Source organism: Cucurbita pepo, chromosome 11, assembly GCF_057944985.1.
Source record: "Cucurbita pepo subsp. pepo isolate OVF chromosome 11, ASM5794498v1, whole genome shotgun sequence".
Taxonomy (NCBI): domain Eukaryota; kingdom Viridiplantae; phylum Streptophyta; class Magnoliopsida; order Cucurbitales; family Cucurbitaceae; genus Cucurbita; species Cucurbita pepo.
The window spans coordinates 4,970,202-5,030,057 of NC_141808.1; the positions used below are offsets into that span (position 1 = coordinate 4,970,202).

At 33.2% G+C, this 59,856-nt stretch overlaps 6 protein-coding genes across 6 annotated transcripts; all 6 read right to left on the reverse strand.

The window, feature by feature from the left end:
• Positions 1-8,265: 8,265 nt before the first annotated feature.
• Positions 8,266-9,218, reverse strand: LOC147790133 (exopolygalacturonase-like). Its single transcript, XM_087128592.1, has 2 exons — positions 8,700-9,218; positions 8,266-8,608 (listed from the first exon to the last, which is right to left on the reverse strand). The coding sequence occupies exons 1-2, from the start codon at positions 8,787-8,789 to the stop codon at positions 8,345-8,347; spliced, it is 354 nt and encodes a 117-aa protein (XP_086984718.1). The 5' UTR covers positions 8,790-9,218; the 3' UTR covers positions 8,266-8,344.
• Positions 8,791-9,846, reverse strand: LOC147790134 (exopolygalacturonase-like). The gene is made up of 5 exons (XM_087128330.1): positions 9,712-9,846; positions 9,581-9,626; positions 9,324-9,496; positions 8,892-9,218; positions 8,791-8,835 (listed from the first exon to the last, which is right to left on the reverse strand). The coding sequence occupies exons 1-5, from the start codon at positions 9,844-9,846 to the stop codon at positions 8,791-8,793; spliced, it is 726 nt and encodes a 241-aa protein (XP_086984456.1).
• Positions 9,847-19,590: 9,744 nt separating this feature from the next.
• LOC147790135 (exopolygalacturonase-like) lies at positions 19,591-21,092 on the reverse strand. Its single transcript, XM_087128331.1, has 4 exons — positions 20,958-21,092; positions 20,570-20,872; positions 19,946-20,473; positions 19,591-19,854 (listed from the first exon to the last, which is right to left on the reverse strand). The coding sequence occupies exons 1-4, from the start codon at positions 21,090-21,092 to the stop codon at positions 19,591-19,593; spliced, it is 1,230 nt and encodes a 409-aa protein (XP_086984457.1).
• A 9,753-nt stretch (positions 21,093-30,845) lies between these two features.
• Positions 30,846-32,347, reverse strand: LOC147790136 (exopolygalacturonase-like). The gene is made up of 4 exons (XM_087128332.1): positions 32,213-32,347; positions 31,825-32,127; positions 31,201-31,728; positions 30,846-31,109 (listed from the first exon to the last, which is right to left on the reverse strand). Exons 1-4 carry the CDS (start codon positions 32,345-32,347, stop codon positions 30,846-30,848), a joined length of 1,230 nt encoding a protein of 409 aa, XP_086984458.1.
• A 9,748-nt stretch (positions 32,348-42,095) lies between these two features.
• LOC147790137 (exopolygalacturonase-like) lies at positions 42,096-43,597 on the reverse strand. Its single transcript, XM_087128333.1, has 4 exons — positions 43,463-43,597; positions 43,075-43,377; positions 42,451-42,978; positions 42,096-42,359 (listed from the first exon to the last, which is right to left on the reverse strand). The coding sequence occupies exons 1-4, from the start codon at positions 43,595-43,597 to the stop codon at positions 42,096-42,098; spliced, it is 1,230 nt and encodes a 409-aa protein (XP_086984459.1).
• Positions 43,598-53,303: 9,706 nt separating this feature from the next.
• On the reverse strand, positions 53,304-54,805 carry LOC147790138 (exopolygalacturonase-like). Its single transcript, XM_087128334.1, has 4 exons — positions 54,671-54,805; positions 54,283-54,585; positions 53,659-54,186; positions 53,304-53,567 (listed from the first exon to the last, which is right to left on the reverse strand). Exons 1-4 carry the CDS (start codon positions 54,803-54,805, stop codon positions 53,304-53,306), a joined length of 1,230 nt encoding a protein of 409 aa, XP_086984460.1.
• Positions 54,806-59,856: the final 5,051 nt, after the last annotated feature.

The following is a 59,856-nucleotide window of genomic DNA, read 5'->3' on the forward strand; positions in this document are numbered from 1 at the left end:
TTCATTAATATATCAACTGGTTCAATCTACAGTGTATCTCCAAGAAAACAGGAATGACGGATAAACATTATAGATCAACTAGTTCCAACGTGCATAAACTTGGTGTTTAATCTGAAGAAATGTCATGAGAATTTATGTCTTAAAATCTCGTAATTAATAATTTGATTTAAAAAAATTTATTTAGAGTTTAAACAGTATCCATCCTATGAAAAATTGAAAGTTATTAGTGTCACGTCGTGGACCTCTGGAAAGATCATGTTTAAGTAGTAATATAAATGGTTTATAAAATATGGATAAAGTTGGGTGCTTTATTCTGATAACATTGTTGTTATGAGCCACGATTGTTACAAATGATTTGATCCAAGTCTTTCAAGTGAAAATATGAGTAGAGATACCTCGTAGAATGAGTTTGTGTAGGACTAAACCAAAATAATTTATCCATTTTTCTTTCTAATAAATTTTTTACTTGAGAAGATTAATATTTTACCGTATGATCATATGCAACTCGATCTTAATTCTAAGTGAGTTACGAACTCTACTTATTAGGGTTTATCATTTGATTTGCAAGGTTTGAACAACTTTCCTAACCAATTCAATATGTCTTCCATTTTAGAGACTAACCAAACAGAGAGTTGAGGACATGTCTTATGAGATGTAATTCAGTTATTTTAATATCAAGTAAGTAAAAGAGTAGTTTTCTAAGTGATGACATGAGAACTTGAATAAAAGGTCCCTACCCTCTTATCATGGTTGGATCATAAACAATTGTTCTTTCAAGAATTTGTGGTAATTAACAACTTAAATATAGTTACAAGGGCAAAACAAACGTTTGACCTAACCATAATTACGATAAGCTCTTAAAGGATCTAGTAATAATTTCATCTATGTAACAACTTGTCGTGCAGCGTATAGGAGTGCAACTCTAAATTTATCGTGGAGTGGCGTATAATTAGTGAATGATTATTAAATGAAGAATTTAAATAAGTGACATGTAGGTTCATAAACATATTAAATATAAAAGAAAAATGGTTTATTTATTACAGAGTTCAAATTAATATTTAATACGTGGTCTATATCAACTCACAAAAAAAATTATATTATAATACATTAATAAAATAATTAATGTATTTTAAATACATTAAAATAATTATTGTTGAAGTAATGTTGTCACATGGTAAGCATTTTAATTTCATATTTGTAATATGTTATTTGCAAACTTGATGGTTTAAGTATATTGGAAGCATTAAATTTAAGATTTTATATTTATTTTAACTCAGAATGTCATATAAATTTCATCATGAAAAATCCGTCATAGAAAGTTTTATACCCCTGAATTCTCGACATTGCATTAATCGATTTAGGAAAAGTCCATAAGTATATTCAACTATCCATACAAAACTAACATTCACATTCACGGTTTTATCTTCCTAATGAGTTTACATTTTTCATGTTTCAAGCAGCTTAAAATTAAATTTAATTTGTTTTCAATGGATTTAGACTTTGAGATAATGTAATGGTTTGGAATTAAAATATATATATTTAAATCTGGTCCCATATCTCGCGATTTCGGGCGAGGCATTATTTTTGCAAAAGTAACCAACACAACCCTCCCTTAAATTCACATCTCTCATCCCTTATAAACACATCCAAATCCACACATTTACGGACCTGGGCAGGTAAGGGAGACAAATCTTGGATTTTAGGTTGTCGTATCTCTCTCGGGCCTTTGCTATAGGTGAACCACACTTCTACAACGCCCACGACCCAATACAAGCAGTCCATCCCGGAACGTATCAGCCCAGTGTGACTCAACCCAACCCATACAGCCCGCAGTTAACTTGAATAATGACCCGCCTCATTCCCGCGTTGACGCAGCTTGGCGGCGCAGTGGACTTGGCTTCTCAGCTAGACAGCTCGTTTAAAAATTATATACCATTTCCTAAGTTTTGGACCTTCGTAAAACCATTTTTACCTTATTTAAGGCATTTAAGATCTGTAAGACTTCTATCTATCCAAATTTAGTTAGGTGTAGGACTTATGTTAGAAATAATCATCATGTTTAGTTAGGCTAAGAGGTTTATATGCCGTAAGCATGTTATATGAATTGATATAGGTGAGAATTAAGCATTGGAATATAGTTTTCGAAGCGGCTGTCGAGTAATTAGTAACTTCGGTCAAGGCCAATCTTTTAGTGGTCTTACGGTTGGAGTAAGCTAATTGGTTGATGTATGATGGTGCATGCATCATATTAATTATGTGATGCTTATATGCTCTTTGTATTACCATGTATGCATGTGATATCCAATACACTATATTATGAATGAAATGAAATGTCATGTATGAAATTTTATGTCTTACCATATAAGTTACGTGATGGATTACGTGATATATACCATGTACATGATCCATATATGAAATATGTTATGGGGGGAAAGAGAAACGAAATGAAACAACTATTATGTTAGGAATGAAAATCATGGGACCTCATGCATGTATGTATGTCATGTACATCGGGATACTTCCCCGTAATGTTATGCTAGTACGGATGCGTACCTTCGATATTTATGTTTGTCATGATATCATGTGGGTCTTTCCTTTTCTGAGGCATCCAGTGACGTGTAATATTTTGTCCCAACCAAGTCAGGCCCAAGGGGTACGTGTACGAGCCCGCCTAGTGGGTCCATGAGCGTGTACGTGGGCCGTGAGTGAAAAAGTACCATGCATCAAACCCTATCCGAAACTAGAAAGAGCCTAAGGTCATGTTACGGTTTTAAAAGATAGATCTCAATCATGTATTGTGTGTGACTGCTTTACTAACTCCAATAGTGGGTTGACTTACCGAGAATTTCGTAAAATACTCAAGTCACATGTTACCTTATATTTTTTAAGTAAAGCCAAAACTCTCATGCACGAATGACGATAAACACTGGAAAGACCATGGAAGTTAGGATAGATCATGATAGGACAGCAGCATTGAATTTGAATTTAATTAGTAGTTGGTAGGTGTTTTGTGCCAATTTGTTTTATGTTAAAAACCATGTTATATTTATTTATGTTTCGAACTGAATATGTAAGTCAATGCCTTTATTTTAAAAGTATTTATATGAATTTCTGCCTATGTGATTAAAGCATGCTAGGGTAACGTCACTAATTAACCTAAAAAAATTAGGGGCATTACCGATAATGTTTTGTTTTAAACTGTTGAAAATAGTAAAATATCAAGATTATTCCTAAAGTAAATTAGTTTGAGATAGAATTAAAAACCTAGCTTAACATTACTTTCATTCATTAATATAAATATAATAATTCATAATAACGAACTTAAAATAAAAATTGACTATGAGGAAACTCTATGGATAGTTTTATATAGATTAAGGTATTTTAGTTGATTGAAAGGAAATATCTGTAAGTAAGTAGGAGTTGAGTTGACTTAGAGTTGGATTAGTTTTTTTTAATTATTTTAAAAAGGTGATAATTAACTTTCAAAAATCAATTTAACCAACCTCTAAGGTTTATGAGATTAATCTAATTTGTCTGAGTAATAGTGTAACGCCCCTAATTTTCTTACCTAGATCAGACACGTCATTACATGCATGCCTTTAATAACATATGCGAAAATCTAAATAAAAATTTTAAACGAAGCCATGAACTTACATGTTTAATTTAAAACAATAAATAAAAATAATGTCGTCGTCGGTAACATAGATTTTTTTGTACAAAAATCAAAAGCTACCTATGGAACTATTAATTGAAAACAATGCATACTACCGTCCTATCTCAGCTTCCATGACCATTCCAGCATTCATCGTTATCCGTGCATGGACGCTTTATCTTTACATGAAAAATAAGGCTAGCATGTAGCTCGAGTATTTTAGTAAATACTCAGTAAGTAATCTCATTGTTGGAGTCAAGTAATGCAAACATACACATACATGATGGAACCTATCTTTTAAAACAACGTATCATGAGCTTGAGTTTTGCCCAGTTTAGGTAGGGTTGGATGTGTGGTACTTCCCCATACACGGCCCACGCACGCACACATGGACATAGCAGGCAGACTCGTATACGTACCCCTGGTGTTGGCTTTTTGGCCTTGATCTCACTTTAATTAATTTCAATCAATTAATTGATGTTTTGATGATAACAAACCTACTTTTTAATTATTAATTATTTTCAGTATTTTGAACTGTCCACAGTATAAGGTCGGGAATAACAATTTCAACGACTTTTCAATTACTCAAATCAGAGCTAAAACGAAGAAATTACAGTCGAGACAACATACCCGACGTGATGATGTGGCAGCAAAATCAAAATGATGGACAAATCAAAATATATCAAAGTATGACATTTATGATTTTGGGAGAGTAACAAATGGTGGAGTTTTTCTTATTACTCTATTTTTAAATAAAGTTATTTTTACAAAATATAAATTTGAATCTAACCGTTACTCACATCGATTTTTATTATTACAATATTATATTATTATATTATTATATTTTAAAATTTTGGTGGTTACTCACATAGTTTTTATTATTATTATATTATTATATTTATAATAAATTTTGAATTTCATTTGACCGTTACTCACATAACTTTTTATTATTATTATATTATATTACTATTATATTAAAATTTTGAAATAAATGAATTTAGAAAAATTTCTTATTTATTTACTTTTAATCTCCACCTTCCATTATTCCTAACACAATCCAATGGTCAATATTCAATCCTACATTTTGCCACTTTTCTCCTCTATATAAACTCATATTCCCCACATTTTAAAATACACAACTTACATACATTCTCCAATCCTCATTTGTTCAAAGTCTCCATTGTTTGTTGCTCTCTCCAAGCTTACAAGTTTATTTCTTTTCATCTTATTCTTGAGAGGGATTATTTTTGTATTGTGAGGAAATAGTTGTGAGTATCCCAAATTGTAAATCTACTCTTTGAGAGAGTTGTGGTGTGTTATTATCAAACTCAAATACTTGTATCGGTTTGATCCTGCGCCGTGGAAAGGATTGAGTTTGCTCTTGAACTCGTAAAAAGAGCGGTGTAGCGGTTTGGCTCAGATCCGTGGAAAGAGTCGAGAAAGTTCTTTATTCAAATTCCCAAGAGGCGCTTGGGGAGTGGAGTAGGTCGAGTTTGACCGAACCACTATAAAACTACGGTATCATTTTCTCTGACTCTTTTCTATTTAATTTCAAAATTATTATTGTGATTTATTGCATGTTCTACTTGATTATTGTTTTGACCTAAATTACTTTGTTATAGTAATTATCATCTTTTACTTATTTGTAAAAAGTTTCATCATTAGAAAAATTAATCACGTTTAAACACTTTTATCGTTAAAACCCTATTCACCCCCCCTCTAGGGTTGCCATACCGATCCAACACCTGGGTCTGGCTTCCTCGAGCTAAACACGCTAATGCGTCGCTGGACACCACAGAGTGAAAGGCTCACATGATATGATGATGAACAAAAATATCGAAGGTATGCGTCTGTACTAACATAACATAACGAGGAAATATCCTAATGCACATGACATTGATAAATGCATAATAGCTTAAAATCATAGCATATAATAAGAATCATTTCGTTTTTCCTTTCATTCATGTCATAGTACACATATGAATCACGTATGAATAGTACTTATCACGACTTATATCACACACATTCATAACATGGCTTCACATGGCATTACATATCATGACGTAGCATGGCATCACACACATTCATAACATGGCCTCATAGGTCATCACATAACATACTTAAAATAGCATAACATTCCTAATTGTGTGCATGTAGGGGCCACAGGGCAAGCATGCTTCATCATACAATCCTTCCAACCAACAAATGTAGAGTCACTCACTTGTTTAGCCGAGATTCCCTTGTTGAACGATGAAAGTTCCACATTTGCTAATTTAGGGAATGATCGTTGGTTTATAACAAGGAATACTCTATCCAATTGGTGTGAGGCCTTTTGGGGAAACCCAAAGCAAAGTCACGAGAGCTTATGCTCAAAGTGGACAATATCATACCATTGTGGAGAGTCGTGTTCGTCTAACCTCCCTAACTATTTTATAGGTGTTCTTAGGACATAGTATTAAACTTAGTTTAGCTAAACATATTGATTACTCCTAGTTTTAGCTAAAAAAAAATATTAAATTTGAGCAAATAGGAGTCCTACAGACTTAAAATGGCCTCAATAATGTCAAAAACAACTTTTTAAGGGTCGAAAATGTTGGAAATGATTGGCGTTTAGATTTTATTCATCGGTTTGTTTTGGCTTACTAATCCGATAGAAGAAGAAGAACATGTATGCGTGCTAAGCGGTGGGCAAGCGAGGATAAGCAGAAGCTATGGAATAGAGTCTTTCCTTGCTTTGACATTCAGCATTCAGTAAGTAGGAAGGCAAAGCCAGCCGGGTTTCGATTCTTTCAGTAAATAGGGGAAGGGAGTATCGTATTCCGGTGTTTCTTACCTTTCTATTCAAATGAAAAGAGTCGGCGAGTAAGGCTTCAGAAGGACCTAGTCTCGGGAATAAAAACACAACATTCTACCCCACCTTATCTACAAATCAAACACACAATTCTACCTCACCTTATCGAAAATCAAAACACTCGGCAATGAGGAAAGGAAGGACAGCTACAGAAGCAGGTCGTATTTTTTGATCTTCTTGTAAACCTTCGGAATCTTGGGGTGCGCTTTTTTTTACTGTTTTATACACTCCTTTTCTTCGACATTCTATTCTAAATCATCAAGGTTGATCATTCCCCAAGAGAATTTCGAAAAACATAATTCGGGACTTTTGAAGCACGTGCTAAAAATACTGAGTAACGTTGATGTTTTTCGAAATTTTCTTGGTGAATGATCAACCTTGATGATTTAGAATAGAATGTCGAAAATTAGGGTTTCGATTTTAAACACTTTTTTTACTGTTTTATACACTCCTTTTTTGTTCCATCCATTCTAAATCATCAAGCTTGATCATTCCCCAAGAAAATTACGAAAAACATCAACTGTTACTCAATTTTTTTAGCACGTGCTTGAAACGTTCTGGATTAGGGTTTCTTTAAGCACTTTTTTACTATTTTATAACTCCTTTTCTTCGACATTCTATTCTAAATCATCAAGCTTGATCATTCCTCCTAAGGAAACCTTCGAAAAACATCGATCGTTACTCAGTTTTTTTAGCACGTGCTTCTAACATTTTGACTAGAGAGAGTAGGGGCCTCTCATGGTGAGGCTTCTCCCGTCGATCTTCATCCTCGTCAAAGCTTTTCTACTAATAAGCTGACATTTTAGTGACCAATGGAGGCTTTCTACTAATAAGCTGACATTTTAGTGACCAATGGAGGCTGAATCGGACCCAAAGTACTTCTCCCTTTCTCCTTAAAACTTTTTTTTGACTTCTCCCTCACCCAACAAAATTGTGATATGTTTACAAATAATCCCTCCCAGTTTTCAGTTGTTTTAGAATATTTCAACTATTTCTAGAATTGTTTTTATATCTAACATGTCGGTTTCTTTTATCTAAAACTAGTTTTTACCTTCTTTTATCTAAAACTAGTTTTTACCTTCTTTTATCTAAAACTAGTTTTTACCTTGTTTGCATTGTAAAATCCTGTATTCCTATTCAAATTAGAATTCTAAACTCTCTACGCCCTCTGGGATAAGATATTTTTCGAAACAAGCAAATCATAATGGTAAGATATTTTCCGAAACAAGCAAATCATAATGATTGCTGGTTTTATTTTCATTCGTTTTTTGCTATATTGCAATGGATTCAGCAAAACTCTTCTTATAAGAATAGCCTTTTTCTTGATAGCTTTGATTATTTTGGTACTTATTCTTATGAACTAATGAAATACCTATGATTTTATTTTCCTTTATTAAGATCTTTCTAGTTTGCTACCCCTATTTTCTAAGTTAATTCCAATGATAGTTTATTTTGAATTAAATTATAAAGGGAGACTTTGTCCTTAATATTTCTTTTTATAAACGGTATATTTTATATAACAGATTTTGAAATTTTAATGGTGTATTCCATAAATCTTATTGCTGTATTTTTAAAATTATTTATTAATACTTTCCATTTGTAATTTTTCCATTGTAAGGAACCTCCACAAACAGCGTGATACTAAATTCATGGTCTTCTGGTCTTCTCCTCCTTCAAAGCAAAAGTAATGTCAATTATGTAGGAGGACTTTATTATAGTATAAAAATAGAATTATTGAAAACATGCCCAACATCATGGCATGTTGTAAATCGAATTTTGAAAGCTAAAATAAAAATGATAGGAAGAATGGTTTGAAACATTTGTCGGCATTAAAAGATTATTCAATCAGTCGACGGAGTGGTCTCAGGTGGCGCTGGTTTAGCACAGATGGGAGGGTTTTGCTTTCCAGAAACGGTCGGTTTCACATTTGCACACTCAGACACAGCTGGCCCTTCTTTACCACTATAAGTGAGGTCAATATCAGCAATTTCCACCCCCTCACATGGATTACTTTTACTGCAAACAAGTTTGACTGCAACCGGAGTAGAAGATGTACCCCTGATATTCTTGAAACTAACTTTGCTAATCTTAATGGCGGATGGAACCTGGATGTTCAAAATAAACATTAAACATTAATTAATACTTGTTCAAAAGAAAATAAGTTTGAAACCAACGAGGTTCGAATTTAATACACACCTTTCGGTTGCATTGATTCCATGGACAATATTCTTGATCTATGATGATAGGGTTGGCAACATTTTCCATTTCAATATCTTCAAAATGCATGTCAGAGGCTGGGTATGAGACGGCAGAATCTGGCCATGATTTGATCCTGACACCATTTGTAGTACCGATTAATTTGCATTTCTTCACTGTAACTCCTACTACTTCTTTTTCAGTTTTATACTTGCCCAAGCTGCCTATGCTAATGCCATGTCCCGGTCCGCAAGTAACATCACTAATGGTTATTTTTCTGTTAGTGTATCCCACAGATATACAATCATCTCCCGTTGCAATTGCGGTATTGAGAATGTAAACGTCTTCTGAATCGCCCAAGTGAATTCCATCGGTGTTGGGACTATTGTGTGGTGCAGTAATTTTCAGGTGATCGAAGGTAAGATTCTTGCCGGCCAAAACATTGATATGAAAATTCTTGCTATCCAACGAAGTTATGTCCTTCACTATCGAATTTGTGATGAAATTGAACTTCAAATTCTGCCCATTTTAAACAAACAAAGAAAAAACACTCCCATGTTAAAGCATATAATGCTAACCCAGATTATGAGTTCTTTTTATAATTAAAGTAGTACGAGAATTTACCATGGGAAGCTTTTTGCATTCTTTCTTCAGGTGGCAATCATTCTTTTCCCAACCAGCTTTTCCTTGGCCATCGAAAACTCCAGTACCAGACAATGTCAAATGATCGACGTATTCCATAACAAGCAACCCATCTCCTTCCGTGTCGGTAGGAGAAGCTTGTAATGTTCCTTCAACTAGAAGCTCAATAGGACTTTTACATGGACCTTTAAGCCTGGATTCTCCTCATTGATAAGTTCCTTTTGGAACCAATACTTTACTTGGAGTAGCCGAAGCACATGCTTCCTTCCATGCATCTGCTAAAGCCTGTGAATTCAACCATTTCATTTGAGAAAAATATTTTGTACAAAATGAAATTTTCGTTTATCAACTTAAACAAATGTACACGTACTTTAGTAGCATCAGCATTAGGTTTGGCACCAAATGTCGTAATATCAAAAACACCGCTAGTAGCATCAACGGTAGCATTAGACACCAACAATAGCAACAGTGATATTAATGCCATAAACTTTGATATCAATCCCATCCTTTCTAGTTCACCTGTCTCTTCTACCTTACCTTATTTTCTTTTCTTTTGGTACAAATTCTCAAACTTCTTAGGAATAAGAATTGATTTGAATGCATTCACCAACTCAAACCCTCTTTATATACAAACACAAAAATAACCAATTCAAACTAGCTAAATTTGTTAAAAGATAATTACGTGGTTTAAGGCAGGCCCTATAATTAGTTTTACCTTAAAGGAGGGAGGACTGGTTTGGTTTGGTTGAACATAACTCCTTCATTAAATTTATATATTAGATAAATGTACATCCTACAATTTTCAACAAAAGAACACGATAAAAATTATCCTCAGAGAGTTTATCAAAATTTTAATATATACATTTATATATATTAGTTTTCAAACTCTATAGTATTACTCTCTACTTTTCTTACTTTTATTCCTATCTCACAAGTTCTCCTCTTTTTCTCCCGAGAAATATATCGATGAGAATAAATATTTTTGATTTTATTGTTTTTAGCGTGTATCAAAAATATATTAAAACGATGTGATGGAAAAAAAATTTCTTTAGTCATTTTTCAGCAATATTGGTCGGTCGAGGCCCGTTCATGCCCAATTGGTTAGTCGGGCTTGTCCATTTCCAATCCTAATGGACAAACCCTCGATCCAATTTTCTCTCAATTCTTCACATGTCTTGTTACGTGATTGATACATTCTATTGGGCGCACTTGCCGTATATTTTTCAGAATCAGCTCTAGAAAATTTGTAATCTATTTTTTAGAATCCGCTCTAGAATCAATATAAATGTATAGAATTTTATCTGTTGTTTTCTCAATTATTCCGGTTGAATGAAGTTGTAGGGTTGCTTGTGATACGTCATGCGGAGTACACTTGGATTGATCAAGATCCCCTTCAGCTGTGATTTTTTTGGATCTTTATGCGGTCTCTTGCAGAAAATAGGTTGTAGCGTTTGGGCACGGTTCCCTCTACCTCCTTAGGCTGTTCTTGTTCCTTTTGTCAATGAATTCCTTTAAAGTTTCTTTTCTAAAGGAAACAAGAAGAGAAACAAAATTGAGCCCAATGGTGTTATCCTCGAAGATATTATTTAACTTTCTGGGATGATAACCCACCGTGAATTATGAAGTTAGTGGATATCATGTAAGGGGTATGGAATGAAATGATGAAAAAAATTTAGAATTTCAGGCTATTTCGAGGTTGAACGACGCATCAGTGCACAGGCTTCACGCGCACGTGGAGGTGCGAGTAACCAAGGAGTGGGACATGTGGGCAACGAGTGTAGTACGCATGTGGGTGGTGGAGGCTTATTTCAAGTTTCAGCTCGTTCTGTTCAACTCCTTTTGACCTGTTTTATCAATATTAGCTTATACTAACCTTGAAAATCATTAGATATAGGTCAAATTAAGAGAATTTGTGACGAAATTACCATATTATGAACAATTATGAAAGCAAAGGAATTGACGATTCATGTAAGTAGTATCTCGAAGCTCCTAAACAAGCATGTTACCATGGGATTAAGAGCTAGAAACGTTGAATGTATGTAAATGGCACGAGTTAAATAATAATAATAATAATAATAATAATCATGAATCCATGCCTAAAATGTGAGCATATTAGAGAATCGTGATTGGTAAGTATGATGTACGACTCTAGTTTATGCTTATGAACTATTTACGATATGGAGATGTGAATGAGTATTCTTAGTCTACTAATCCCGGCAAAACCCGTAACCAATGCGATGCGTGCCAAGTTGGGAACAATAAATATTTATGACCTGAGAATTTAGTGGACAAACCGTATTTGACTGAGAGTGAGCCTTACGTACGAGTCTAAAATTTGTAGTGAACATAAATAGAGCCAACAAATAAAACTTAAGGTTTCTAGAACACCTTAATATCAACGGGGAGGTCCTAGTAGATGAGACTAGGAGCCAAGGTAATGGTTGGATGGAGGACTTTATCCACACCAAAAGCCTAAGAATAACCCATTGGGAATAAAACTTAAAATATTTCCAAAAAATAATAAAATTTGTTAATGATAAGTTAGCTAGTTGAGGAGTAAATTAATTACTGTCAAAATTATTTTTAATTTTTGTTTTTAGATAAATGTGAAGTAATGTGATCCAGATGACTTTGTAGTTGAGTTGGAGACTTAGGGATCCTACCTAGACCGGTAATTTGTGTCAATAGTAAGAACAGTGAATCAAACTTTCGAGTAAGGCCGATATTGTATTAAATTTATATGTAACATATCTTTTAATTTTTAAAAATTTAATTTTGTCAGAGATTTATTAAACACAAATGGAAAGTTCAAATATTTATAAGCTACATCTATTTAATTTTTTGGTTTCTTAGAATCTAAAAAAAAACTAGACAAACAAAATTTTGAGATTAATTTCCGTATATTCAAGGAAATGCATGAGTTTAAAGTATATTTTCTTACATTTAAAAATATTTTAAAGAGTTTCAAAGGTCAATCCAAACAAGCTTCGAGAATAATTAGTTGGTTTCTTCATATGTATAGATGCATATTACTCCATACGAAGCTGAGTTACTACCTTACAAAGAGTAGCAAATTTTATAGAATTAGTACCATTTTTGTATCCAAGTTTTCTTTTATTCAACATAGATATTAGACATGTATGGTTTAACTACTATATGGATCCCCTTTGACATTTGATCATTTTAACATCTCTACGTTCTAAATGTTCGTTGTTTTTTGTTCTTGTATTTTTAAATTTGATTCATTTTGGTCTATATACTTTTTAAACACGACTACTTGACTTTCAGTTTGCAAAATTTTAACCTACAATTTATACATAATGGAATCCATTTAATACATGTAGACTATATTTTAGGAACGATTAGAGGAAAATGAAAATGAAGAGATTAAGATGAGCCCTTGGGACAAAAATAGACCTATTGAAAAGGAATAGACGAAAGTAATTTAAATCTATTAAAAATAAAATAATCCAAGTTATCCTTCTCACTTAAAAGAACTTTTAGACGTTTGTAATAAGTTTATTATGGTAGGCGATGCATTAGAGCATTTCATATGTTACTATTCCCATGTTCCAACGTTATCCAAGGGCTATTAAATTCATGTCTAATCAGATTAATCTAACACGTTAAGAATATATTTTTCGTAGAGTTAGCAAAACTTTATAAGTAATAATATTGACGCACTATTTGATCGAAATAGATGAGAAAGGATAGTTTCATTAATATATCAACTGGTTCAATCTACAGTGTATCTCCAAGAAAACAGGAATGACGGATAAACATTATAGATCAACTAGTTCCAACGTGCATAAACTTGGTGTTTAATCTGAAGAAATGTCATGAGAATTTATGTCTTAAAATCTCGTAATTAATAATTTGATTTAAAAAAATTTATTTAGAGTTTAAACAGTATCCATCCTATGAAAAATTGAAAGTTATTAGTGTCACGTCGTGGACCTCTGGAAAGATCATGTTTAAGTAGTAATATAAATGGTTTATAAAATATGGATAAAGTTGGGTGCTTTATTCTGATAACATTGTTGTTATGAGCCACGATTGTTACAAATGATTTGATCCAAGTCTTTCAAGTGAAAATATGAGTAGAGATACCTCGTAGAATGAGTTTGTGTAGGACTAAACCAAAATAATTTATCTATTTTTCTTTCTAATAAATTTTTTACTTGAGAAGATTAATATTTTACCGTATGATCATATGCAACTCGATCTTAATTCTAAGTGAGTTACGAACTCTACTTATTAGGGTTTATCATTTGATTTGCAAGGTTTGAACAACTTTCCTAACCAATTCAATATGTCTTCCATTTTAGAGACTAACCAAACAGAGAGTTGAGGACATGTCTTATGAGATGTAATTCAGTTATTTTAATATCAAGTAAGTAAAAGAGTAGTTTTCTAAGTGATGACATGAGAACTTGAATAAAAGGTCCCTACCCTCTTATCATGGTTGGATCATAAACAATTGTTCTTTCAAGAATTTGTGGTAATTAACAACTTAAATATAGTTACAAGGGCAAAACAAACGTTTGACCTAACCATAATTACGATAAGCTCTTAAAGGATCTAGTAATAATTTCATCTATGTAACAACTTGTCGTGCAGCGTATAGGAGTGCAACTCTAAATTTATCGTGGAGTGGCGTATAATTAGTGAATGATCATTAAATGAAGAATTTAAATAAGTGACATGTAGGTTCATAAACATATTAAATATAAAAGAAAAATGGTTTATTTATTACAGAGTTCAAATTAATATTTAATACGTGGTCTATATCAACTCACAAAAAAAATTATATTATAATACATTAATAAAATAATTAATGTATTTTAAATACATTAAAATAATTATTGTTGAAGTAATGTTGTCACATGGTAAGCATTTTAATTTCATATTTGTAATATGTTATTTGCAAACTTGATGGTTTAAGTATATTGGAAGCATTAAATTTAAGATTTTATATTTATTTTAACTCAGAATGTCATATAAATTTCATCATGAAAAATCCGTCATAGAAAGTTTTATACCCCTGAATTCTCGACATTGCATTAATCGATTTAGGAAAAGTCCATAAGTATATTCAACTATCCATACAAAACTAACATTCACATTCACGGTTTTATCTTCCTAATGAGTTTACATTTTTCATGTTTCAAGCAGCTTAAAATTAAATTTAATTTGTTTTCAATGGATTTAGACTTTGAGATAATGTAATGGTTTGGAATTAAAATATATATATTTAAATTTGGTCCCATATCTCGCGATTTCGGGCGAGGCATTATTTTTGCAAAAGTAACCAACACAACCCTCCCTTAAATTCACATCTCTCATCCCTTATAAACACATCCAAATCCACACATTTACGGACCTGGGCAGGTAAGGGAGACAAATCTTGGATTTTAGGTTGTCGTATCTCTCTCGGGCCTCTGCTATAGGTGAACCACACTTCTACAACGCCCACGACCCAATACAAGCAGTCCATCCCGGAACGTATCAGCCCAGTGTGACTCAACCCAACCCATACAGCCCGCAGTTAACTTGAATAATGACCCGCCTCATTCCCGCGTTGACGCAGCTTGGCGGCGCAGTGGACTTGGCTTCTCAGCTAGACAGCTCGTTTAAAAATTATATACCATTTCCTAAGTTTTGGACCTTCCTAAAACCATTTTTACCTTATTTAAGGCATTTGAGATCCGTAAGACTCCTATCTATCCAAATTTAGTTAGGTGTACGACTTATGTTAGAAATAATCATCATGTTTAGTTAGGCTAAGAGGTTTATATGCCGTAAGCATGTTATATGAATTGATATAGGTGAGAATTAAGCATTGGAATATAGTTTTCGAAGCGGCTGTCGAGTAATTAGTAACTTCGGTCAAGGCCAATCTTTTAGTGGTCTTACGGTTGGAGTAAGCTAATTGGTTGATGTATGATGGTGCATGCATCATATTAATTATGTGATGCTTATATGCTCTTTGTATTACCATGTATGCATGTGATATCCAATACACTATATTATGAATGAAATGAAATGTCATGTATGAAATTTTATGTCTTACCATATAAGTTACGTGATGGATTACGTGATATATACCATGTACATGATCCATATATGAAATATGTTATGGGGGGAAAGAGAAACGAAATGAAACAACTATTATGTTAGGAATGAAAATCATGGGACCTCATGCATGTATGTATGTCATGTACATCGGGATACTTCCCCGTAATGTTATGCTAGTACGGATGCGTACCTTCGATATTTATGTTTGTCATGATATCATGTGGGTCTTTCCTTTTCTGAGGCATCCAGTGACGTGTAATATTTTGTCCCAACCAAGTGAGGCCCAAGGGGTAGGTGTACGAGCCCGCCTAATGGGTCCATGAGCGTGTACGTGGGCCGTGAGTGAAAAAGTACCATGCATCAAACCCTATCCGAAACTAGAAAGAGCCTAAGGTCATGTTACGGTTTTAAAAGATAGATCTCAATCATGTATTGTGTGTGACTGCTTTACTAACTCCAATAGTGGGTTGACTTACCGAGAATTTCGTAAAATACTCAAGTCACATGTTACCTTATATTTTTTAAGTAAAGCCAAAACTCTCATGCACGAATGACGATAAACACTGGAAAGACCATGGAAGTTAGGATAGATCATGATAGGACAGCAGCATTGAATTTGAATTTAATTAGTAGTTGGTAGGTGTTTTATGCCAATTTGTTTTATGTTAAAAACCATGTTATATTTATTTATGTTTCGAACTGAATATGTAAGTCAATGCCTTTATTTTAAAAGTATTTATATGAATTTCTGCCTATGTGATTAAAGCATGCTAGGGTAACGTCACTAATTAACCTAAAAAAATTAGGGGCATTACCAATAATGTTTTGTTTTAAACGGTTGAAAATAGTAAAATATCAAGATTATTCCTAAAGTAAATTAGTTTGAGATAGAATTAAAAACCTAGCTTAACATTACTTTCATTCATTAATATAAATATAATAATTCATAATAACGAACTTAAAATAAAAATTGACTATGAGAAAACTCTATGGATAGTTTTATATAGATTAAGGTATTTTAGTTGATTGAAAGGAAATATCTGTAAGTAAGTAGGAGTTGAGTTGACTTAGAGTTGGATTAGTTTTTTTTAATTATTTTAAAAAGGTGATAATTAACTTTCAAAAATCAATTTAACCAACCTCTAAGGTTTATGAGATTAATCTAATTTGTCTGAGTAATAGTGTAACGCCCCTAATTTTCTTACCTAGATCAGACACGTCATTACATGCATGCCTTTAATAACATATGCGAAAATCTAAATAAAAATTTTAAACGAAGCCATGAACTTACATGTTTAATTTAAAACAATAAATAAAAATAATGTCGTCGTCGGTAACATAGATTTTTTTGTACAAAAATCAAGAGCTACCTATGGAACTATTAATTGAAAACAATGCATACTACCGTCCTATCTCAGCTTCCATGACCATTCCAGCATTCATCGTTATCCGTGCATGGACGCTTTATCTTTACATGAAAAATAAGACTAGCATGTAGCTCGAGTATTTTAGTAAATACTCAGTAAGTAATCTCATTGTTGGAGTCAGGTAATGCAAACATACACATACATGATGGAACCTATCTTTTAAAACAACGTATCATGAGCTTGAGTTCTGCCCAGTTTAGGTAGGGTTGGATGTGTGGTACTTCCCCATACACGGCCCACGCACGCACACATGGACATAGCAGGCAGACTCGTATACGTACCCCTGGGTCTGGCTTCATCGAACTAAACACGCTAATGCGTCGCCGGACACCACAGAGTGAAAGGCTCACATGATATGATGATGAACAAAAATATCGAAGGTATGCGTCTGTACTAACATAACATAACGAGGAAATATCCTAATGCACATGACATTGATAAATGCATAATAGCTTAAAATCATAGCATATAATAAGAATCATTTCGTTTTTCCTTTCATTCATGTCATAGTACACATATGAATCACGTATGAATAGTACTTATCACGACTTATATCACACACATTCATAACATGGCTTCACATGGCATTACATATCATGACGTAGCATGGCATCACACACATTCATAACATGGCCTCATAGGTCATCACATAACATACTTAAAATAGCATAACATTCCTAATTGTGTGCATGTAAGGGCCACAGGGCAAGCATGCTTCATCATACAATCCTTCCAACCAACAAATGTAGAGTCACTCACTTGTTTAGCCCAGATTCCCTTGTTGAACGATGAAAGTTCCACATTTGCTAATTTAGGGAATGATCGTTGGTTTATAACAAGGAATACTCTATCCATTGGTGTGAGGCCTTTTGGGGAAACCCAAAGCAAAGTCACGAGAGCTTATGCTCAAAGTGGACAATATCATACCATTGTGGAGAGTCGTGTTCGTCTAACCTCCCTAACTATTTTATAGGTGTTCTTAGGACATAGTATTAAACTTAGTTTAGCTAAACATATTGATTACTCCTAGTTTTAGCTAAAAAAAATATATTAAATTTGAGCAAATAGGAGTCCTACGGACTTAAAATGGCCTCAATACTGTCAAAAACAACTTTTTAAGGGTCGAAAATGTTGGAAATGATTGGCGTTTAGATTTTAAACACTTTTTTTTACTGTTTTATACACTCCTTTTCTTCGACATTCTATTCTAAATCATCAAGGTTGATCATTCCCCAAGAGAATTTCGAAAAACATAATTCGGGACTTTTGAAGCACGTGCTAAAAATACTGAGTAACGTTGATGTTTTTCGAAATTTTCTTGGTGAATGATCAACCTTGATGACTTAGAATAGAATGTCGAAAATTAGGGTTTCGATTTTAAACACTTTTTTTTACTGTTTTATACACTCCTTTTTTGTTCGATCAATTCTAAATCATCAAGCTTGATCATTCCCCAAGAAAATTACGAAAAACATCAACTGTTACTCAATTTTTTTAGCACGTGCTTGAAACGTTCTGGATTAGGGTATCTTTAAGCACTTTTTTACTATTTTATAACTCCTTTTCTTCGACATTCTATTCTAAATCATCAAGCTTGATCATTCCTCCTAAGGAAACCTTCGAAAAACATCGATCGTTACTCAGTTTTTTTTAGCACGTGCTTCTAACATTTTAACTAGAGAGAGTAGGGGCCTCTCATGGTCGAGGCTTCTCCCGTCGATCTTCATCCTCGTCAAAGCTTTTCTACTAATAAGCTGACATTTTAGTGACAAATGGAGGCTGAATCGGACCCAAAGTACTTCTCCCTTTCTCCTCAAAACTTTTTTTTGACTTCTCCCTCACCCAACAAAATTGTGATATGTTTACAAATAATCCCTCCCATTTTTCAGTTGTTTTAGAATATTTCAACTATTTCTAGAATTGTTTTTATATCTAATATGTCGGTTTCTTCTAAAACTAGTTTTTACCGTGTTTGCATTGTAAAATCCTGTATTCCTATTCAAATTAGAATTCTAAACTCTCTACGCCCTCTGGGATAAGATATTTTTCGAAACAAGCAAATCATAATGGTAAGATATTTTCCGAAACAAGCAAATCATAATGATTGCTGGTTTTATTATTTTCATTCGTTTTTTGCTATATTGCAATGGATTCAGCAAAACTCTTCTTATAAGAATAGCCTTTTTCTTGATAGCTTTGATTAATTTAGTACTTATTCTTATGAACTAATGAAATACCTATGATTTTATTTTCCTTTATTAAGATCTTTCTAGTTTGCTACCCATATTTTCTAAGTTAATTCCAATGATAGTTTATTTTGAATTAAATTATAAAGGGAGACTTTGTCCTTAATATTTCTTTTTATAAACGGTATATTTTATATAACAGATTTTGAAATTTTAATGGTGTATTCCATAAATCTTATTGCTGTATTTTTAAAATTATTTATTAATACTTTCCATTTGTAATTTTTCCATTGTAAGGAACCTCCACAAACAGCGTGATACTAAATTCATGGTCTTCTGGTCTTCTCCTCCTTCAAAGCAAAAGCAATGTCAATTATGTAAGAGGACTTTATTATAGTATAAAAATAGAATCGTTAAGTATTAATTCTCCTAAATTTTAAAAATACAATTATTGAAAACATGCCCAACATCATGGCATGTTGTAAATCGAATTTTGAAAGTTAAAATAAAAATGATAGGAAGAATGGTTTGAAACATTTGTCGGCATTAAAAGATTATTCAATCAGTCGACGGAGTGGTCTCAGGTGGCGCTGGTTTAGCACAGATGGGAGGGTTTTGCTTTCCAGAAACGGTCGGTTTCACATTTGCACACTCAGACACAGCTGGCCCTTCTTTACCACTATAAGTGAGGTCAATATCAGCAATTTCCACCCCCTCACATGGATTACTTTTACTGCAAACGAGTTTGACTGCAACCGGAGTAGAAGATGTACCCCTGATATTCTTGAAACTAACTTTGCTAATCTTAATGGCGGATGGAACCTGGATGTTCAAAATAAACATTAAACATTAATTAATACTTGTTCAAAAGAAAATAAGTTGGAAACCAACGAGGTTCGAATTTAATACACACCTTTCGGTTGCACTGATTCCATGGACAATATTCTTGATCTATGATGATAGGGTTGGCAACATTTTCCATTTCAATATCTTCAAAATGCATGTCAGAGGCTGGGTATGAGACGGCAGAATCTGGCCATGATTTGATCCTGACACCATTTGTAGTACCGATTAATTTGCATTTCTTCACTGTAACTCCTACTACTTCTTTTTCAGTTTTGTACTTGCCCAAGCTGCCTATGCTAATGCCATGTCCCGGTCCGCAAGTAACATCACTAATGGTTATTTTTCTGTTAGTGTATCCTACAGATATACAATCATCTCCCGTTGCAATTGCGGTATTGAGAATGTAAACGTCTTCTGAATCGCCCAAGTGAATTCCATCGGTGTTGGGACTATTGTGTGGTGCAGTAATTTTCAGGTGATCGAAGGTAAGATTCTTGCCGGCCAAAACATTGATATGAAAATTCTTGCTATCCAACGAAGTTATGTCCTTCACTATCGAATTTGTGATGAAATTGAACTTCAAATTCTGCCCATTTTAAACAAACAAAGAAAAAACACTCCCATGTTAAAGCATATAATGCTAACCCAGATTATAAGTTTTTTTTATAATTAAAGTAGTACGAGAATTTACCATGGGAAGCTTTTTGCATTCTTTCTTCAGGTGGCAATCATTCTTTTCCCAACCAGCTTTTCCTTGGCCATCGAAAACTCCAGTACCAGACAATGTCAAATGATCGACGTATTCCATAACAAGCAACCCATCTCCTTCCGTGTCGGTAGGAGAAGCTTGTAATGTTCCTTCAACTAGAAGCTCAATAGCACTTTTACATGGACCTTTGAGCCTGGATTCTCCTAATTGATAAGTTCCTTTTGGAACCAATACTTTACTTGGAGTAGCCGAAGCACATGCTTCCTTCCATGCATCTGCTAAAGCCTGTGAATTCAACCATTTCATTTGAGAAAAATATTTTGTACAAAATGAAATTTTCGTTTATCAACTTAAACAAATGTACACGTACTTTAGTAGCATCAGCATTAGGTTTGGCACCAAATGTCGTAATATCAAAAACACCGCTAGTAGCATCAACGGTAGCATTAGACACCAACAATAGCAACAGTGGTATTAATGCCATAAACTTTGATATCAATCCCATCCTTTCTAGTTCACCTGTCTCTTCTACCTTACCTTATTTTCTTTTCTTTTGGTACAAATTCTCAAACTTCTTAGGAATAAGAATTGATTTGAATGCATTCACCAACTCAAACCCTCTTTATATACAAACACAAAAATAACCAATTCAAACTAGCTAAATTTGTTAAAAGATAATTACGTGGTTTAAGGCAGGCCCTATAATTAGTTTTACCTTAAAGGAGGGAGGACTGGTTTGGTTTGGTTGAACATAACTCCTTCATTAAATTTATATATTAGATAAATGTACATCCTACAATTTTCAACAAAAGAACACGATAAAAATTATCCTCAAAGAGTTTATCAAAATTTTAATATATACATTTATATATATTACTTTTCAAACTCTATAGTATTACTCTCTACTTTTCTTACTTTTATTCCTATCTCACAAGTTCTCCTCTTTTTCTCCCGAGAAATATATCGATGAGAATAAATATTTTTGATTTTATTGTTTTTAGCGTGTATCAAAAATATATTAAAACGATGTGATGGAAAAAAAATTTCTTTAGTCATTTTTCAGCAATATTGGTCGGTCGAGGCCCGTTCATGCCCAATTGGTTAGTCGGGCTTGTCCATTTCCAATCCTAATGGACAAACCCTCGATCCAATTTTCTCTCAATTCTTCACATGTCTTGTTACGTGATTGATACATTCTATTGGGCGCACTTGCCGTATATTTTTCAGAATCAGCTCTAGAAAATTTGTAATCTATTTTTTAGAATCCGCTCTAGAATCAATATAAATGTATAGAATTTTATCTGTTGTTTTCTCAATTATTCTGGATGAATGGAGTTGTAGGGTTGCTTGTGATACGTCATGCGGAGTACACTTGGATTGATCAAGATCCCCTTCAGCTGTGATTTTTTTGGATCTTTATGCGGTCTCTTGCAGAAAATAGGTTGTAGCGTTTGGGCACGGTTCCCTCTACCTCCTTAGGCTGTTCTTGTTCCTTTTGTCAATGAATTCCTTTAAAGTTTCTTTTCTAAAGGAAACAAGAAGAGAAACAAAATTGAGCCCAATGGTGTTATCCTCGAAGATATTATTTAACTTTCTGGGATGATAACCCACCGTGAATTATGAAGTTAGTGGATATCATGTAAGGGGTATGGAATGAAATGATGAAAAAAATTTAGAATTTCAGGCTATTTCGAGGTTGAACGACGCATCAGTGCACAGGCTTCACGCGCACGTGGAGGTGCGAGTAACCAAGGAGTGGGACATGTGGGCAACGAGTGTAGTACGCATGTGGGTGGTGGAGGCTTATTTCAAGTTTCAGCTCGTTCTGTTCAACTCCTTTTGACCTGTTTTATCAATATTAGCTTATACTAACCTTGAAAATCATTAGATATAGGTCAAATTAAGAGAATTTGTGACGAAATTACCATATTATGAACAATTATGAAAGCAAAGGAATTGACGATTCATGTAAGTAGTATCTCGAAGCTCCTAAACAAGCATGTTACCATGGGATTAAGAGCTAGAAACGTTGAATGTATGTAAATGGCACGAGTTAAATAATAATAATAATAATAATAATAATAATCATGAATCCATGCCTAAAATGTGAGCATATTAGAGAATCGTGATTAGTAAGTATGATGTACGACTCTAGTTTATGCTTATGAACTATTTACGATATGGAGATGTGAATGAGTATTCTTAGTCTACTAATCCCGGCAAAACCCGTAACCAATGCGATGTGTGCCAAGTTGGGAACAATAAATATTTATGACCAGAGAATTTAGTGGACAAACCGTATTTGACCGAGAGTGAGCCTTACGTACGAGTCTAAAATTTGTAGTGAACATAAATAGAGCCAACAAATAAAACTTAAGGTTGCTAGAACACCTTAATATCAACGGGGAGGTCCTAGTAGATGAGACTAGGAGCCAAGGTAATGGTTGGATGGAGGACTCTATCCACACCAAAAGCCTAAGAATAACCCATTGGGAATAAAACTTAAAATATTTCCAAAAAATAATAAAATTTGTTAATGATAAGTTAGCTAGTTGAGGAGTAAATTAATTACTCGTCAAAATTATTTTTAATTTTTGTTTTTAGATAAATGTGAAGTAATGTGATCCAGATGACTGTGTAGTCGAGTTGGAGACTTAGGGATCCTACCTAGACCGGTAATTTGTGTCAATAGTAAGAACAGTGAATCAAACTTTCGAGTAAGGCCGATATTGTATTAAATTTATATTTAACATATCATTTTAATTTTTAAAAATTTAATTTTGTCAGAGATTTACTAAACACAAATGGAAAGTTCAAATATTTATAAGCTAGATCTATTTAACTTTTTTTTTTTTTTCTTAGAATCTAAAAATAAACTAGACAAACAAAATTTTGAGATTAATTTCCATATATTCAAGGAAATGCATGAGTTTAAAGTATATTTTCTTACATTTAAAAATATTTTAAAGAGTTTCAAAGGTCAATCCAAACAAGCTTCGAGAATAATTAGTTGGTTTCTTCATATGTATAGATGCACATTACTCCATACGAAGCTGAGTTACTACCTTACAAAGAGTAGCCAATTTTATAGAATTAGTACCATTTTTGTATCCAAGTTTTCTTTTATTCAACATAGATATTAGACATGTATGGTTTAACTACTATATGGATCCCCTTTGACATTTGATCATTTTAATATCTCTACGTTCTAAATGTTCGTTGTTTTTTGTTCTTGCATTTTTAAATTTGATTCATTTTGGTCTATATACTTTTTAAACACGACTACTTGACTTTCTGTTTGCAAAATTTTAACCTACAATTTATACATAATGGAATCCATTTAATACATGTAGACTATATTTTAGGAAGGATGAGAGGAAAATGAAAATGAAGAGATTAAGATGAGCCTTGGGACAAAAATAGACCTATTGAAAAGGAATAGACGAAAGTAGTTTAAATCTATTAAAAATAAAATAATCCAAGTTATCCTTCTCACTTAAAAGAACTTTTAGACGTTTGTAATAAGTTTATTATGGTAGGCGATGCATTAGAGCATTTCATATGTTACTATTCCCATGTTCCAACGTTATCCAACGGCTATTAAATTCATGTCTAATCAGATTAATCTAACACGTTAAGAATATATTTTTCGTAGAGTTAGCAAAACTTTATAAGTAATAATTTTTGACGCACTATTTGATCGAAATAGATGGGAAAGGATAGTTTCATTAATATATCAACTGGTTCAATCTACAGTGTATCTCCAAGAAAACAGGAATGACGGATAAACATTATAGATCAACTAGTTCCAACGTGCATAAACTTGGTGTTTAATCTGAAGAAATGTCATGAGAATTTATGTCTTAAAATCTCGTAATTAATAATTTGATTTAAAAAAATTTATTTAGAGTTTAAAGAGTATCCATCCTATGAAAAATTGAAAGTTATTAGTGTCACGTCGTGGACCTCTGGAAAGATCATGTTTAAGTAGTAATATAAATGGTTTATAAAATATGGATAAAGTTGGGTGCTTTATTCTGATAACATTGTTGTTATGAGCCACGATTGTTACAAATGATTTGATCCAAGTCTTTCAAGTGAAAATATGAGTAGAGATACCTCGTAGAATGAGTTTGTGTAGGACTAAACCAAAATAATTTATCCATTTTTCTTTCTAATAAATTTTTTACTTGAGAAGATTAATATTTTACCGTATGATCATATGCAACTCGATCTTAATTCTAAGTGAGTTACGAACTCTACTTATTAGGGTTTATCATTTGATTTGCAAGGTTTGAACAACTTTCCTAACCAATTCAATATGTCTTCCATTTTAGAGACTAACCAAACAGAGAGTTGAGGACATGTCTTATGAGATGTAATTCAGTTATTTTAATATCAAGTAAGTAAAAGAGTAGTTTTCTAAGTGATGACATGAGAACTTGAATAAAAGGTCCCTACCCTCTTATCATGGTTGGATCATAAACAATTGTTCTTTCAAGAATTTGTTGTAATTAACGACTTAAATATAGTTACAAGGGCAAAACAAACGTTTGACCTAACCATAATTACGATAAGCTCTTAAAGGATCTAGTAATAATTTCATCTATGTAACAACTTGTCGTGCAGCGTATAGGAGTGCAACTCTAAATTTATCGTGGAATGGCGTATAATTAGTGAATGATCATTAAATGAAGAATTTAAATAAGTGACATGTAGGTTCATAAACATATTAAATATAAAAGAAAAATGGTTTATTTATTACAGAGTTCAAATTAATATTTAATACGTGGTCTATATCAACTCACAAAAAAAATTATATTATAATACATTAATAAAATAATTAATGTATTTTAAATACATTAAAATAATTATTGTTGAAGTAATGTTGTCACATGGTAAGCATTTTAATTTCATATTTGTAATATGTTATTTGCAAACTTGATGGTTTAAGTATATTGGAAGCATTAAATTTAAGATTTTATATTTATTTTAACTCAGAATGTCATATAAATTTTATCATGAAAAATCCGTCATAGAAAGTTTTATACCCCTGAATTCTCGACATTGCATTAATCGATTTAGGAAAAGTCCATAAGTATATTCAACTATCCATACAAAACTAACATTCACATTCACGGTTTTATCTTCCTAATGAGTTTACATTTTTCATGTTTCAAGCAGCTTAAAATTAAATTTAATTTGTTTTCAATGGATTTAGACTTTGAGATAATGTAATGGTTTGGAATTAAAATATATATATTTAAATCTGGTCCCATATCTCGCGATTTCCAGCGAGGCATTATTTTTGCAAAAGTAACCAACACAACCCTCCCTTAAATTCACATCTCTCATCCCTTATAAACACATCCAAATCCACACATTTACGGACCTGGGCAGGTAAGGGAGACAAATCTTGGATTTTAGGTTGTCGTATCTCTCTCGGGCCTCTGCTATAGGTGAACCACACTTCTACAACGCCCACGACCCAATACAAGCAGTCCATCCCGGAACGTATCAGCCCAGTGTGACTCAACCCAACCCATACAGCCCGCAGTTAACTTGAATAATGACCCGCCTCATTCCCGCGTGGACGCAGCTTGGCGGCGCAGTGGACTTGGCTTCTCAGCTAGACAGCTCGTTTAAAAATTATATACCATTTCCTAAGTTTTGGACCTTCGTAAAACCATTTTTACCTTATTTAAGGCATTTGAGACCCGTAAGACTCCTATCCATCCAAATTTAGTTAGGTGTAAGACTTATGTTAGAAATAATCATCATGTTTAGTTAGGCTAAGAGGTTTATATGCCGTAAGCATGTTATATGAATTGATATAGGTGAGAATTAAGCATTGGAATATAGTTTTCGAAGCGGCTGTCGAGTAATTAGTAACTTCGGTCAAGGCCAATCTTTTAGTGGTCTTACGGTTGGAGTAAGCTAATTGGTTGATGTATGATGGTGCATGCATCATATTAATTATGTGATGCTTATATGCTCTTTGTATTACCATGTATGCATGTGATATCCAATACACTATATTATGAATGAAATGAAATGTCATGTATGAAATTTTATGTCTTACCATATAAGTTACGTGATGGATTACGTGATATATACCATGTACATGATCCATATATGAAATATGTTATGGGGGGAAAGAGAAACGAAATGAAACAACTATTATGTTAGGAATGAAAATCATGGGACCTCATGCATGTATGTATGTCATGTACATCGGGATACTTCCCCGTAATGTTATGCTAGTACGGATGCGTACCTTCGATATTTATGTTTGTCATGATATCATGTGGGTCTTTCCTTTTCTGAGGCATCCAGTGACGTGTAATATTTTGTCCCAACCAAGTGAGGCCCAAGGGGTAGGTGTACGAGCCCGCCTAATGGGTCCATGAGCGTGTACGTGGGCCGTGAGTGAAAAAGTACCATGCATCAAACCCTATCCGAAACTAGAAAGAGCCTAAGGTCATGTTACGGTTTTAAAAGATAGATCTCAATCATGTATTGTGTGTGACTGCTTTACTAACTCCAATAGTGGGTTGACTTACCGAGAATTTCGTAAAATACTCAAGTCACATGTTACCTTATATTTTTTAAGTAAAGCCAAAACTCTCATGCACGAATGACGATAAACACTGGAAAGACCATGGAAGTTAGGATAGATCATGATAGGACAGCAGCATTGAATTTGAATTTAATTAGTAGTTGGTAGGTGTTTTATGCCAATTTGTTTTATGTTAAAAACCATGTTATATTTATTTATGTTTCGAACTGAATATGTAAGTCAATGCCTTTATTTTAAAAGTATTTATATGAATTTCTGCCTATGTGATTAAAGCATGCTAGGGTAACGTCACTAATTAACCTAAAAAAATTAGGGGCATTACCAATAATGTTTTGTTTTAAACGGTTGAAAATAGTAAAATATCAAGATTATTCCTAAAGTAAATTAGTTTGAGATAGAATTAAAAACCTAGCTTAACATTACTTTCATTCATTAATATAAATATAATAATTCATAATAACGAACTTAAAATAAAAATTGACTATGAGAAAACTCTATGGATAGTTTTATATAGATTAAGGTATTTTAGTTGATTGAAAGGAAATATCTGTAAGTAAGTAGGAGTTGAGTTGACTTAGAGTTGGATTAGTTTTTTTTAATTATTTTAAAAAGGTGATAATTAACTTTCAAAAATCAATTTAACCAACCTCTAAGGTTTATGAGATTAATCTAATTTGTCTGAGTAATAGTGTAACGCCCCTAATTTTCTTACCTAGATCAGACACGTCATTACATGCATGCCTTTAATAACATATGCGAAAATCTAAATAAAAATTTTAAACGAAGCCATGAACTTACATGTTTAATTTAAAACAATAAATAAAAATAATGTCGTCGTCGGTAACATAGATTTTTTTGTACAAAAATCAAGAGCTACCTATGGAACTATTAATTGAAAACAATGCATACTACCGTCCTATCTCAGCTTCCATGACCATTCCAGCATTCATCGTTATCCGTGCATGGACGCTTTATCTTTACATGAAAAATAAGACTAGCATGTAGCTCGAGTATTTTAGTAAATACTCAGTAAGTAATCTCATTGTTGGAGTCAGGTAATGCAAACATACACATACATGATGGAACCTATCTTTTAAAACAACGTATCATGAGCTTGAGTTCTGCCCAGTTTAGGTAGGGTTGGATGTGTGGTACTTCCCCATACACGGCCCACGCACGCACACATGGACATAGCAGGCAGACTCGTATACGTACCCCTGGGTCTGGCTTCATCGAACTAAACACGCTAATGCGTCGCCGGACACCACAGAGTGAAAGGCTCACATGATATGATGATGAACAAAAATATCGAAGGTATGCGTCTGTACTAACATAACATAACGAGGAAATATCCTAATGCACATGACATTGATAAATGCATAATAGCTTAAAATCATAGCATATAATAAGAATCATTTCGTTTTTCCTTTCATTCATGTCATAGTACACATATGAATCACGTATGAATAGTACTTATCACGACTTATATCACACACATTCATAACATGGCTTCACATGGCATTACATATCATGACGTAGCATGGCATCACACACATTCATAACATGGCCTCATAGGTCATCACATAACATACTTAAAATAGCATAACATTCCTAATTGTGTGCATGTAAGGGCCACAGGGCAAGCATGCTTCATCATACAATCCTTCCAACCAACAAATGTAGAGTCACTCACTTGTTTAGCCCAGATTCCCTTGTTGAACGATGAAAGTTCCACATTTGCTAATTTAGGGAATGATCGTTGGTTTATAACAAGGAATACTCTATCCATTGGTGTGAGGCCTTTTGGGGAAACCCAAAGCAAAGTCACGAGAGCTTATGCTCAAAGTGGACAATATCATACCATTGTGGAGAGTCGTGTTCGTCTAACCTCCCTAACTATTTTATAGGTGTTCTTAGGACATAGTATTAAACTTAGTTTAGCTAAACATATTGATTACTCCTAGTTTTAGCTAAAAAAAATATATTAAATTTGAGCAAATAGGAGTCCTACGGACTTAAAATGGCCTCAATACTGTCAAAAACAACTTTTTAAGGGTCGAAAATGTTGGAAATGATTGGCGTTTAGATTTTAAACACTTTTTTTTACTGTTTTATACACTCCTTTTCTTCGACATTCTATTCTAAATCATCAAGGTTGATCATTCCCCAAGAGAATTTCGAAAAACATAATTCGGGACTTTTGAAGCACGTGCTAAAAATACTGAGTAACGTTGATGTTTTTCGAAATTTTCTTGGTGAATGATCAACCTTGATGACTTAGAATAGAATGTCGAAAATTAGGGTTTCGATTTTAAACACTTTTTTTTACTGTTTTATACACTCCTTTTTTGTTCGATCAATTCTAAATCATCAAGCTTGATCATTCCCCAAGAAAATTACGAAAAACATCAACTGTTACTCAATTTTTTTAGCACGTGCTTGAAACGTTCTGGATTAGGGTATCTTTAAGCACTTTTTTACTATTTTATAACTCCTTTTCTTCGACATTCTATTCTAAATCATCAAGCTTGATCATTCCTCCTAAGGAAACCTTCGAAAAACATCGATCGTTACTCAGTTTTTTTTAGCACGTGCTTCTAACATTTTAACTAGAGAGAGTAGGGGCCTCTCATGGTCGAGGCTTCTCCCGTCGATCTTCATCCTCGTCAAAGCTTTTCTACTAATAAGCTGACATTTTAGTGACAAATGGAGGCTGAATCGGACCCAAAGTACTTCTCCCTTTCTCCTCAAAACTTTTTTTTGACTTCTCCCTCACCCAACAAAATTGTGATATGTTTACAAATAATCCCTCCCATTTTTCAGTTGTTTTAGAATATTTCAACTATTTCTAGAATTGTTTTTATATCTAATATGTCGGTTTCTTCTAAAACTAGTTTTTACCTTGTTTGCATTGTAAAATCCTGTATTCCTATTCAAATTAGAATTCTAAACTCTCTACGCCCTCTGGGATAAGATATTTTTCGAAACAAGCAAATCATAATGGTAAGATATTTTCCGAAACAAGCAAATCATAATGATTGCTGGTTTTATTATTTTCATTCGTTTTTTGCTATATTGCAATGGATTCAGCAAAACTCTTCTTATAAGAATAGCCTTTTTCTTGATAGCTTTGATTAATTTAGTACTTATTCTTATGAACTAATGAAATACGTATGATTTTATTTTCCTTTATTAAGATCTTTCTAGTTTGCTACCCATATTTTCTAAGTTAATTCCAATGATAGTTTATTTTGAATTAAATTATAAAGGGAGACTTTGTCCTTAATATTTCTTTTTATAAACGGTGTATTTTATATAACAGATTTTGAAATTTTAATGGTGTATTCCATAAATCTTATTGCTGTATTTTTAAAATTATTTATTAATACTTTCCATTTGTAATTTTTCCATTGTAAGGAACCTCCACAAACAGCGTGATACTAAATTCATGGTCTTCTGGTCTTCTCCTCCTTCAAAGCAAAAGCAATGTCAATTATGTAAGAGGACTTTATTATAGTATAAAAATAGAATCGTTAAGTATTAATTCTCCTAAATTTTAAAAATACAATTATTGAAAACATGCCCAACATCATGGCATGTTGTAAATCGAATTTTGAAAGTTAAAATAAAAATGATAGGAAGAATGGTTTGAAACATTTGTCGGCATTAAAAGATTATTCAATCAGTCGACGGAGTGGTCTCAGGTGGCGCTGGTTTAGCACAGATGGGAGGGTTTTGCTTTCCAGAAACGGTCGGTTTCACATTTGCACACTCAGACACAGCTGGCCCTTCTTTACCACTATAAGTGAGGTCAATATCAGCAATTTCCACCCCCTCACATGGATTACTTTTACTGCAAACGAGTTTGACTGCAACCGGAGTAGAAGATGTACCCCTGATATTCTTGAAACTAACTTTGCTAATCTTAATGGCGGATGGAACCTGGATGTTCAAAATAAACATTAAACATTAATTAATACTTGTTCAAAAGAAAATAAGTTGGAAACCAACGAGGTTCGAATTTAATACACACCTTTCGGTTGCACTGATTCCATGGACAATATTCTTGATCTATGATGATAGGGTTGGCAACATTTTCCATTTCAATATCTTCAAAATGCATGTCAGAGGCTGGGTATGAGACGGCAGAATCTGGCCATGATTTGATCCTGACACCATTTGTAGTACCGATTAATTTGCATTTCTTCACTGTAACTCCTACTACTTCTTTTTCAGTTTTGTACTTGCCCAAGCTGCCTATGCTAATGCCATGTCCCGGTCCGCAAGTAACATCACTAATGGTTATTTTTCTGTTAGTGTATCCTACAGATATACAATCATCTCCCGTTGCAATTGCGGTATTGAGAATGTAAACGTCTTCTGAATCGCCCAAGTGAATTCCATCGGTGTTGGGACTATTGTGTGGTGCAGTAATTTTCAGGTGATCGAAGGTAAGATTCTTGCCGGCCAAAACATTGATATGAAAATTCTTGCTATCCAACGAAGTTATGTCCTTCACTATCGAATTTGTGATGAAATTGAACTTCAAATTCTGCCCATTTTAAACAAACAAAGAAAAAACACTCCCATGTTAAAGCATATAATGCTAACCCAGATTATAAGTTTTTTTTATAATTAAAGTAGTACGAGAATTTACCATGGGAAGCTTTTTGCATTCTTTCTTCAGGTGGCAATCATTCTTTTCCCAACCAGCTTTTCCTTGGCCATCGAAAACTCCAGTACCAGACAATGTCAAATGATCGACGTATTCCATAACAAGCAACCCATCTCCTTCCGTGTCGGTAGGAGAAGCTTGTAATGTTCCTTCAACTAGAAGCTCAATAGCACTTTTACATGGACCTTTGAGCCTGGATTCTCCTAATTGATAAGTTCCTTTTGGAACCAATACTTTACTTGGAGTAGCCGAAGCACATGCTTCCTTCCATGCATCTGCTAAAGCCTGTGAATTCAACCATTTCATTTGAGAAAAATATTTTGTACAAAATGAAATTTTCGTTTATCAACTTAAACAAATGTACACGTACTTTAGTAGCATCAGCATTAGGTTTGGCACCAAATGTCGTAATATCAAAAACACCGCTAGTAGCATCAACGGTAGCATTAGACACCAACAATAGCAACAGTGGTATTAATGCCATAAACTTTGATATCAATCCCATCCTTTCTAGTTCACCTGTCTCTTCTACCTTACCTTATTTTCTTTTCTTTTGGTACAAATTCTCAAACTTCTTAGGAATAAGAATTGATTTGAATGCATTCACCAACTCAAACCCTCTTTATATACAAACACAAAAATAACCAATTCAAACTAGCTAAATTTGTTAAAAGATAATTACGTGGTTTAAGGCAGGCCCTATAATTAGTTTTACCTTAAAGGAGGGAGGACTGGTTTGGTTTGGTTGAACATAACTCCTTCATTAAATTTATATATTAGATAAATGTACATCCTACAATTTTCAACAAAAGAACACGATAAAAATTATCCTCAAAGAGTTTATCAAAATTTTAATATATACATTTATATATATTACTTTTCAAACTCTATAGTATTACTCTCTACTTTTCTTACTTTTATTCCTATCTCACAAGTTCTCCTCTTTTTCTCCCGAGAAATATATCGATGAGAATAAATATTTTTGATTTTATTGTTTTTAGCGTGTATCAAAAATATATTAAAACGATGTGATGGAAAAAAAATTTCTTTAGTCATTTTTCAGCAATATTGGTCGGTCGAGGCCCGTTCATGCCCAATTGGTTAGTCGGGCTTGTCCATTTCCAATCCTAATGGACAAACCCTCGATCCAATTTTCTCTCAATTCTTCACATGTCTTGTTACGTGATTGATACATTCTATTGGGCGCACTTGCCGTATATTTTTCAGAATCAGCTCTAGAAAATTTGTAATCTATTTTTTAGAATCCGCTCTAGAATCAATATAAATGTATAGAATTTTATCTGTTGTTTTCTCAATTATTCTGGATGAATGGAGTTGTAGGGTTGCTTGTGATACGTCATGCGGAGTACACTTGGATTGATCAAGATCCCCTTCAGCTGTGATTTTTTTGGATCTTTATGCGGTCTCTTGCAGAAAATAGGTTGTAGCGTTTGGGCACGGTTCCCTCTACCTCCTTAGGCTGTTCTTGTTCCTTTTGTCAATGAATTCCTTTAAAGTTTCTTTTCTAAAGGAAACAAGAAGAGAAACAAAATTGAGCCCAATGGTGTTATCCTCGAAGATATTATTTAACTTTCTGGGATGATAACCCACCGTGAATTATGAAGTTAGTGGATATCATGTAAGGGGTATGGAATGAAATGATGAAAAAAATTTAGAATTTCAGGCTATTTCGAGGTTGAACGACGCATCAGTGCACAGGCTTCACGCGCACGTGGAGGTGCGAGTAACCAAGGAGTGGGACATGTGGGCAACGAGTGTAGTACGCATGTGGGTGGTGGAGGCTTATTTCAAGTTTCAGCTCGTTCTGTTCAACTCCTTTTGACCTGTTTTATCAATATTAGCTTATACTAACCTTGAAAATCATTAGATATAGGTCAAATTAAGAGAATTTGTGACGAAATTACCATATTATGAACAATTATGAAAGCAAAGGAATTGACGATTCATGTAAGTAGTATCTCGAAGCTCCTAAACAAGCATGTTACCATGGGATTAAGAGCTAGAAACGTTGAATGTATGTAAATGGCACGAGTTAAATAATAATAATAATAATAATAATAATAATCATGAATCCATGCCTAAAATGTGAGCATATTAGAGAATCGTGATTAGTAAGTATGATGTACGACTCTAGTTTATGCTTATGAACTATTTACGATATGGAGATGTGAATGAGTATTCTTAGTCTACTAATCCCGGCAAAACCCGTAACCAATGCGATGTGTGCCAAGTTGGGAACAATAAATATTTATGACCAGAGAATTTAGTGGACAAACCGTATTTGACCGAGAGTGAGCCTTACGTACGAGTCTAAAATTTGTAGTGAACATAAATAGAGCCAACAAATAAAACTTAAGGTTGCTAGAACACCTTAATATCAACGGGGAGGTCCTAGTAGATGAGACTAGGAGCCAAGGTAATGGTTGGATGGAGGACTCTATCCACACCAAAAGCCTAAGAATAACCCATTGGGAATAAAACTTAAAATATTTCCAAAAAATAATAAAATTTGTTAATGATAAGTTAGCTAGTTGAGGAGTAAATTAATTACTCGTCAAAATTATTTTTAATTTTTGTTTTTAGATAAATGTGAAGTAATGTGATCCAGATGACTGTGTAGTCGAGTTGGAGACTTAGGGATCCTACCTAGACCGGTAATTTGTGTCAATAGTAAGAACAGTGAATCAAACTTTCGAGTAAGGCCGATATTGTATTAAATTTATATTTAACATATCATTTAATTTTTAAAAATTTAATTTTGTCAGAGATTTACTAAACACAAATGGAAAGTTCAAATATTTATAAGCTAGATCTATTTAACTTTTTTTTTTTTTTCTTAGAATCTAAAAATAAACTAGACAAACAAAATTTTGAGATTAATTTCCATATATTCAAGGAAATGCATGAGTTTAAAGTATATTTTCTTACATTTAAAAATATTTTAAAGAGTTTCAAAGGTCAATCCAAACAAGCTTCGAGAATAATTAGTTGGTTTCTTCATATGTATAGATGCACATTACTCCATACGAAGCTGAGTTACTACCTTACAAAGAGTAGCCAATTTTATAGAATTAGTACCATTTTTGTATCCAAGTTTTCTTTTATTCAACATAGATATTAGACATGTATGGTTTAACTACTATATGGATCCCCTTTGACATTTGATCATTTTAATATCTCTACGTTCTAAATGTTCGTTGTTTTTTGTTCTTGCATTTTTAAATTTGATTCATTTTGGTCTATATACTTTTTAAACACGACTACTTGACTTTCTGTTTGCAAAATTTTAACCTACAATTTATACATAATGGAATCCATTTAATACATGTAGACTATATTTTAGGAAGGATGAGAGGAAAATGAAAATGAAGAGATTAAGATGAGCCTTGGGACAAAAATAGACCTATTGAAAAGGAATAGACGAAAGTAGTTTAAATCTATTAAAAATAAAATAATCCAAGTTATCCTTCTCACTTAAAAGAACTTTTAGACGTTTGTAATAAGTTTATTATGGTAGGCGATGCATTAGAGCATTTCATATGTTACTATTCCCATGTTCCAACGTTATCCAACGGCTATTAAATTCATGTCTAATCAGATTAATCTAACACGTTAAGAATATATTTTTCGTAGAGTTAGCAAAACTTTATAAGTAATAATTTTTGACGCACTATTTGATCGAAATAGATGGGAAAGGATAGTTTCATTAATATATCAACTGGTTCAATCTACAGTGTATCTCCAAGAAAACAGGAATGACGGATAAACATTATAGATCAACTAGTTCCAACGTGCATAAACTTGGTGTTTAATCTGAAGAAATGTCATGAGAATTTATGTCTTAAAATCTCGTAATTAATAATTTGATTTAAAAAAATTTATTTAGAGTTTAAAGAGTATCCATCCTATGAAAAATTGAAAGTTATTAGTGTCACGTCGTGGACCTCTGGAAAGATCATGTTTAAGTAGTAATATAAATGGTTTATAAAATATGGATAAAGTTGGGTGCTTTATTCTGATAACATTGTTGTTATGAGCCACGATTGTTACAAATGATTTGATCCAAGTCTTTCAAGTGAAAATATGAGTAGAGATACCTCGTAGAATGAGTTTGTGTAGGACTAAACCAAAATAATTTATCCATTTTTCTTTCTAATAAATTTTTTACTTGAGAAGATTAATATTTTACCGTATGATCATATGCAACTCGATCTTAATTCTAAGTGAGTTACGAACTCTACTTATTAGGGTTTATCATTTGATTTGCAAGGTTTGAACAACTTTCCTAACCAATTCAATATGTCTTCCATTTTAGAGACTAACCAAACAGAGAGTTGAGGACATGTCTTATGAGATGTAATTCAGTTATTTTAATATCAAGTAAGTAAAAGAGTAGTTTTCTAAGTGATGACATGAGAACTTGAATAAAAGGTCCCTACCCTCTTATCATGGTTGGATCATAAACAATTGTTCTTTCAAGAATTTGTTGTAATTAACGACTTAAATATAGTTACAAGGGCAAAACAAACGTTTGACCTAACCATAATTACGATAAGCTCTTAAAGGATCTAGTAATAATTTCATCTATGTAACAACTTGTCGTGCAGCGTATAGGAGTGCAACTCTAAATTTATCGTGGAATGGCGTATAATTAGTGAATGATCATTAAATGAAGAATTTAAATAAGTGACATGTAGGTTCATAAACATATTAAATATAAAAGAAAAATGGTTTATTTATTACAGAGTTCAAATTAATATTTAATACGTGGTCTATATCAACTCACAAAAAAAATTATATTATAATACATTAATAAAATAATTAATGTATTTTAAATACATTAAAATAATTATTGTTGAAGTAATGTTGTCACATGGTAAGCATTTTAATTTCATATTTGTAATATGTTATTTGCAAACTTGATGGTTTAAGTATATTGGAAGCATTAAATTTAAGATTTTATATTTATTTTAACTCAGAATGTCATATAAATTTTATCATGAAAAATCCGTCATAGAAAGTTTTATACCCCTGAATTCTCGACATTGCATTAATCGATTTAGGAAAAGTCCATAAGTATATTCAACTATCCATACAAAACTAACATTCACATTCACGGTTTTATCTTCCTAATGAGTTTACATTTTTCATGTTTCAAGCAGCTTAAAATTAAATTTAATTTGTTTTCAATGGATTTAGACTTTGAGATAATGTAATGGTTTGGAATTAAAATATATATATTTAAATCTGGTCCCATATCTCGCGATTTCCAGCGAGGCATTATTTTTGCAAAAGTAACCAACACAACCCTCCCTTAAATTCACATCTCTCATCCCTTATAAACACATCCAAATCCACACATTTACGGACCTGGGCAGGTAAGGGAGACAAATCTTGGATTTTAGGTTGTCGTATCTCTCTCGGGCCTCTGCTATAGGTGAACCACACTTCTACAACGCCCACGACCCAATACAAGCAGTCCATCCCGGAACGTATCAGCCCAGTGTGACTCAACCCAACCCATACAGCCCGCAGTTAACTTGAATAATGACCCGCCTCATTCCCGCGTGGACGCAGCTTGGCGGCGCAGTGGACTTGGCTTCTCAGCTAGACAGCTCGTTTAAAAATTATATACCATTTCCTAAGTTTTGGACCTTCGTAAAACCATTTTTACCTTATTTAAGGCATTTGAGACCCGTAAGACTCCTATCCATCCAAATTTAGTTAGGTGTAAGACTTATGTTAGAAATAATCATCATGTTTAGTTAGGCTAAGAGGTTTATATGCGGTAAGCATGTTATATGAATTGATATAGGTGAGAATTAAGCATTGGAATATAGTTTTCGAAGCGGCTGTCGAGTAATTAGTAACTTCGGTCAAGGCCAATCTTTTAGTGGTCTTACGGTTGGAGTAAGCTAATTGGTTGATGTATGATGGTGCATGCATCATATTAATTATGTGATGCTTATATGCTCTTTGTATTACCATGTATGCATGTGATATCCAATACACTATATTATGAATGAAATGAAATGTCATGTATGAAATTTTATGTCTTACCATATAAGTTACGTGATGGATTACGTGATATATACCATGTACATGATCCATATATGAAATATGTTATGGGGGGAAAGAGAAACGAAATGAAACAACTATTATGTTAGGAATGAAAATCATGGGACCTCATGCATGTATGTATGTCATGTACATCGGGATACTTCCCCGTAATGTTATGCTAGTACGGATGCGTACCTTCGATATTTATGTTTGTCATGATATCATGTGGGTCTTTCCTTTTCTGAGGCATCCAGTGACGTGTAATATTTTGTCCCAACCAAGTCAGGCCCAAGGGGTACGTGTACGAGCCCGCCTAGTGGGTCCATGAGCGTGTACGTGGGCCGTGAGTGAAAAAGTACCATGCATCAAACCCTATCCGAAACTAGAAAGAGCCTAAGGTCATGTTACGGTTTTAAAAGATAGATCTCAATCATGTATTGTGTGTGACTGCTTTACTAACTCCAATAGTGGGTTGACTTACCGAGAATTTCGTAAAATACTCAAGTCACATGTTACCTTATATTTTTTAAGTAAAGCCAAAACTCTCATGCACGAATGACGATAAACACTGGAAAGACCATGGAAGTTAGGATAGATCATGATAGGACAACAACATTGAATTTGAATTTAATTAGTAGTTGGTAGGTGTTTTATGCCAATTTGTTTTATGTTAAAAACCATGTTATATTTATTTATGTTTCGAATTGAATATGTAAGTCAATGCCTTTATTTTAAAAGTATTTATATGAATTTCTGCCTATGTGATTAAAGCATGCTAGGGTAACGTCACTAATTAACCTAAAAAAATTAGGGGCATTACCGATAATGTTTTGTTTTAAACTGTTGAAAATAGTAAAATATCAAGATTATTCCTAAAGTAAATTAGTTTGAGATAGAATTAAAAACCTAGCTTAACATTACTTTCATTCATTAATATAAATATAATAATTCATAATAACGAACTTAAAATAAAAATTGACTATGAGGAAACTCTATGGATAGTTTTATATAGATTAAGGTATTTTAGTTGATTGAAAGGAAATATCTGTAAGTAGGAGTTGAGTTGACTTAGAGTTGGATTAGTTTTTTTTAATTATTTTAAAAACTTGATAATTAACTTTCAAAAATCAATTTAACCAACCTGTAAGGTTTATGAGATTAATCTAATTTGTCTGAGTAATAGTGTAACGCCCCTAATTTTCTTACCTAGATCAGACACGTCATTACATGCATGCCTTTAATAACATATGCGAAAATCTAAATAAAAATTTTAAACGAAGCCATGAACTTACATGTTTAATTTAAAACAATAAATAAAAATAATGTCGTCGTCGGTAACATAGATTTTTTTGTACAAAAATCAAAAGCTACCTATGGAACTATTAATTGAAAACAATGCATACTACCGTCCTATCTCAGCTTCCATGACCATTCCAGCATCCATCGTTATCCGTGCATGGACGCTTTATCTTTACATGAAAAATAAGGCTAGCATGTAGCTCGAGTATTTTAGTAAATACTCAGTAAGTAATCTCATTGTTGGAGTCAGGTAATGCAAACATACACATACATGATGGAACCTATCTTTTAAAACAACGTATCATGAGCTTGAGTTCTGCCCAGTTTAGGTAGGGTTGGATGTGTGGTACTTCCCCATACACGGCCCACGCACGCACACATGGACATAGCAGGCAGACTCGTATACGTACCCCTGGGTCTGGCTTCATCGAACTAAACACGCTAATGCGTCGCCGGACACCACAGAGTGAAAGGCTCACATGATATGATGATGAACAAAAATATCGAAGGTATGCGTCTGTACTAACATAACATAACGAGGAAATATCCTAATGCACATGACATTGATAAATGCATAATAGCTTAAAATCATAGCATATAATAAGAATCATTTCGTTTTTCCTTTCATTCATGTCATAGTACACATATGAATCACGTATGAATAGTACTTATCACGACTTATATCACACACATTCATAACATGGCTTCACATGGCATTACATATCATGACGTAGCATGGCATCACACACATTCATAACATGGCCTCATAGGTCATCACATAACATACTTAAAATAGCATAACATTCCTAATTGTGTGCATGTAAGGGCCACAGGGCAAGCATGCTTCATCATACAATCCTTCCAACCAACAAATGTAGAGTCACTCACTTGTTTAGCCCAGATTCCCTTGTTGAACGATGAAAGTTCCACATTTGCTAATTTAGGGAATGATCGTTGGTTTATAACAAGGAATACTCTATCCATTGGTGTGAGGCCTTTTGGGGAAACCCAAAGCAAAGTCACGAGAGCTTATGCTCAAAGTGGACAATATCATACCATTGTGGAGAGTCGTGTTCGTCTAACCTCCCTAACTATTTTATAGGTGTTCTTAGGACATAGTATTAAACTTAGTTTAGCTAAACATATTGATTACTCCTAGTTTTAGCTAAAAAAAATATATTAAATTTGAGCAAATAGGAGTCCTACGGACTTAAAATGGCCTCAATAATGTCAAAAACAACTTTTTAAGGGTCGAAAATGTTGGAAATGATTGGCGTTTAGATTTTAAACACTTTTTTTTACTGTTTTATACACTCCTTTTCTTCGACATTCTATTCTAAATCATCAAGGTTGATCATTCCCCAAGAGAATTTCGAAAAACATAATTCGGGACTTTTGAAGCACGTGCTAAAAATACTGAGTAACGTTGATGTTTTTCGAAATTTTCTTGGTGAATGATCAACCTTGATGACTTAGAATAGAATGTCGAAAATTAGGGTTTCGATTTTAAACACTTTTTTTTACTGTTTTATACACTCCTTTTTTGTTCGATCAATTCTAAATCATCAAGCTTGATCATTCCCCAAGAAAATTACGAAAAACATCAACTGTTACTCAATTTTTTTAGCACGTGCTTGAAACGTTCTGGATTAGGGTATCTTTAAGCATTTTTTTACTATTTTATAACTCCTTTTCTTCGACATTCTATTCTAAATCATCAAGCTTGATTATTCCTCCTAAGGAAACCTTCGAAAAACATCGATCGTTACTCAGTTTTTTTTAGCACGTGCTTCTAACATTTTAACTAGAGAGAGTAGGGGCCTCTCATGGTCGAGGCTTCTCCCGTCGATCTTCATCCTCGTCAAAGCTTTTCTACTAATAAGCTGACATTTTAGTGACAAATGGAGGCTGAATCGGACCCAAAGTACTTCTCCCTTTCTCCTCAAAACTTTTTTTTGACTTCTCCCTCACCCAACAAAATTGTGATATGTTTACAAATAATCCCTCCCATTTTTCAGTTGTTTTAGAATATTTCAACTATTTCTAGAATTGTTTTTATATCTAATATGTCGGTTTCTTCTAAAACTAGTTTTTACCTTGTTTGCATTGTAAAATCCTGTATTCCTATTTAAATTAGAATTCTAAACTCTCTACGCCCTCTGGGATAAGATATTTTTCGAAACAAGCAAATCATAATGGTAAGATATTTTCCGAAACAAGCAAATCATAATGATTGCTGGTTTTATTATTTTCATTCGTTTTTTGCTATATTGCAATGGATTCAGCAAAACTCTTCTTATAAGAATAGCCTTTTTCTTGATAGCTTTGATTAATTTAGTACTTATTCTTATGAACTAATGAAATACCTATGATTTTATTTTCCTTTATTAAGATCTTTCTAGTTTGCTACCCATATTTTCTAAGTTAATTCCAATGATAGTTTATTTTGAATTAAATTATAAAGGGAGACTTTGTCCTTAATATTTCTTTTTATAAACGGTATATTTTATATAACAGATTTTGAAATTTTAATGGTGTATTCCATAAATCTTATTGCTGTATTTTTAAAATTATTTATTAATACTTTCCATTTGTAATTTTTCCATTGTAAGGAACCTCCACAAACAGCGTGATACTAAATTCATGGTCTTCTGGTCTTCTCCTCCTTCAAAGCAAAAGCAATGTCAATTATGTAAGAGGACTTTATTATAGTATAAAAATAGAATCGTTAAGTATTAATTCTCCTAAATTTTAAAAATACAATTATTGAAAACATGCCCAACATCATGGCATGTTGTAAATCGAATTTTGAAAGTTAAAATAAAAATGATAGGAAGAATGGTTTGAAACATTTGTCGGCATTAAAAGATTATTCAATCAGTCGACGGAGTGGTCTCAGGTGGCGCTGGTTTAGCACAGATGGGAGGGTTTTGCTTTCCAGAAACGGTCGGTTTCACATTTGCACACTCAGACACAGCTGGCCCTTCTTTACCACTATAAGTGAGGTCAATATCAGCAATTTCCACCCCCTCACATGGATTACTTTTACTGCAAACGAGTTTGACTGCAACCGGAGTAGAAGATGTACCCCTGATATTCTTGAAACTAACTTTGCTAATCTTAATGGCGGATGGAACCTGGATGTTCAAAATAAACATTAAACATTAATTAATACTTGTTCAAAAGAAAATAAGTTGGAAACCAACGAGGTTCGAATTTAATACACACCTTTCGGTTGCACTGATTCCATGGACAATATTCTTGATCTATGATGATAGGGTTGGCAACATTTTCCATTTCAATATCTTCAAAATGCATGTCAGAGGCTGGGTATGAGACGGCAGAATCTGGCCATGATTTGATCCTGACACCATTTGTAGTACCGATTAATTTGCATTTCTTCACTGTAACTCCTACTACTTCTTTTTCAGTTTTGTACTTGCCCAAGCTGCCTATGCTAATGCCATGTCCCGGTCCGCAAGTAACATCACTAATGGTTATTTTTCTGTTAGTGTATCCTACAGATATACAATCATCTCCCGTTGCAATTGCGGTATTGAGAATGTAAACGTCTTCTGAATCGCCCAAGTGAATTCCATCGGTGTTGGGACTATTGTGTGGTGCAGTAATTTTCAGGTGATCGAAGGTAAGATTCTTGCCGGCCAAAACATTGATATGAAAATTCTTGCTATCCAACGAAGTTATGTCCTTCACTATCGAATTTGTGATGAAATTGAACTTCAAATTCTGCCCATTTTAAACAAACAAAGAAAAAACACTCCCATGTTAAAGCATATAATGCTAACCCAGATTATAAGTTCTTTTTATAATTAAAGTAGTACGAGAATTTACCATGGGAAGCTTTTTGCATTCTTTCTTCAGGTGGCAATCATTCTTTTCCCAACCAGCTTTTCCTTGGCCATCGAAAACTCCAGTACCAGACAATGTCAAATGATCGACGTATTCCATAACAAGCAACCCATCTCCTTCCGTGTCGGTAGGAGAAGCTTGTAATGTTCCTTCAACTAGAAGCTCAATAGCACTTTTACATGGACCTTTGAGCCTGGATTCTCCTAATTGATAAGTTCCTTTTGGAACCAATACTTTACTTGGAGTAGCCGAAGCACATGCTTCCTTCCATGCATCTGCTAAAGCCTGTGAATTCAACCATTTCATTTGAGAAAAATATTTTGTACAAAATGAAATTTTCGTTTATCAACTTAAACAAATGTACACGTACTTTAGTAGCATCAGCATTAGGTTTGGCACCAAATGTCGTAATATCAAAAACACCGCTAGTAGCATCAACGGTAGCATTAGACACCAACAATAGCAACAGTGGTATTAATGCCATAAACTTTGATATCAATCCCATCCTTTCTAGTTCACCTGTCTCTTCTACCTTACCTTATTTTCTTTTCTTTTGGTACAAATTCTCAAACTTCTTAGGAATAAGAATTGATTTGAATGCATTCACCAACTCAAACCCTCTTTATATACAAACACAAAAATAACCAATTCAAACTAGCTAAATTTGTTAAAAGATAATTACGTGGTTTAAGGCAGGCCCTATAATTAGTTTTACCTTAAAGGAGGGAGGACTGGTTTGGTTTGGTTGAACATAACTCCTTCATTAAATTTATATATTAGATAAATGTACATCCTACAATTTTCAACAAAAGAACACGATAAAAATTATCCTCAAAGAGTTTATCAAAATTTTAATATATACATTTATATATATTAGTTTTCAAACTCTATAGTATTACTCTCTACTTTTCTTACTTTTATTCCTATCTCACAAGTTCTCCTCTTTTTCTCCCGAGAAATATATCGATGAGAATAAATATTTTTGATTTTATTGTTTTTAGCGTGTATCAAAAATATATTAAAACGATGTGATGGAAAAAAAATTTCTTTAGTCATTTTTCAGCAATATTGGTCGGTCGAGGCCCGTTCATGCCCAATTGGTTAGTCGGGCTTGTCCATTTCCAATCCTAATGGACAAACCCTCGATCCAATTTTCTCTCAATTCTTCACATGTCTTGTTACGTGATTGATACATTCTATTGGGCGCACTTGCCGTATATTTTTCAGAATCAGCTCTAGAAAATTTGTAATCTATTTTTTAGAATCCGCTCTAGAATCAATATAAATGTATAGAATTTTATCTGTTGTTTTCTCAATTATTCTGGATGAATGGAGTTGTAGGGTTGCTTGTGATACGTCATGCGGAGTACACTTGGATTGATCAAGATCCCCTTCAGCTGTGATTTTTTTGGATCTTTATGCGGTCTCTTGCAGAAAATAGGTTGTAGCGTTTGGGCACGGTTCCCTCTACCTCCTTAGGCTGTTCTTGTTCCTTTTGTCAATGAATTCCTTTAAAGTTTCTTTTCTAAAGGAAACAAGAAGAGAAACAAAATTGAGCCCAATGGTGTTATCCTCGAAGATATTATTTAACTTTCTGGGATGATAACCCACCGTGAATTATGAAGTTAGTGAATATCATGTAAGGGGTATGGAATGAAATGATGAAAAAAATTTAGAATTTCAGGCTATTTCGAGGTTGAACGACGCATCAGTGCACAGGCTTCACGCGCACGTGGAGGTGCGAGTAACCAAGGAGTGGGACATGTGGGCAACGAGTGTAGTACGCATGTGGGTGGTGGAGGCTTATTTCAAGTTTCAGCTCGTTCTGTTCAACTCCTTTTGACCTGTTTTATCAATATTAGCTTATACTAACCTTGAAAATCATTAGATATAGGTCAAATTAAGAGAATTTGTGACGAAATTACCATATTATGAACAATTATGAAAGCAAAGGAATTGACGATTCATGTAAGTAGTATCTCGAAGCTCCTAAACAAGCATGTTACCATGGGATTAAGAGCTAGAAACGTTGAATGTATGTAAATGGCACGAGCTAAATAATAATAATAATAATAATAATAATAATCATGAATCCATGCCTAAAATGTGAGCATATTAGAGAATCGTGATTAGTAAGTATGATGTACGACTCTAGTTTATGCTTATGAACTATTTACGATATGGAGATGTGAATGAGTATTCTTAGTCTACTAATCCCGGCAAAACCCGTAACCAATGCGATGTGTGCCAAGTTGGGAACAATAAATATTTATGACCAGAGAATTTAGTGGACAAACCGTATTTGACCGAGAGTGAGCCTTACGTACGAGTCTAAAATTTGTAGTGAACATAAATAGAGCCAACAAATAAAACTTAAGGTTGCTAGAACACCTTAATATCAACGGGGAGGTCCTAGTAGATGAGACTAGGAGCCAAGGTAATGGTTGGATGGAGGACTCTATCCACACCAAAAGCCTAAGAATAACCCATTGGGAATAAAACTTAAAATATTTCCAAAAAATAATAAAATTTGTTAATGATAAGTTAGCTAGTTGAGGAGTAAATTAATTACTCGTCAAAATTATTTTTAATTTTTGTTTTTAGATAAATGTGAAGTAATGTGATCCAGATGACTGTGTAGTCGAGTTGGAGACTTAGGGATCCTACCTAGACCGGTAATTTGTGTCAATAGTAAGAACAGTGAATCAAACTTTCGAGTAAGGCCGATATTGTATTAAATTTATATTTAACATATCATTTAATTTTTAAAAATTTAATTTTGTCAGAGATTTACTAAACACAAATGGAAAGTTCAAATATTTATAAGCTAGATCTATTTAACTTTTTTTTTTTTTCTTAGAATCTAAAAATAAACTAGACAAACAAAATTTTGAGATTAATTTCCGTATATTCAAGGAAATGCATGAGTTTAAAGTATATTTTCTTACATTTAAAAATATTTTAAAGAGTTTCAAAGGTCAATTCAAACAAGCTTCGAGAATAATTAGTTGGTTTCTTCATATGTATAGATGCACATTACTCCATACGAAGCTGAGTTACTACCTTACAAAGAGTAGCCAATTTTATAGAATTAGTACCATTTTTGTATCCAAGTTTTCTTTTATTCAACATAGATATTAGACATGTATGGTTTAACTACTATATGGATCCCCTTTGACATTTGATCATTTTAATATCTCTACGTTCTAAATGTTCGTTGTTTTTTGTTCTTGCATTTTTAAATTTGATTCATTTTGGTCTATATACTTTTTAAACACGACTACTTGACTTTCTGTTTGCAAAATTTTAACCTACAATTTATACATAATGGAATCCATTTAATACATGTAGACTATATTTTAGGAAGGATGAGAGGAAAATGAAAATGAAGAGATTAAGATGAGTCTTGGGACAAAAATAGACCTATTGAAAAGGAATAGACAAAAATAGTTTAAATCTATTAAAAATAAAATAATCCAAGTTATCCTTCTCACTTAAAAGAACTTTTAGACGTCTGTAATAAGTTTATTATGGTAGGCGATGCATTAGAGCATTTCATATGTTACTATTCCCATGTTCCAACGTTATCCAACGGCTATTAAATTCATGTCTAATCAGATTAATCTAACACGTTAAGAATATATTTTTTGTAGAGTTAGCAAAACTTTATAAGTAATAATTTTTGACGCACTATTTGATCGAAATAGATGGGAAAGGATAGTTTCATTAATATATCAACTGGTTCAATCTACAGTGTATCTCCAAGAAAACAGGAATGACGGATAAACATTATAGATCAACTAGTTCCAACGTGCATAAACTTGGTGTTTAATCTGAAGAAATGTCATGAGAATTTATGTCTTAAAATCTCGTAATTAATAATTTGATTTTAAAAAATTTATTTAGAGTTTAAAGAGTATCCATCCTATGAAAAATTGAAAGTTATTAGTGTCACGTCGTGGACCTCTGGAAAGATCATGTTTAAGTAGTAATATAAATGGTTTATAAAATATGGATAAAGTTGGGTGCTTTATTCTGATAACATTGTTGTTATGAGCCACGATTGTTACAAATGATTTGATCCAAGTCTTTCAAGTGAAAATATGAGTAGAGATACCTCGTAGAATGAGTTTGTGTAGGACTAAACCAAAATAATTTATCCATTTTTCTTTCTAATAAATTTTTTACTTGAGAAGATTAATATTTTACCGTATGATCATATGCAACTCGATCTTAATTCTAAGTGAGTTACGAACTCTACTTATTAGGGTTTATCATTTGATTTGCAAGGTTTGAACAACTTTCCTAACCAATTCAATATGTCTTCCATTTTAGAGACTAACCAAACAGAGAGTTGAGGACATGTCTTATGAGATGTAATTCAGTTATTTTAATATCAAGTAAGTAAAAGAGTAGTTTTCTAAGTGATGACATGAGAACTTGAATAAAAGGTCCCTACCCTCTTATCATGGTTGGATCATAAACAATTGTTCTTTCAAGAATTTGTGGTAATTAACAACTTAAATATAGTTACAAGGGCAAAACAAACGTTTGACCTAACCATAATTACGATAAGCTCTTAAAGGATCTAGTAATAATTTCATCTATGTAACAACTTGTCGTGCAGCGTATAGGAGTGCAACTCTAAATTTATCGTGGAGTGGCGTATAATTAGTGAATGATCATTAAATGAAGAATTTAAATAAGTGACATGTAGGTTCATAAACATATTAAATATAAAAGAAAAATGGTTTATTTATTACAGAGTTCAAATTAATATTTAATACGTGGTCTATATCAACTCACAAAAAAAATTATATTATAATACATTAATAAAATAATTAATGTATTTTAAATACATTAAAATAATTATTGTTGAAGTAATGTTGTCACATGGTAAGCATTTTAATTTCATATTTGTAATATGTTATTTGCAAACTTGATGGTTTAAGTATATTGGAAGCATTAAATTTAAGATTTTATATTTATTTTAACTCAGAATGTCATATAAATTTCATCATGAAAAATCCGTCATAGAAAGTTTTATACCCCTGAATTCTCGACATTGCATTAATCGATTTAGGAAAAGTCCATAAGTATATTCAACTATCCATACAAAACTAACATTCACATTCACGGTTTTATCTTCCTAATGAGTTTACATTTTTCATGTTTCAAGCAGCTTAAAATTAAATTTAATTTGTTTTCAATGGATTTAGACTTTGAGATAATGTAATGGTTTGGAATTAAAATATATATATTTAAATTTGGTCCCATATCTCGCGATTTCGGGCGAGGCATTATTTTTGCAAAAGTAACCAACACAACCCTCCCTTAAATTCACATCTCTCATCCCTTATAAACACATCCAAATCCACACATTTACGGACCTGGGCAGGTAAGGGAGACAAATCTTGGATTTTAGGTTGTCGTATCTCTCTCGGGCCTCTGCTATAGGTGAACCACACTTCTACAACGCCCACGACCTAATACAAGCAGTCCATCCCGGAACGTATCAGCCCAGTGTGACTCAACCCAACCCATACAGCCCGCAGTTAACTTGAATAATGACCCGCCTCATTCCCGCGTTGACGCAGCTTGGCGGCGCAGTGGACTTGGCTTCTCAGCTAGACAGCTCGTTTAAAAATTATATACCATTTCCTAAGTTTTGGACCTTCCTAAAACCATTTTTACCTTATTTAAGGCATTTGAGATCCGTAAGACTCCTATCTATCCAAATTTAGTTAGGTGTAGGACTTATGTTAGAAATAATCATCATGTTTAGTTAGGCTAAGAGGTTTATATGCCGTAAGCATGTTATATGAATTGATATAGGTGAGAATTAAGCATTGGAATATAGTTTTCGAAGCGGCTGTCGAGTAATTAGTAACTTCGGTCAAGGCCAATCTTTTAGTGGTCTTACGGTTGGAGTAAGCTAATTGGTTGATGTATGATGGTGCATGCATCATATTAATTATGTGATGCTTATATGCTCTTTGTATTACCATGTATGCATGTGATATCCAATACACTATATTATGAATGAAATGAAATGTCATGTATGAAATTTTATGTCTTACCATATAAGTTACGTGATGGATTACGTGATATATACCATGTACATGATCCATATATGAAATATGTTATGGGGGGAAAGAGAAACGAAATGAAACAACTATTATGTTAGGAATGAAAATCATGGGACCTCATGCATGTATGTATGTCATGTACATCGGGATACTTCCCCGTAATGTTATGCTAGTACGGATGCGTACCTTCGATATTTATGTTTGTCATGATATCATGTGGGTCTTTCCTTTTCTGAGGCATCCAGTGACGTGTAATATTTTGTCCCAACCAAGTGAGGCCCAAGGGGTAGGTGTACGAGCCCGCCTAATGGGTCCATGAGCGTGTACGTGGGCCGTGAGTGAAAAAGTACCATGCATCAAACCCTATCCGAAACTAGAAAGAGCCTAAGGTCATGTTACGGTTTTAAAAGATAGATCTCAATCATGTATTGTGTGTGACTGCTTTACTAACTCCAATAGTGGGTTGACTTACCGAGAATTTCGTAAAATACTCAAGTCACATGTTACCTTATATTTTTTAAGTAAAGCCAAAACTCTCATGCACGAATGACGATAAACACTGGAAAGACCATGGAAGTTAGGATAGATCATGATAGGACAGCAGCATTGAATTTGAATTTAATTAGTAGTTGGTAGGTGTTTTATGCCAATTTGTTTTATGTTAAAAACCATGTTATATTTATTTATGTTTCGAACTGAATATGTAAGTCAATGCCTTTATTTTAAAAGTATTTATATGAATTTCTGCCTATGTGATTAAAGCATGCTAGGGTAACGTCACTAATTAACCTAAAAAAATTAGGGGCATTACCAATAATGTTTTGTTTTAAACGGTTGAAAATAGTAAAATATCAAGATTATTCCTAAAGTAAATTAGTTTGAGATAGAATTAAAAACCTAGCTTAACATTACTTTCATTCATTAATATAAATATAATAATTCATAATAACGAACTTAAAATAAAAATTGACTATGAGAAAACTCTATGGATAGTTTTATATAGATTAAGGTATTTTAGTTGATTGAAAGGAAATATCTGTAAGTAAGTAGGAGTTGAGTTGACTTAGAGTTGGATTAGTTTTTTTTAATTATTTTAAAAAGGTGATAATTAACTTTCAAAAATCAATTTAACCAACCTCTAAGGTTTATGAGATTAATCTAATTTGTCTGAGTAATAGTGTAACGCCCCTAATTTTCTTACCTAGATCAGACACGTCATTACATGCATGCCTTTAATAACATATGCGAAAATCTAAATAAAAATTTTAAACGAAGCCATGAACTTACATGTTTAATTTAAAACAATAAATAAAAATAATGTCGTCGTCGGTAACATAGATTTTTTTGTACAAAAATCAAGAGCTACCTATGGAACTATTAATTGAAAACAATGCATACTACCGTCCTATCTCAGCTTCCATGACCATTCCAGCATTCATCGTTATCCGTGCATGGACGCTTTATCTTTACATGAAAAATAAGACTAGCATGTAGCTCGAGTATTTTAGTAAATACTCAGTAAGTAATCTCATTGTTGGAGTCAGGTAATGCAAACATACACATACATGATGGAACCTATCTTTTAAAACAACGTATCATGAGCTTGAGTTCTGCCCAGTTTAGGTAGGGTTGGATGTGTGGTACTTCCCCATACACGGCCCACGCACGCACACATGGACATAGCAGGCAGACTCGTATACGTACCCCTGGGTCTGGCTTCATCGAACTAAACACGCTAATGCGTCGCCGGACACCACAGAGTGAAAGGCTCACATGATATGATGATGAACAAAAATATCGAAGGTATGCGTCTGTACTAACATAACATAACGAGGAAATATCCTAATGCACATGACATTGATAAATGCATAATAGCTTAAAATCATAGCATATAATAAGAATCATTTCGTTTTTCCTTTCATTCATGTCATAGTACACATATGAATCACGTATGAATAGTACTTATCACGACTTATATCACACACATTCATAACATGGCTTCACATGGCATTACATATCATGACGTAGCATGGCATCACACACATTCATAACATGGCCTCATAGGTCATCACATAACATACTTAAAATAGCATAACATTCCTAATTGTGTGCATGTAAGGGCCACAGGGCAAGCATGTTTCATCATACAATCCTTCCAACCAACAAATGTAGAGTCACTCACTTGTTTAGCCCAGATTCCCTTGTTGAACGATGAAAGTTCCACATTTGCTAATTTAGGGAATGATCGTTGGTTTATAACAAGGAATACTCTATCCATTGGTGTGAGGCCTTTTGGGGAAACCCAAAGCAAAGTCACGAGAGCTTATGCTCAAAGTGGACAATATCATACCATTGTGGAGAGTCGTGTTCGTCTAACCTCCCTAACTATTTTATAGGTGTTCTTAGGACATAGTATTAAACTTAGTTTAGCTAAACATATTGATTACTCCTAGTTTTAGCTAAAAAAAATATATTAAATTTGAGCAAATAGGAGTCCTACGGACTTAAAATGGCCTCAATAATGTCAAAAACAACTTTTTAAGGGTCGAAAATGTTGGAAATGATTGGCGTTTAGATTTTAAACACTTTTTTTTTACTGTTTTATACACTCCTTTTCTTCGACATTCTATTCTAAATCATCAAGGTTGATCATTCCCCAAGAGAATTTCGAAAAACATAATTCGGGACTTTTGAAGCACGTGCTAAAAATACTGAGTAACGTTGATGTTTTTCGAAATTTTCTTGGTGAATGATCAACCTTGATGACTTAGAATAGAATGTCGAAAATTAGGGTTTCGATTTTAAACACTTTTTTTTACTGTTTTATACACTCCTTTTTTGTTCGATCAATTCTAAATCATCAAGCTTGATCATTCCCCAAGAAAATTACGAAAAACATCAACTGTTACTCAATTTTTTTAGCACGTGCTTGAAACGTTCTGGATTCGACATTCTATTCTAAATCATCAAGCTTGATCATTCCTCCTAAGGAAACCTTCGAAAAACATCGATCGTTACTCAGTTTTTTTTAGCACGTGCTTCTAACATTTTAACTAGAGAGAGTAGGGGCCTCTCATGGTCGAGGCTTCTCCCGTCGATCTTCATCCTCGTCAAAGCTTTTCTACTAATAAGCTGACATTTTAGTGACAAATGGAGGCTGAATCGGACCCAAAGTACTTCTCCCTTTCTCCTCAAAACTTTTTTTTGACTTCTCCCTCACCCAACAAAATTGTGATATGTTTACAAATAATCCCTCCCATTTTTCAGTTGTTTTAGAATATTTCAACTATTTCTAGAATTGTTTTTATATCTAATATGTCGGTTTCTTCTAAAACTAGTTTTTACCTTGTTTGCATTGTAAAATCCTGTATTCCTATTCAAATTAGAATTCTAAACTCTCTACGCCCTCTGGGATAAGATATTTTTCGAAACAAGCAAATCATAATGGTAAGATATTTTCCGAAACAAGCAAATCATAATGATTGCTGGTTTTATTATTTTCATTCGTTTTTTGCTATATTGCAATGGATTCAGCAAAACTCTTCTTATAAGAATAGCCTTTTTCTTGATAGCTTTGATTAATTTAGTACTTATTCTTATGAACTAATGAAATACCTATGATTTTATTTTCCTTTATTAAGATCTTTCTAGTTTGCTACCCATATTTTCTAAGTTAATTCCAATGATAGTTTATTTTGAATTAAATTATAAAGGGAGACTTTGTCCTTAATATTTCTTTTTATAAACGGTATATTTTATATAACAGATTTTGAAATTTTAATGGTGTATTCCATAAATCTTATTGCTGTATTTTTAAAATTATTTATTAATACTTTCCATTTGTAATTTTTCCATTGTAAGGAACCTCCACAAACAGCGTGATACTAAATTCATGGTCTTCTGGTCTTCTCCTCCTTCAAAGCAAAAGCAATGTCAATTATGTAAGAGGACTTTATTATAGTATAAAAATAGAATCGTTAAGTATTAATTCTCCTAAATTTTAAAAATACAATTATTGAAAACATGCCCAACATCATGGCATGTTGTAAATCGAATTTTGAAAGTTAAAATAAAAATGATAGGAAGAATGGTTTGAAACATTTGTCGGCATTAAAAGATTATTCAATCAGTCGACGGAGTGGTCTCAGGTGGCGCTGGTTTAGCACAGATGGGAGGGTTTTGCTTTCCAGAAACGGTCGGTTTCACATTTGCACACTCAGACACAGCTGGCCCTTCTTTACCACTATAAGTGAGGTCAATATCAGCAATTTCCACCCCCTCACATGGATTACTTTTACTGCAAACGAGTTTGACTGCAACCGGAGTAGAAGATGTACCCCTGATATTCTTGAAACTAACTTTGCTAATCTTAATGGCGGATGGAACCTGGATGTTCAAAATAAACATTAAACATTAATTAATACTTGTTCAAAAGAAAATAAGTTGGAAACCAACGAGGTTCGAATTTAATACACACCTTTCGGTTGCACTGATTCCATGGACAATATTCTTGATCTATGATGATAGGGTTGGCAACATTTTCCATTTCAATATCTTCAAAATGCATGTCAGAGGCTGGGTATGAGACGGCAGAATCTGGCCATGATTTGATCCTGACACCATTTGTAGTACCGATTAATTTGCATTTCTTCACTGTAACTCCTACTACTTCTTTTTCAGTTTTGTACTTGCCCAAGCTGCCTATGCTAATGCCATGTCCCGGTCCGCAAGTAACATCACTAATGGTTATTTTTCTGTTAGTGTATCCTACAGATATACAATCATCTCCCGTTGCAATTGCGGTATTGAGAATGTAAACGTCTTCTGAATCGCCCAAGTGAATTCCATCGGTGTTGGGACTATTGTGTGGTGCAGTAATTTTCAGGTGATCGAAGGTAAGATTCTTGCCGGCCAAAACATTGATATGAAAATTCTTGCTATCCAACGAAGTTATGTCCTTCACTATCGAATTTGTGATGAAATTGAACTTCAAATTCTGCCCATTTTAAACAAACAAAGAAAAAACACTCCCATGTTAAAGTATATAATGCTAACCCAGATTATGAGTTCTTTTTATAATTAAAGTAGTATGAGCATTTACCATGGGAAGCTTTTTGCATTCTTTCTTCAGGTGGCAATCATTCTTTTCCCAACCAGCTTTTCCTTGGCCATCGAAAACTCCAGTACCAGACAATGTCAAATGATCGACGTATTCCATAACAAGCAACCCATCTCCTTCCGTGTCGGTAGGAGAAGCTTGTAATGTTCCTTCAACTAGAAGCTCAATAGGACTTTTACATGGACCTTTGAGCCTGGATTCTCCTAATTGATAAGTTCCTTTTGGAACCAATACTTTACTTGGAGTAGCCGAAGCACATGCTTCCTTCCATGCATCTGCTAAAGCCTGTGAATTCAACCATTTCATTTGAGAAAAATATTTTGTACAAAATGAAATTTTCGTTTATCAACTTAAACAAATGTACACGTACTTTAGTAGCATCAGCATTAGGTTTGGCACCAAATGTCGTAATATCAAAAACACCGCTAGTAGCATCAACGGTAGCATTAGACACCAACAATAGCAACAGTGGTATTAATGCCATAAACTTTGATATCAATCCCATCCTTTCTAGTTCACCTGTCTCTTCTACCTTACCTTATTTTCTTTTCTTTTGGTACAAATTCTCAAACTTCTTAGGAATAAGAATTGATTTGAATGCATTCACCAACTCAAACCCTCTTTATATACAAACACAAAAATAACCAATTCAAACTAGCTAAATTTGTTAAAAGATAATTACGTGGTTTAAGGCAGGCCCTATAATTAGTTTTACCTTAAAGGAGGGAGGACTGGTTTGGTTTGGTTGAACATAACTCCTTCATTAAATTTATATATTAGATAAATGTACATCCTACAATTTTCAACAAAAGAACACGATAAAAATTATCCTCAAAGAGTTTATCAAAATTTTAATATATACATTTATATATATTAGTTTTCAAACTCTATAGTATTACTCTCTACTTTTCTTACTTTTATTCCTATCTCACAAGTTCTCCTCTTTTTCTCCCGAGAAATATATCGATGAGAATAAATATTTTTTATTTTATTGTTTTTAGCGTGTATCAAAAATATATTAAAACGATGTGATGGAAAAAAAATTTCTTTAGTCATTTTTCAGCAATATTGGTCGGTCGAGGCCCGTTCATGCCCAATTGGTTAGTCGGGCTTGTCCATTTCCAATCCTAATGGACAAACCCTCGATCCAATTTTCTCTCAATTCTTCACATGTCTTGTTACGTGATTGATACATTCTATTGGGCGCACTTGCCGTATATTTTTCAGAATCAGCTCTAGAAAATTTGTAATCTATTTTTTAGAATCCGCTCTAGAATCAATATAAATGTATAGAATTTTATCTGTTGTTTTCTCAATTATTCCGGATGAATGGAGTTGTAGGGTTGCTTGTGATACGTCATGCGGAGTACACTTGGATTGATCAAGATCCCCTTCAGCTGTGATTTTTTTGGATCTTTATGCGGTCTCTTGCAGAAAATAGGTTGTAGCGTTTGGGCACGGTTCCCTCTACCTCCTTAGGCTGTTCTTGTTCCTTTTGTCAATGAATTCCTTTAAAGTTTCTTTTCTAAAGGAAACAAGAAGAGAAACAAAATTGAGCCCAATGGTGTTATCCTCGAAGATATTATTTAACTTTCTGGGATGATAACCCACCGTGAATTATGAAGTTAGTGGATATCATGTAAGGGGTATGGAATGAAATGATGAAAAAAATTTAGAATTTCAGGCTATTTCGAGGTTGAACGACGCATCAGTGCACAGGCTTCACGCGCACGTGGAGGTGCGAGTAACCAAGGAGTGGGACATGTGGGCAACGAGTGTAGTACGCATGTGGGTGGTGGAGGCTTATTTCAAGTTTCAGCTCGTTCTGTTCAACTCCTTTTGACCTGTTTTATCAATATTAGCTTATACTAACCTTGAAAATCATTAGATATAGGTCAAATTAAGAGAATTTGTGACGAAATTACCATATTATGAACAATTATGAAAGCAAAGGAATTGACGATTCATGTAAGTAGTATCTCGAAGCTCCTAAACAAGCATGTTACCATGGGATTAAGAGCTAGAAACGTTGAATGTATGTAAATGGCACGAGCTAAATAATAATAATAATAATAATAATAATAATCATGAATCCATGCCTAAAATGTGAGCATATTAGAGAATCGTGATTAGTAAGTATGATGTACGACTCTAGTTTATGCTTATGAACTATTTACGATATGGAGATGTGAATGAGTATTCTTAGTCTACTAATCCCGGCAAAACCCGTAACCAATGCGATGTGTGCCAAGTTGGGAACAATAAATATTTATGACCAGAGAATTTAGTGGACAAACCGTATTTGACCGAGAGTGAGCCTTACGTACGAGTCTAAAATTTGTAGTGAACATAAATAGAGCCAACAAATAAAACTTAAGGTTGCTAGAACACCTTAATATCAACGGGGAGGTCCTAGTAGATGAGACTAGGAGCCAAGGTAATGGTTGGATGGAGGACTCTATCCACACCAAAAGCCTAAGAATAACCCATTGGGAATAAAACTTAAAATATTTCCAAAAAATAATAAAATTTGTTAATGATAAGTTAGCTAGTTGAGGAGTAAATTAATTACTCGTCAAAATTATTTTTAATTTTTGTTTTTAGATAAATGTGAAGTAATGTGATCCAGATGACTGTGTAGTCGAGTTGGAGACTTAGGGATCCTACCTAGACCGGTAATTTGTGTCAATAGTAAGAACAGTGAATCAAACTTTCGAGTAAGGCCGATATTGTATTAAATTTATATTTAACATATCATTTAATTTTTAAAAATTTAATTTTGTCAGAGATTTACTAAACACAAATGGAAAGTTCAAATATTTATAAGCTAGATCTATTTAACTTTTTTTTTTTTTCTTAGAATCTAAAAATAAACTAGACAAACAAAATTTTGAGATTAATTTCGGTATATTCAAGGAAATGCATGAGTTTAAAGTATATTTTCTTACATTTAAAAATATTTTAAAGAGTTTCAAAGGTCAATCCAAACAAGCTTCGAGAATAATTAGTTGGTTTCTTCATATGTATAGATGCACATTACTCCATACGAAGCTGAGTTACTACCTTACAAAGAGTAGCCAATTTTATAGAATTAGTACCATTTTTGTATCCAAGTTTTCTTTTATTCAACATAGATATTAGACATGTATGGTTTAACTACTATATGGATCCCCTTTGACATTTGATCATTTTAATATCTCTACGTTCTAAATGTTCGTTGTTTTTTGTTCTTGCATTTTTAAATTTGATTCATTTTGGTCTATATACTTTTTAAACACGACTACTTGACTTTCTGTTTGCAAAATTTTAACCTACAATTTATACATAATGGAATCCATTTAATACATGTAGACTATATTTTAGGAAGGATGAGAGGAAAATGAAAATGAAGAGATTAAGATGAGCCTTGGGACAAAAATAGACCTATTGAAAAGGAATAGACAAAAATAGTTTAAATCTGTTAAAAATAAAATAATCCAAGTTATCCTTCTCACTTAAAAGAACTTTTAGACGTTTGTAATAAGTTTATTATGGTAGGCGATGCATTAGAGCATTTCATATGTTACTATTCCCATGTTCCAACGTTATCCAACGGCTATTAAATTCATGTCTAATCAGATTAATCTAACACGTTAAGAATATATTTTTTGTAGAGTTAGCAAAACTTTATAAGTAATAATTTTTGACGCACTATTTGATCGAAATAGATGGGAAAGGATAGTTTCATTAATATATCAACTGGTTCAATCTACAGTGTATCTCCAAGAAAACAGGAATGACGGATAAACATTATAGATCAACTAGTTCCAACGTGCATAAACTTGGTGTTTAATCTGAAGAAATGTCATGAGAATTTATGTCTTAAAATCTCGTAATTAATAATTTGATTTAAAAAAATTTATTTAGAGTTTAAACAGTATCCATCCTATGAAAAATTGAAAGTTATTAGTGTCACGTCGTGGACCTCTGGAAAGATCATGTTTAAGTAGTAATATAAATGGTTTATAAAATATGGATAAAGTTGGGTGCTTTATTCTGATAACATTGTTGTTATGAGCCACGATTGTTACAAATGATTTGATCCAAGTCTTTCAAGTGAAAATATGAGTAGAGATACCTCGTAGAATGAGTTTGTGTAGGACTAAACCAAAATATTTTATCCATTTTTCTTTCTAATAAATTTTTTACTTGAGAAGATTAATATTTTACCGTATGATCATATGCAACTCGATCTTAATTCTAAGTGAGTTACGAACTCTACTTATTAGGGTTTATCATTTGATTTGCAAGGTTTGAACAACTTTCCTAACCAATTCAATATGTCTTCCATTTTAGAGACTAACCAAACAGAGAGTTGAGGACATGTCTTATGAGATGTAATTCAGTTATTTTAATATCAAGTAAGTAAAAGAGTAGTTTTCTAAGTGATGACATGAGAACTTGAATAAAAGGTCCCTACCCTCTTATCATGGTTGGATCATAAACAATTGTTCTTTCAAGAATTTGTGGTAATTAACAACTTAAATATAGTTACAAGGGCAAAACAAACGTTTGACCTAACCATAATTACGATAAGCTCTTAAAGGATCTAGTAATAATTTCATCTATGTAACAACTTGTCGTGCAGCGTATAGGAGTGCAACTCTAAATTTATCGTGGAGTGGCGTATAATTAGTGAATGATCATTAAATGAAGAATTTAAATAAGTGACATGTAGGTTCATAAACATATTAAATATAAAAGAAAAATGGTTTATTTATTTATTACAGAGTTCAAATTAATATTTAATACGTGGTCTATATCAACTCACAAAAAAAATTATATTATAATACATTAATAAAATAATTAATGTATTTTAAATACATTAAAATAATTATTGTTGAAGTAATGTTGTCACATGGTAAGCATTTTAATTTCATATTTGTAATATGTTATTTGCAAACTTGATGGTTTAAGTATATTGGAAGCATTAAATTTAAGATTTTATATTTATTTTAACTCAGAATGTCATATAAATTTCATCATGAAAAATCCGTCATAGAAAGTTTTATACCCCTGAATTCTCGACATTGCATTAATCGATTTAGGAAAAGTCCATAAGTATATTCAACTATCCATACAAAACTAACATTCACATTCACGGTTTTATCTTCCTAATGAGTTTACATTTTTCATGTTTCAAGCAGCTTAAAATTAAATTTAATTTGTTTTCAATGGATTTAGACTTTGAGATAATGTAATGGTTTGGAATTAAAATATATATATTTAAATTTGGTCCCATATCTCGCGATTTCGGGCGAGGCATTATTTTTGCAAAAGTAACCAACACAACCCTCCCTTAAATTCACATCTCTCATCCCTTATAAACACATCCAAATCCACACATTTACGGACCTGGGCAGGTAAGGGAGACAAATCTTGGATTTTAGGTTGTCGTATCTCTCTCGGGCCTCTGCTATAGGTGAACCACACTTCTACAACGCCCACGACCCAATACAAGCAGTCCATCCCGGAACGTATCAGCCCAGTGTGACTCAACCCAACCCATACAGCCCG

What these genes read in the sequence shown, in the direction of transcription:
- LOC147790133 (XM_087128592.1), bottom strand. Translation starts at nt 8,789, where the DNA reads ATGCATTTTGAAGATATTGAAATGGAAAATGTTGCCAACCCTATCATC. An exon ending in GGAATCAATGCAACCGAAAG is followed by an intron (nt 8,609 to 8,699) that starts GTGTGTATTAAA and finishes TTGAACATCCAG; the next exon opens with GTTCCATCCGCCATTAAGAT.
- LOC147790134 (XM_087128330.1), bottom strand. Translation starts at nt 9,846, where the DNA reads ATGGGATTGATATCAAAGTTTATGGCATTAATATCACTGTTGCTATTG. An exon ending in ATGTGCTTCGGCTACTCCAA is followed by an intron (nt 9,497 to 9,580) that starts GTAAAGTATTGG and finishes TTGAGCTTCTAG; the next exon opens with TTGAAGGAACATTACAAGCT. An exon ending in AATGCAAAAAGCTTCCCATG is followed by an intron (nt 9,219 to 9,323) that starts GTAAATTCTCGT and finishes TAAAATGGGCAG; the next exon opens with AATTTGAAGTTCAATTTCAT.
- LOC147790135 (XM_087128331.1), bottom strand. Translation starts at nt 21,092, where the DNA reads ATGGGATTGATATCAAAGTTTATGGCATTAATACCACTGTTGCTATTG. An exon ending in AATGCAAAAAGCTTCCCATG is followed by an intron (nt 20,474 to 20,569) that starts GTAAATTCTCGT and finishes TTGTTTGTTTAA; the next exon opens with AATGGGCAGAATTTGAAGTT. An exon ending in GGAATCAGTGCAACCGAAAG is followed by an intron (nt 19,855 to 19,945) that starts GTGTGTATTAAA and finishes TTGAACATCCAG; the next exon opens with GTTCCATCCGCCATTAAGAT.
- LOC147790136 (XM_087128332.1), bottom strand. Translation starts at nt 32,347, where the DNA reads ATGGGATTGATATCAAAGTTTATGGCATTAATACCACTGTTGCTATTG. An exon ending in CTAATGCTGATGCTACTAAA is followed by an intron (nt 32,128 to 32,212) that starts GTACGTGTACAT and finishes TTGAATTCACAG; the next exon opens with GCTTTAGCAGATGCATGGAA. An exon ending in AATGCAAAAAGCTTCCCATG is followed by an intron (nt 31,729 to 31,824) that starts GTAAATTCTCGT and finishes TTGTTTGTTTAA; the next exon opens with AATGGGCAGAATTTGAAGTT.
- LOC147790137 (XM_087128333.1), bottom strand. Translation starts at nt 43,597, where the DNA reads ATGGGATTGATATCAAAGTTTATGGCATTAATACCACTGTTGCTATTG. An exon ending in AATGCAAAAAGCTTCCCATG is followed by an intron (nt 42,979 to 43,074) that starts GTAAATTCTCGT and finishes TTGTTTGTTTAA; the next exon opens with AATGGGCAGAATTTGAAGTT. An exon ending in GGAATCAGTGCAACCGAAAG is followed by an intron (nt 42,360 to 42,450) that starts GTGTGTATTAAA and finishes TTGAACATCCAG; the next exon opens with GTTCCATCCGCCATTAAGAT.
- LOC147790138 (XM_087128334.1), bottom strand. Translation starts at nt 54,805, where the DNA reads ATGGGATTGATATCAAAGTTTATGGCATTAATACCACTGTTGCTATTG. An exon ending in AATGCAAAAAGCTTCCCATG is followed by an intron (nt 54,187 to 54,282) that starts GTAAATGCTCAT and finishes TTGTTTGTTTAA; the next exon opens with AATGGGCAGAATTTGAAGTT. An exon ending in GGAATCAGTGCAACCGAAAG is followed by an intron (nt 53,568 to 53,658) that starts GTGTGTATTAAA and finishes TTGAACATCCAG; the next exon opens with GTTCCATCCGCCATTAAGAT.